Raw genomic sequence first — 72,089 nt, 5'->3', positions numbered from 1 at the left:
AAGACTGGCAGCTGGTGTTTTTCTTCCCTTCAGGGCTCAGGTATTTTCAGCTTCATAGATAAGGGCAGTCCTGAACAAAACCCAACTGCATTTGCACAAAACAGCCTATCCTCTTACTGCCTTAAATGCTGGTACTTGCTTATCTTCCTTACTAATGTCCTTTGGGGCATCCCCCCCTCCCCCAGAATAGGGCACTTTTATCTGCATTAAAAACTAATTCAGGCAGATACGCTTTCTCCTCTGTGATTTTCTTTCTAAAAATTTTTTAAATTTGTTTTTTATTTAAATTCAATTAGCCAACATATAGTACATCATTATTTTTTGATGTAGTGTTCAATGATTCATTAGTTGCATAAAACACCCAGCGCTCATCACACCACATGCCCTCCTTAATGCCCATCACTCATTTACCCCATTCCCCAACCCCTCACCTCCTCTGTGACTTTCTTGATGGCTTCTGGGAACTCCACTGCTACTTCTGGGTGAGCAGAAGCTGCTTTCCCTGTTATATTGTTTAAGACAAACCTCATCCTAAACTTATCAAACCATCCTTTGGTGGGATTAAATTGTCCAGCTTTAGATCCTTTCCCTTCCCTTAGCTTTAAGTTGTCATTTAATGACCATGCTTTCTCTTGAGTCTTACTAGAGTCTATAGGTATGCCTTTCTTATAGCAATCCTGCACCCACATGGAAGTTGCATTTTCTTTTTTTTTTTAATAATGGCTTAATGAGTTTACTAGTGGCTTTTTAAATTATGTTCAGTTAGCCAGGATATAGTACATCATAAGTTTTTGATGTAGAAGTTGCATTTTCTTTTTTTTTTTTTTAAAGATTTTATTTATTTATTTGACAGAGAGACAGCCAGTGAGAGAGGGAACACAGCAGGCGGAGTGTGAGAGGAAGAAGCAGGCTCCTAGCGGAGGAGCCTGATGTGGGGCTCGATCCCAAAACGCTGGGATCACGCCCTGAGCTGAAGGCAGACGCTTAACGACTGTGCCACCCAGGCACCCCAGAAGTTGCATTTTCAGTACAAGATAAAAAGGGATTTGGCAAAAAGCTCCAGGTTTTCATGCCTGCTGGTATAACTTCTATCTACAGTACAGATAAAGCAGTTCAACTTTTTCCTGTATATCATGACCTTTCTCTGCTTCTTGGGATCACTTCCAGTAGCACTAGTATCACTCTGTATGGGTCCCATGGTGTTACTTAACATCAATGGTATCACACTAAACATGATCCCATGTGGTTTTCCTCTATTTTTCATCAATTTTTACTGACACACCAATTTACTGGAGAGACCAGCTGATCACGCAGAGATGAATACCATCACATGGTACGTCATTCTTCATGGTTGAGTAATATTCCATTTGGAAGAGCTTCCATCTTCCTTATACATCCATCAGTCAGTGGATACTTGGGCTTTTTCCATAATTAGACTATTTTAGATAATGCTGGTATAAACATTGAGGTGCAGGTATCTCTTTGAATTAGTGTTCTGTTTTTTAAGTGTAATTTTATTTTTTCAATTAACATATAGTGTATTATTGGTTTCAGAGGTAGAGGTCAGTGATTCATCAGTCTTATATAATACCCAGTACTCATTACATCATATGCCTTCCTTAATGTCTATCATCGTTACCCCCATCCCCTATTCTCCCTCCCCTCCAGAAACACTGTTTGTGATTAAGAGTCTCTTATGGTTTATCTCCCTCTCTGATTTCCTCTTGTTTCCCCCCCACCACTTCCTCTATGACCCCATTTTGTTTCTTAAATTCCATATATCAGTGAGATCATATAAAATTGTCTTTCTGATTGATTTAATTTGCTTAGCATAATACCTTCTAGTCCCATCCATGTCATTGCAAATGGCAAGATTTCATTTTTTTGATGGCTGAGTAATATTCCATTGTGTGTGTGTATGTATGTGTGTGTGTGTGTGTGTGTGTGTGTATATATATATATATGTATATATACTACATCTTCTTTATCCATTCTTCTGGTGATGGACATCTGGGCTGTTTCCACAGATTGGCTATTGTGGACATTGCTGTTATGAACATTGGGGTGCAGATGCCCTTCAGATCACTACATTTGTATTTTTGGGGTAAATACCCAGTGGTGCAATTGCTGGGTCATAGGGTAGCTCTATTTTTAGCTTTTTGAGGAACCTCCATATTGTTTTCCACAGTGGCTGTACCAGCTTGCGTTCCCACCAACAGTGCAAGAGGGTTCCCCTTTCTCTGCATCCTTGTCAACATCTGTTGTTTTCTGACTTGTTGATTTTAGCCATTCTGACTAGTTTGAGGTGGTATGTCATGGTTTTGATTTGTATTTCTCTGATGCTGAGTGACGTGGAGTATTTTCTCATGTGTCTGTCAGCCATTGTTTATCTTCTTTGGAGAAATGTCTGTTCGTGTCATCCACACATTTCTTGATTGGATTATTTTATTTTAGTCTTAGAGCAGCCCATGTGTCCCCAGGGCAACCTGAATATTGACATCCCAGCCATCTGTCAGTTAATTGGGTCCATAACTGCGTTGTCTACTCTGGGTTCTGAGGTATAAGTGTAAGTAACTTCTGACCTTCATCATTTGTTCCTTAAATCTATTGCCTGATGCAGTAGAAGACTGATCAACTTTGTTTTGAAAGACTATAGAAAGTTAATTCTCCCTTGTCTTAGATAAGCAAGATGACATCAGCTGCTCTTGAGTAATCCTAGGTTGTCACATGTGGGATCTCAGGATTGATTGATTGATTGATTGCATCTGAGTGCCTTTATTTATTTATTTATTTATTTATTTATTTATTATATTATGTTAGTCACCATACAGTACATCCCTAGTTTTCTATGTAAAGTTCGATGATTCATTATTTGTGTATAGCACCCAGTGCACCATGCAATACGTGCCCTCCTTAATACCCATCACCAGCCTATCCCATTCCCCCACGCCCCTCCCCTCTGAAGCCCTCAGTTTGTTTCCCAGAGTCCATAGTCTCTCATGGTTCATTCCCCCTTCTGTTTACCCCCGCTTTCTTTAAACCCTATTTCCCGTTCAGTTAGAAGTGACCCTCCTACTTGAAGATTAGTCATGATTTACATTACACTATCATTTTAGGAGCATTCTTTTCCGGTGGAACTTGAGTTTCTCTTATCTCTCTCCATCCTCCCAAAGATATTATGCAAACCTCAATCACTTATACAGGAACTTAGCAGTAGTGATATCATATATAGTCCTTTGCAACTCGATGTAGTTATTTTCTAAAGTCCAATTATAGGCTACCTGTTACTGACCTGACCTTGGCATTGTTACTGGTGTTCCATGAAGATCTCTGCAAATAGGATATGGAGAATTGTTTGTAAGTCTAGGTTGGACCATGACTAGCTGAATTTTTCTAGGAGTCTTCCCTCTAAGAGATAGCTTATGATGGTCCTTACCTACTCCCACCTCCAAATTTGAACGAAAATAAGATAAGGTCTTTTGCAAAATTTAGTTTATTCTTATTTCTAAGAGACCTATTTCCTCTTAAGCAATCTTCCACCAAAGTGTAATTGAGAGGTATACTTACCTGAAATCTTAGGTGGCCTATATTTAGAAGTCTTAAAAAAAAATGTCAGCAAGAAGGGACGACAGAGGTGTGGTATGCATTCTCCAGTGGATTTGGGTCTGGGCCTTCTCTTTTCTTTTTTTTTTTTTTTTTTAATAATGATTTTTTATTATATTATGTTAGTCACCATACAGTACATCCCCGGTTTTCGATGTAAGGCTCGATGATTCATTAGTTGTGTATAACACCCAGTGCACCATGCAATACGTGCCCTCCTTACTACCCATCACCGGTCTATCCCATTCCCCCACCCCCCTCCCCTCTGTATCCCTCAGTTTGTTTCTCATAGTCCACAGTCTCTCATGTTTCATTCCCCCTTCTGATTACCCCCCCTTTCTTTATCCCTTTCTTCCCCTACTGATCATTCTAGTTCTTATGTTCCATAGATGAGAGAAATCATATGATAGTTGTCTTTCTCTGTTTGACTTATTTCACTAAGCATTATCTCCTCCAGTGCCGTCCATGTTGTAGCAAATGTTGAGAACTCATTCTTTCTGATTGCTGAGTAATATTCCATTGTATATATGGACCACAACTTCTTAATCCAGTCATCTGTTGCAGGGCATCTCGGCTCCTTCCATGATTTAGCTATTGTGGACATTGCTGCTATGAACATTGGGATGCATATGGCCCTTCTCTTCACTACGTCTGTATCTTTGGGGTAAACACCCAGTAGTGCAATGGGTGGATCATAGGGTAGCTCAATTTTTAACTTTTTAAGGGACCTCCACACGGTTTTCCAGAGTGGCTGTACCAACTTGCATTCCCACCAACAATGTAGGAGGGATCCCCTTTCTCCACATGGGCCTTCTCTTTTCTAAGCTTACTTATGTAACCTGTTCTAAAAGAAAACACCTGTACTTTGAGCTGAACTAAACAGGGAGATATCAAAAGGAGGACTATTTCTATGACTTGCTGGGTCAGGTAGGTTCCTCACGAGACAGTGTGTATGAGGTTGATGCCCCTGTCATCCTCAGCTGGGGCCAGGGTATAGGAACTGGTCATGGGACAGGAGAATCTGCTATACCATTGTACATGTAAAAAGTACTCCACTAATATTGGCTTCAAATGGCCCATTTATTTTGTAACTGGTGGTAACACAGAATGAATGTCCTAAGGGCCAGGTGAATCCTTGCAAATACTAGGTTGGTGAAGCATCCTGTGGGATCCTGATGCAGTCACTGCCCAGCTCTCACAGAGCAGCTCTCTCCTGAGAGGTGCTTTCTCCACTTTCACCTTAATATTCTTTCAGGTGGCTCCCCTATGTAGGATCATTCCATGGCCTGGAGCTGGGGAAATTCTCAGCAGCCCAGCTGCAGATCGAGTTCTCTGTGAACTGAAATCCACTCCTCATAGGCACTGCCACTGTGTCCCCCAGCCCACCCTTTGACCTTCCATTCCCTTAGGACTTGGAATTGGAGAGACCTGAAATCAAACCCTTTTATGATTAGAGAAGGAGAACAGATACTTGCCAGTTTTAACAGGGCTGACCCATGACCCCAATCCTCATGTGACCCCTGCTCACTTGGGTCTACAAGTGTAAGGGAGCACTAAGTTTCTCTTCCTATCACATTGATCCCAGAGAGGAAGGGACACTCCCCCCTCATGCCAGGGAGCAGATATGTCCTCGGTGCCAATGATGACCTAGAAACCTATGGGGCTTTGTCCCTGGTGCTGTTTCTTTCCCTTTGGATTGAGCAGAACAGACTTCCCTGAGTCACAGCTCACTTTGTGAGGAACAGGCTTTTCTTCAAGGTCACGAATTTGAACCTGTCTGGAAGTTCCTCAGAAAGGCATTGGTAGGTGATGTATCTTGAAAATCACTTAGAGGAGGGGAAGGTGTTTTCTGTAAGGCAACCTATTCTTTATAAAGCACACCAATCCCCCACTGAAGTAGAAATGAGGGCATGTCCCTCCCCCGCTATGTCTGACAGGTGTGTGGTGTCTGTCCTTTCCCAGACAGAAATCCGCTTTGGCTGCCCCTAGATAATTAATTGCTCTGCACTGCCTGATTGAAAAGAAGACTGAAGGTATCCAGCGAGAGGAGGAAGAAGGGACCTTAGAGGAGCTTATATCCCCATAACTTCTTACAGGGTCATGCTAATTCCTCATAGGTCAAGAAGAATAAAGATTTCCCTTCTGTGCCTCCTTAGTGATGGCCATGTTACATGAATGAAGTAATGTCTGACTTTCAGGATCCTGTACTTGAAAAGGTAGTTGCCTCTTCTCATTCAATATCCTCCTTGAATCCATGAGTGACTACCTCCTGGAATGGCAGGTAAAAGGTATGGTTGTGGTGGTGTCGTCAATGCATATTCTAAGGTGCCCTGTGGACTGGGACATCCCAGCCGAGAGCTGTAGATTTCATGTGCCCTAGCTACATTTGAAGGGGGAAGATGGTCCTGGAATTAGAAGCCTGCAACCTACAGATCAGGGACCTGTTACTGGACAGAGGACAGGTTCTGAACTGAGGTTTGGCTGCTTGCCATTGACAGAGCCATGCTTGAGAGACTGGTGGTGGGAAAAGAAAGGTGGTCTTATTCAGGAAGCCAGCAACCTGGGAAGATGGCAGAGTAACATCCCAAAGGCCATCTTCCCCATCCAGGTGAAGCAGGAGGTTTTTAAAGGGGAAGGCATGGGAAAGGTTGAGGGGGCTATGCTACAGGAGAAGCCGGTGCTCAGCAGTTAATTATTTGTTAACATGACCCTGAACAGACTGCTGGCATCAGTGACAGCTGTCTTCAAATGTAATCAGGCCTCATTTTCCGGGAAAGTCTGGTCCTTTGTTCGAGGCCAGTGGTCTGCAAAATCTCAAGGGAAGTTCTACAAACTATAAAAAGCTTAGGTCAGCAAGTGAGGAATGCATAAACTTGAAGGGAGTTAACCCTTAAGACCAGTTGAAGTACTGCTTTGCAGTTAGTGGGTTGTTAGTTAGTCCTTTCAGATACACCGAACTCATGTGCCCTAAGTTTTATAGGCTTCAGAACCCAGTCACACATTTGGAATGGAAAGTGGCTCAGAATTATTAGTACAAATAGCCAGGTCTGAGGGAAGGTTCAAGGATGGCCCAAACGGGTAGGGAAGATTAAAATGAGGTTCTCCTTCCTATGATTCTGAGTTTTGTCGTGTCTCCTTTTGTCCTATTCCTCCAGCTTCATTCACTCTGCTCTCCTCTTCCCATCCCTCTGCTTCCACAACTAGTTTGATGGACTCTGCCTCCAGGGGTCTTATTTTGGAGTGGGATTCTATCCTGCCAGCCCTGCCAGAGGCCACCTAGGTCATCCTTAAAACACTATGGTGGGTCAGAGGGGTGTTTTCCATCCATAAGTATTAGTGAAGCTTTAGGTGGAAGCATTAACATTTTGGATGTCCTAGAAAGGGGTTCCACTCTATCTTACTCCTGGACACATCCACAGACATTGACTACACGTGATCTGGGGAGCCAGGCCCTGGAGATATGAAACAGTATTCTACCTGTTCCAATCACCACAATGTTGCACTGCTTGGCCTTCACTATACCCTGTGAGGTAATAACATGAGTCTCATATATCTTATGGGTAGAGTAGGTGCTATACTTGTGCATTCCCAGAATAACCCTTTTCTAGTGTTTGGTGGTGTTTTTCTGGGGAACATGTTTCTAATGTCCTGGAGGATGGGTTCAAATCATTATCAGGCTGTGTCAGACCTGCTTTCCTGGTACATGGTGATAAACATTCCACTTTTCTGGGACACTTTGCTGACTGTGAAGCAGGAGCCTCCCGAGCCAGCTCTGAGCAGGATCTTTACTGTCCGTAAAGCTTGAGTCCCCAGTGGAGGTGAGCCTCTCTGTTCCTCAGTGATAAGCACAATGTGAGCCCAGGGAGTCTGTGTCCAGAATGAGAGAGAAGGGCTTTCTATTCATAGCTCTGAGCTACATTTAACAGGAGAAGATGGTCCTGCTGGTGAAATAGGGTGCTTGTAACATCCAGATAAGGGAAACCTCCCACGTCCATGTTGGTCCCTCCAAAGCACACACTCATTTTCATGTTTCCTAAAATGTATGATTTTAAGATACCAGTTGCAAGATGATACTGAAGGCAGCTCAGTGTTTGGCAAAAAATCGGAGTCTTTTTTCTTTCCCATACAGGGAATGGAGATTGTATTGCTTTTTCTTGCTGGCACTGATTAGTATTTTAAAGTAGCCTATCTTTTTCAAAGAGAAGATGCAATTTGTCTATGACATTCCACGTTCTCCTTCAGCTCCCATTATGTCTAATGAGGCTGTACTGTGTTTCCATTTGAAACTCCCATGGTTGAGTCAAAAGGGAGACAGACTTTCCTTACGCAAATCTTCACAGAGGCTAATTTAGGGGCATGGACTGAATAGACCCCGTTCTGATGCTCTAAGGGGATCCTGCCCAAGCTATGTTGCTCTGATTTCTGTCCAGGGGCCAGTTTGTGGAGAAGTGAAGGACATTTTTTTTTTCTTAAAGTGAAAGGTTAATCTCTAGTCTGTTTAGACTCCAGTTTACCCGTTAAAGATGTTCAAAACTGTCATTCTGTTGGGCACAGTGCTCTGACAGGATTTGCATAGTTGTCTGAGCCATGCTAACCTTTATCACATGGCGACCTACTGAATGGGAAAAGATATCTGCACATGCCTTATTTTCTTCATGGAACTAATTTGTATTTCAAAACTTAGGCTATTCTGAAAAGAAAAATTCTAATCTGTCCTGACATTCTACCTTCTTCAGCTCCCAAATTTAATGAGGCCATTCCGTCTTCCCATTTGAAATTCCCTTCATTGACTCAGATTTTTCCACTACTTAGGCATAAACCTTGACAGTCTGATCCAGCTGTGGCCTGTTTAGACTCAGGCTTACCTGTTAAAGATGTTCGAAACTGTCATTCTGTTGGGCACAGTGCTCTGTCAGGATTTGCACAGCTGTCTCTGAGTCATACTGAAGATTAGTGCCAACTCCAAGTAGGACATCAAAGAAGAGATATTACCTAGGATGCTGGGATCTTCTTCCCTGGGGAAGGTGTAGGGTTGCAGAAACTAACCTGTGTCTCAGAATATGAAGACCATCTAAGGTCCAGAGAGCTCCCCCCCCCTTGTCTGCTGGTTCTCCTGAGGTAGTGAATCTCCCACAGAGGCATGAGCCCTCCAGGTACCAGGACACTGAGGCATATGAGGGTCATAGGCATCGGGAAGTCCAGGACTCATGAGGTGAATGTTTGCAGCAGTTGTGGGGGATGGGAGCTCTTCCTTCCTCCACTGAAGCAGTCTGGTTGGTGCTTCTAAAGCGGGCCGCATCTGAGTTCTCTGCTGCTGCTGTCGTCATAGATGCAGCAGGGCTTGAACCACTGGCTTATCAGGGTTAAGAGCTGAGGTGGTTTCTTCGGATCACCCAGTCTGGATGTAGGCTTGCCGAACTCATCTTTCTGTACTCTTCAGCCATAAAGACTGTGTGGCCCGGATGGGCACACTGAGGCTCTGCTGTCAAAGGCTCCTTTGCACAAGTGCACTAGTTCAATCAACTGGGTCAAAGTGTCCCTGTCCGCTTCAGCTTAGTCTGTCATGTTTTGAATTCATCACCTCCTTATATCCCACATCATGCCCAGCTCCTCTCCCTTAGATAGTGGTTTTCACCTCTTCGTGCCTTCATCTTCATGGTAAAGATGGCATTAACAAGGAATACTTGCTGTTGTATGCAGGAGTCTAAGATGGCCCCAGGATCTCTGTCCCCTGGGGTTATGACTATAATTAGATGACCTCGTATGGCAAGGGCGAGGGATTTTTCAGTTTTATTGAGGGTCCCAAATCACATGACTTTAACTCAAAAAGGAGAGTATCCTGAGCAAGGCTGACTTAGTAAGAAGTTTTTAAAGAAGAGATCTGAGGCCTCCCTGAGGGCATGGACTCTAGTATCTTAAGGGACTGCCCCCTTTCTGATTTTGATTAACGTCATGAGGAAAAGGATTCTGCCAACAATAGAGGGATGGGAAGTGGTTTCTTGCCCAGTCCAGCCTCCAGATGGGAATGTGGCCTAGCTGATTTTTGTTTGCCCATGGTGAGACCCTTAGGAAATCAGTTAAGCTGTGCCCAGATATCTGAGCTCCAGGAAAGCTGTTATAATAAATGGATGTTAGCCACTAAGTAGGTGATTTGTTACAGAGCAACAGAATAGAACAAGCTTTGCCAAATTCTTGTCCAACCTGACCTGCTCCAGGGTCTCCAGAACTAGTGCTGCTGTGCAGAGGGAGCTTGGTGGAGCTGCCCTCTTGTCTGACGGCAACTGTGCAAGGAGCCCTTGACTGGGACTCAACCTTGCACATGGTGACCAGTGAGCATGAGTGATAATCATGTTTTTTCCTTGTTATGTTGAAACATGGCTCAGGGTCAGCCCCATTCAGAGGAGAGGGCTCTAGACTTTTTTCTTGTTTTTCTGATGGTCAAATTTTATTCATAATGTCTCAAATATCCTCACTGCTGTGTTGTTCTCAAATAAGGGGTCCAAAAATGTCTCTGGAGCACGCCAGTCTCTGCCACGCTTGCCACTCAATGAACAACGCTGTACCTGGTCTACATGCAGTAAGGCTATTCCAATTCCATAGCTGAGGTCTCTGACCTCCATCTTATTGTAACAATGTATTTTTCTCTCTCCTTAAAAGAGATTACAGCCTTCAATCCCATTTAGTGCCTTAACCTGTCACTGTCAGTAATGTCTGCCAGAATCAAATACCTTAGAATTTGGATTAGTGGAGACTAATTTACTTTTGTTGGATTCTGTGAGCGGTCTTGCTTTGTTTTTCAAAATCTTCTTTTCCAGAATATAACCCTGTGTATTATCTAAAATTCAATCTGACTTGAATGTAATGAGTTTTCTAAGAAATATCCTCTGGAAACACCTGTAATATTGCTTTCCTACATTGCAATAGAATGGATGCTGAGGTTTTAGGTTTCCACTCGTATATGAATACTTTAATGTCAGTTACTGTGCATCTCTAATGGTATAAAATTTATGTTCCTATCATTTAGGGGAGAGTATAATCTAACAATTGTTCTGTTACCTTTCAGTTTGGTAAATGCTCCTTTGTAGTTCTAGAATTCAAAGAGAAGCTTAAATATGATCAACTTCTGCTCTTTTTTTTTTTTTTGGTGGGAATATTTAAATTCCAACTTGTGACCTTTTATCTTTACATTTAGTCCTGTAAATGTTAATGAAACCTGGGCTGGGAAGTACTGTCTCCTCATTTAAACCCCCCAGGCCTGACTGAGAAGCATGAGTGAGGTGTGTCGAGTGCTTATCCCCCGGACTTCACTGCAATGTCTAACTCTGGGTCCCAGTGGCTTATACACTGTGCTGGAATGAGGTGAATCTCCCACTCTATGGCACTGACTTTCCCCATAGGTGTCTATGATACTTTTGTGTGATCTTCATCCTGCCTATCCCCCTATGTCCCAGCCTAGGATGTCCTTTACCTTGTCTATCTGACGTTTTTAATCTTATGTGTCAGAATGGGGATTGTTCTATTCTCAGAGTACTTGAGATTGGCCAAGTGGGGTTTCTTATTTTCTGGGTGCTAAGGAGGAGATCTTAGCTCTGACTTAAGCCCAGATGAGTCTACAGATGACGACTGCATAGACAGTGTGTGTCTAATAGTTGGGAGCCTGGGCTTTTCTTCCTCCAATCTGGCATCCCTGGAATTTCAAATCTCTGGTCTTCATTGCACTGCCATGGGATCCTTCTTCCAATGTCTGTCTTCATACTACCAAGTTCAGTATCTTAAAGTGTGGGCCCTCAGATAATGAACTTTCATTTGGGCATTTCTTACCCATTGGGAGAAGCTGCTCTGACAGAATGTGAGTCTATCGTGTTTGAGCCACATCTCAAGGACCATGGAGGAAACTCTGAACTCAACAGCCTAAAAGTCTGTACTTCTCCACCCTGTACTGGTGTATGTGGGTGGCAGGGGGTGGCTTGAGAAGGGAGAGTTTGTTTTCATTTCAGCTATTCACTTATCCCTTTTCCTTAGCACTGTTTCTCAACAACTATGTGGACACTGGAAACTTGAAGGGTTACTTAAGGTGTCTTCAATAATCTTGATTATAGGCTTTCTTCTGGGTATCAGAGGCATGCAATGCTCAGGTCTGACTCAGGGTTCCTTCCAGGTTGGCTCAGAGCCCCCCATGGAGCCCTGCTCACCAGATTCCCCACCCCCACCAGAAGAATCAGGATTTGTGCAGCCGGATCTGAGTGGCTCCCTTGCATCCAACACTCAGTGCACAAAGTGACATCCTCAGGGATGGGCACGTGCAGATTCTGGTCATTACAGGTGATGCATCTGTCTAAGGTGACCACTCTGACTGGACAAAAGCCTGCTGGTAGTGGAAGACCAAAGCCTTCAGTCTGTTATTGTCAAGTTATCCTGATGGCCTTTCATCCAGACCAACCAACTGACAAACTGATCTACATCTTAAGAATTGTTCCACAAAATCACATCTACCATTCTTCCTTAAAAGATACTTCATTAATATGGGTTTAACATACCCAGATTTTGGAACTGCTAGTAACAGAATCTGAGGGCCAGGTGAATGCTTGGAATTGGGATGCTGGCGGAGCATCCTGTGGGGTCACATCCATGTAGTCACTGCTCAGCTCCCAGAGAGTGACTCTGTCCTGAGAGCTGCCACTTTGTTTCACCTTAACATGACCATACCTTCAGGTGGCTTCCCTGTGCAGGATCCTTCCTGGAGCTGGGGAAATTCTCAGCAGCCCAGCTGTAGCGTCTGACTCCTGTGTGAACTGAAGTCTACTCCTTATAGGCAGTGCCATCCTGTCCCCCAACCCACCCTCTGACATTCCAGTCCCTTGGAACTTGGAAGTGGCTGTATGTAGAGAGACCTGAAACAAAACACTTCTATAATTAGACAAGGAAGAGCTGCCTTGACATTTCATCAGGGCTGGTAAGTGACCTCAATCTTCACATGACCCCTGCTTATCTGGGCATCCAAGTCTAAATGGACATTAAGAAATGTTTGTCGTCCTACTCTATAGACCCTGGAGAGGAGGGCTACTCTTCCCTGGTACCTGGGAACTGATGTGTCATCAGTGCCAATTACATAGCCCCAAACCCATGGGCCTTCCTTTCTGATGGTGTTTCCTTCCCCCTGGACTGTTTAGCAGAACGTGAGTCAAAGTTACAGTCAAAGTTCACATTGTGAGCAAGAAGGCATTGAACAGGTGATAAATTTGAATGTTCTGGAGGTTTCTCAGCAAAGTCACTTGTAGGTGCTTCCTCTTGGAAATTCACCTGGAGGAGCTGAAGCCCTGAATGATGGAGTGCAGAGTGGAAGCTTCTACCTTCCTTTTGATGCCTTTGATACCAACTGAAATGTCTCTTAGAAAGTCTGGGGACAATGCTGATCATGGTCAACCCAGACACCTTCTGCTCTGGGCAGGAAGGGCTCAGTGTTCTCTAGTCCAAGGAGCAAGATCCTGAGGTCTATCCCAATGCCTTTGTTTTGGGATCCTGGGCACCTGTGGGGCAAATAGAGTAAAGTGTGAGCCAGTGCTACCTTCTGGATTGTACAAACAGTTGGTGGTTTTGCTTCCAAGATCTTTCAAATTTGCATTTGGTGGTGTTTTCTTGGTGAGATGACCAGAGGAGAGACTTTAGTATGGCTGTGTTCCAGAAGGTAGAGAAGTTACAGAACTGGTTTTCAGAATGTGCTGAGAGGCTTAAGATGGGATCAGCATTTTAGTCAATCCACTTGTACATCAGGGAAGTGCACACTTTGGAGAAATTTTCTGACTTTTCCTTTTACTTGTTATAATTTGCATGTGTACATTTCTGTCTGATTTCATGGAGAATCCAAGAAGGGAGTTACCTGGGCTTTGAGAAAACATTGTTAGAATCATTTAACATATACTTAAGTTACAATTTCTCGGATAAGCCTTAATAAAGAAGAAATATCCAGGCTCCTGTGAGGAAAATTAAATCAAGGCATTGATGCTTCCAGAATTGAAGTTTAACACTATTTGCAATACCTTCTCAAAAGCAGAAGCGTGGATAAGTTGCTATTTTTAATGAAATAGTTATGATCAATAGACATGAAAAAATGTTCAACATCACTCGGCATCAGGGAAATACAAATCAAAACCACAATGAGATACCACCTCACACCAGTCAGAATGGCTAAAATTGACAAGTCAGGAAACAACAAATGTTGGGGACGATGCAGAGAAAGGGAAAGCCTCTCACACTGTTGGTGAGAATGCAAGCTGGTGCAGCCACTCAGGAAAACAGTATGGAGGTTATGCAAAAAGTTAAAAGTATAGCTATCCTATGACCTAGCAATTGCACTACTGGGTATTTACTCCAAAGATACAAATGTAGTGATCCAAAGGGGAATCTGCACCCAAATGTTCATATCAGCAATGTCCACAATAGCCAAACTGTGGGAAGAGCCAAGATGTCCATTGACAGATGAATAAATATATGCAGTGTGTGTATATATATACAATGGAATATTACTCAGCCATGAAAAATGATATCTTACCATTTGCAATGATGTGGAAGAAACTAGAGGGTATTATGCTGAGTGAGACAAGTCAATCAGAGAAAGACAATTCTATGGTTTCACTCATGAGGAATATAAGAAACAAAACAGGATCATAGGGGAAGCGAGGAAAAAAAAGACAAAATCAGAGGGAGATGAACCGTGAGAGACTCTTAACTCTAGGAAACAAATGGAGTGTTGCTGGAGGGGAGGTGGGTGGGGGGATGCGGTAATTGGGTGATGGGTGTTAAGGAGGGCACATGATGTAATGAGCACTCAGTGTTACATGCAACTAATGAATCACTGACTCTACCTCTGAAACTAATAATACACTATGTTAATTGAATTTAAAGTAAAAACCTCTTTTCTTCCTGATCAGTACTACCAAGCAAAGAATAGTTACGAATCCTATTTGAAAAATGAACTTCAGTGAGTTAGGATGGATTCCCCTGAACATAGAATCTGAAGAAATTTGACAGATACTGTATTAAATTTCTATTGTTACTTTAACAAACGGCCACCAAATTTCAGCTTAAATCAGTTTCTTTTAGCTTTCAATTTTAAAGATCAGAAGTCTGAAATGGGTGTCACTTGATAAAATCAGGTGTTTTCAGGGTTGCATTCTCTGGTTGTTTCCAGGGACTTTGGCAATATTTTTCCTGTCTTGTTAAGAACTGCCTCTGAATAGGATCTGGGGAATTTTTTGCCTTTAAATCTTATTTGTTCCTAAATTTTCACCTTGTCCGTACTTTTGACAGAACCCTCCCATCGTCACCACTGCTAACCTAACTTTCATGAAAATACAGTTTAGAAGAAGGTAACTGTTTGGAAGAGAGGCAATACTGGTGAGGATGCCTGCTTCTCCCGCACTCAAGCACTGCTGACCTCTACTGAGGAGGGTGTGGGACTTACACCTCTTCCCCTAAATCTTAGAGTACCTTTTAGGGAAACCTTTCAAACCTGGGCATGTATGGAAGAAGGGATGGCCAGTGTACGGTTGTTGACATTTGGATTTCTACTTTGGAAGCCTTTTTTGATAATCTTCCCTACGTTGCGTGATCCAAGAGAAGTTACTTTATGGGTAGCTGTTCTGATGAGTCACAGAAAGAGCTTGTATTCCTGTAACATCTCTTACAGTGCCACTTGAGTTTCTCCTGGGTCAACTTGAATAAAGGTGATACACCTGGTTTATTTTAATCAGCTATTATGTAACTACGTACTGGATTACACTGGTACATAGAAGTGATGATGACCTTCAGAATCATATTCTTTAAAGGATGTGGCCACCCATTCTCCCTTATTCTTGTTACTAAGGCTAAGATTGAAACTGTCTAGGAATGTCAGAGCAAAAGCAGAGCCCTGTTCCTTGAGTGTTCTTGCTGGTGCATTTTCTTAGAGGTGTCCATGGGGCTAGGACATCCCAGCAAGGAAGAGCTGCTCTTCTGTTCATGGTCCTGAGCCACATTTGGCGGAATAAGATGGTCCTGGGGGTGCAGTAGGGTGCTTGTAACATCCAGATGAGGAAAACCATATTTGCCCATGTTAGTACCTCTGAAGTATCCATCCTTTATTGGTTACCCCCAAGATGTACCATTTTCGGACACCTGTTGTAAGCTAGAGTTGACGGCAGCCCAGTGTTAGGAAGAGAGATGGCTACATCTGGGAGAGGCTTTCATCTTACCCATATAGGGCACGGAGGATGCATTGCCTTGTTTTCTTGACGGAAAAAAAAATTGTGCTTGAACAGTTTAGTCTTTCCTTCTAAAATATCATTATCTGTCCTGGTACTCTACCTTCTCCTTCAGCTCCTATTTTAAACGAAGCCATCCTGTTTTCCCATTGGACACTCCCATGATTGCCTCAGAAGGGAAATGGAGGTGTTCTTATGATACTTAGTTCTGTAGGCTCTTGGCCCCCAGATAGCACTCTCACAGTCAGTAATAACCTATATGAGAATTAAAAGATGAAGAAACCAGGAATTCAGTTGTATTCCCTTTGGTTTGGGTGCTTCCTTTGAGCTAAATTCAATCTGCAGCAGGGTGGGAGCCAAAGGAAGTGTCTGGTTTCTGCTGTTGATCTGAAATCACCTAGTGGCTGTCTGTGATTGAGAAATGTGGGTGAAGAGGCACTCCAGGGGAAGGCAAAAATGTGGGCATGAGGAAAGGAGTGAGAATTTCTTTCTTACATGAGAAGGTGAATTCCTGCAGTCCAGTCTGCTTAAACTAAAATCTACCATTAGAGATGTTTAGATAGGTCATTTTGATCAGACATTTGTCAGGATTTTCATGCTTATTTATGAAGCCACCTGAAGACTGGTGCTAGATCCTTTCAGGTGGGACACTGGGGAAGAGATTACCTGGGCTTCCGGGGCTATCTTCTCTGGGGAAGGCGTACGGTTGCAGAAATTGCTTAGGTCTCAGAAAATGGGGACACAACAAGACCCAGAGACTCTGGACAGTATGCCAGTGATCCTGATGGAGAATGCAATGATTAATTCCAGACAGAGGCATCAGCCTCTCCATGTATGGAAGACCCAGTCAATCAGCAATAAGAATTCATGATTTCATGACCTCAGGGTGAATATTTACAGCAGTTCTACATATTGGAAGATCTTCCTCTTCTGAAGCAGTCAGGTGTGTTCAGCTGATGATGGCCATCGCTGAATTCTTTGCTGCTGTTGTCTCCATTAGATGCACAGCGCTTAAGCTGCTAGCTCTTCAGGGTTGAGAGTTGAAGTGGTTTCCTCAGATCACCCAGTCTGGATGTAGGCTTGCCGAGCACATCTTTCTATATTCTTCAGCTATAAAGACTGTGTGGCCCAGATGGGCACACTGAGGCTCTGCTGTCAGACTCCTTCAGGATGCACTAGTTCAACCAGCTTGGTCACGTCTCAATTTCTCTGTCTCAACTTACTGCCTCATGTGACCTTTGAAGTCATCACTTTATACCCCTACATCTTGCCCCAGCTCCTTTCCCTTAGATAGTGGTTTTCACCTCTGTCAAGGCTAAGCAAGGGTGGCGTTAGCAGGTTATACTTGCTGTTGTATGTAGGATTCTAACACGGCCCCAGGATTTCTGCTCCCTGTTGTTATTACCACAATTAGAAGACCTTGTAATGCAAGGGTGATGGGATTTTTGCAGATGTATTGGGGTCCCAAATCAGAAGACCTTAAATGCCAAAAGGGAGATTATCCTGGGAGGCCAGACTTATTTAGTAAGAAGCCTTTTAAAGAGATCTTTTGTATTCACTGAGGGTGGACACTCTATTATCTCCAGAGATGTTCTCTCCCTTTCAGGTTTTAATTAATGGGACAGTCACAAGGAATTGACTTCTGCCTACAACTGATCTTGGAAGTGATATTTTAGCTAGTCTATCCTACAGATGGAAATGCAGTGCAGACATCAGCTTTGCGTCTTGTGACACCCTAAGGAAATTAGTTAAGCTGTGCCCAGTATCTGAGCTATAGAAACCATGCAATAATAAATGGACATTGTTCTTAGCCACTTAGTAGGTGATTTGTTAAAGAGCAACAGAATGGAACACCCTCTGCTAAAGTCATGGTTTAGCCTACTCCAAGGTCTTCAGAACTGATTCTGCTGGTAGAGCTGCCCTCTTGTCTGTGACTGTAGCTGCACGAGGAGCACTTAACTGGGACTCAACCCCTTACACAGTGACAAGTTAGCATGAGTAATCATATTGCACTTTGTCATGTTGATACAGCTGTACTCTATTTCCTGTTTTCACCCCCTTTGCTTCTCACTGCTAAAAGTACCTTGGTGACATCATTAGGGTCTTTCCCTAAATAGGATATGAAGAATTTTATACTTTTAGATCCTTGTTATTTTATGTTGGAATTTCTTCTCCATCAGAGAGCTTATGGCCATTCTCTCTCTTCCTTTTCCCATCTTACATGACTATAAAATAAATGAGAAATTATTCGTAGAAGACCATATTTGAAAAAAGTTTCCTCTAAGCACAGCAATCACCATAAGGAAAAAATTGGGGTTATATGGCCCCTTTCTATCTGACATGTGTATGATCTAAACCCTGCCCTTTTTCTTGAATGTTTTATCAGTTAGAGGTGTCTTCCAGTTTGAAGAATTGCTCATGTGGTTAATTTTTACCGACATTTTCAGAGCATTACTCTCTAATGGGACTGGACAGTTTTCTTCTCTATCCTCTTCAGGAGGACATCGTGCTGACCTGTATCCCTCCTACAAGTGAGCAGAGATGACACCATATGTTTACCTTTCTGATCTGATATTGCTGCTCTCTCAAGTCTGGTTATATGCTACATGTTCCATATTGACATGATCTTGACATTGTTCCCTCTGTTCCACGAGGATGACTATAAATAGGATATGTAGAATTTATGTATAACCTAGGTTCAGACTACAAAGAACTGTACATTCCTAGAACTCTTCCCTGTGAGTGATACTTATGAGGATCACTGTCCTCCCACACCTCCAAATTTGAATGATGATAATGTAGATATGGAGAGTAAACTGTATCTTTGCAAAAGAAATTAGTGAACAGACCTATTCCCTCTTTTGTTTGTGCAAAGCAATCTCCCACCAAACTGGAAATGAGCTATATTCCTTACCTGAAATTATAGCCTAATACCTTAGGGTGAAAGCTATGAGAAAGGTCAGCCAGAAAGGATTAGAGGGGTGCAGTGTTCATTTTTCAGTGGGTTTCTGTTTGTGTCTATTTTTTTCCCTAATCTTCTCCATGTGGCCTGATCTAGAACAGCTGTACTTGAAGCTGACCTAAAGAGGGGATGAGAAAAGGAGGATTATTCTTATAATTTTACAGGCCAAGTATGTTCCTCATCAGTCAACTTGTGTAAAGCTGATGTCCTTGTCCTCTGTTAGCTGGGGTCACACAAACAAGGACTCTTCATGGGGTGTGAGTAAAGTGATGTCTAATCTTCAAGATTGTTCCCTTTAAAAAGGGGGTGGGTTCCCTCTTCCAATGTTCTAAGTGACTAGGGAAGGCAGCACAAAACAGGAGTATGTCTTGAGGGTCCTTGTCCACTTTCTACATGGTGTCACTGAACGTCACAGCAAAGATCTCTCCCATTCAAGACCATGAGTTACATTTGAAGGGAGAAGGCGGTCCCAGAGGTAAAAGACAATATTCTTGACATCTGGCTATGGACTTGTTGGGTGTGTCTGTCATTCCCTAAAGAGTACCCATTCTTACGTGATCCAGGATGGTGGTCTTCAATCATTAACTACACAGTTGGAATGGAAGGTGGCTCAGGGTTAACCCGGGTATAAACATCCAGGAGAGAAAGCTGTAGGTGTGCCAAAACAAGTAGAAGAGGATTGTCTTGTTTCTTTGCTTTGCTTTCTAATTTTGTTCAATACTTTCAACTAAAATCTCACTGATATATTATGTTAAAAACAAGGGGTCTAGAAGATGTGACAGGGCACCCTAGTCTCTGCAGACATGCGTACCTATCTCAGAATAATGCCAATGCTCCCAGGTTTTCCTTTCAGTAGGAAAGGTACAAGTCAGTCCTACTACAGCAAGGATATTTCAATTGGATCACTTATGTCTTGGACACCCATTTTTTTTGTGTGATGGTGTCTTTTCCCCTCTCCTGAGATGAGTTTCTATCATCCCATTCAGACTTGTTCCCATCTCAGTGTCTTAGTACTGTCTTCCAGAATTGAGTACCTAAGAATTCTGCTTCCTGGAGATATATTTGCCTTTTTTTTTTTATAAGTTTGACACATAAGGTATAAATTTAAGGTACACAGTGGGTTACAGTGTACATGGTATAGTGTTAATTTAATGCATGTATATATTGTAATATGGTTGTCATTGTAATATCTTTCATATATAAATCCAATATTGTTTACATTCAAGATACTATACATTAGATCCCTGAGGCTTATTCAGCACTCATTATAAGTTAGTGTCCTTAAACATCAGTCTTATCACTTACCCCCTGGTACCCATTGTTTTACTCTCTGGTGGTGGTGGTGGGTTTTTTGTTTGCTTGTTTTCTGTTTTTTACAAATTTGACTTTTTAAGATTCCACATGTAAGTGATATATATTAGTCTTTCTCTGATTTAGCTTACTTTGCATAATATGCTCAAGGTCCATCCATGTTGCAAATGGCAGGATATCCTTCTTTTTTTATGGCTGAATAATATTCCATTGTGTGGAATATGCAACATCTTTTATGACTGTTCATCCATTGATAGTCATTTCCATATCATGGCTATTGTGAATAATGCTGTGGTAAACATGGGAGTGTATGTGTATGTCTTTATATGTATAAAATCTTCAAACTTCTGCTTTCATTTCCTTTGTATGTATTCCCAGAAGCTGAATTGCTGGTTTGTATGGTAGCTCTATTTTTAACTTTTTGAGGAAACTTCATGTTATTGGGGTCCTAGTGGTTGGACCAATTTACATTTCCATCAATAGTGCATAAGGTTTCCTTTTTCACCATATCCTTACCAGACCTATCTCTTGACTTTGGTGAGAGCCATTCTTACAGGTGTGAGGTGATCTCACTGCAGATTTAATTGCATTTCCCTGATAATTATGGATGTTGAGCCTCTTATATGGATTGGCCATTTTAATGATCTCTTTGAAAAATGGCTATTTAGTTCTACCCACTTTTTAATCAGATCATTTTTCTGTTGTAAAATTTCTTTATTTTGGATACTTACCCCTTATTCAATATATGGTTTGCAAAAAATTTGTTACTATCTATAGATACAAAATCAACATACAGCAGTCATTTGTGTTCGTTTACACTAATGATGAAGCTTGGCGGCAGGGGGGGTGGTGATTCAAACTATCCTATTCACAATAGCATCAAAAAACCGTAAAATACTTAGGAATAAATTTAACCAAGGAAGTGAAAGATCTGTACAGTGAAAACTACCACACTCTGCTGAAAGAATTTAAAAAAAATGGAAAGAAGTCCCATATTGATGGACCAGAAAAATTAATCTTAAAATGTCCATACTTCCTAAAGCCATCTACAGATTTAGTATAATCACCATCAAAATACCAAAGGTATTCTTCACAGAAATGGAAGGAAAATATCCTAAAATATGTATGGAAGCCAAAAAAGACCCTGAATAGCCAAAGCAATCCAGAGAAAAATGAACAAAGTGTGAGGTATCCCACTTCCTGATTCAAACTACACCACAAAGCCATAGTAATAAAAACAGTATGTTACATGGCACAAAAATAGACACATAGACCAATGGAGCAGAATAGAGAGCTCAGAATTAAATCCTGACGCATATGGTCAACTAATATCTGACAAGGGAGCTAAGAACAGTTTCTTCCACAAATGGTGCTGAGAAAACTGGAGAAACCCATGCAGAACAATGAAATTGGAATACTACCATACACAACTCACAAAAAGTACCTTGAGATGGATCAAAGGTTGAAACATAAGAACTGATACGATTAAACTCCTAGAAAAAAAATCACAGGGAAGCAGCTCATTGATACTAGTCTTGATGATGATTTTTTTGGATATGACACCAAGAGCATAAATAATAAAAGCAAAAATCAACAAATGGGACTACATCAAACTCAAGCTCTGTACAGCAATAGAACAGCAATAGAAACAACACGGGTGCCTGGGTGGCTCAGTCAGTTAAATGTCCAACTCTTGGTTTCAGCTCAGGTCATGAGATCATGTCCCCACCCCCCCCCCCCCCCGCCCTGCTGAGCCCTGTGCTCAGTGGGGAGTCTGCTCGGGATTCTCCTCCTCCCTGTCTCCCTTTGCCCTCCCTCAAATCTTTTGGGGTGCCTGGGTGGCTCAGTCAGTTAAGTTGTGTGATCCTTGGTTTCAGCTCAGGTCATGATCTCACAGTCATGAGATGGGGCTCCTCGCTTAGTGCGGAGTCTGCTTCAGATTCTCTCTCCCTCTGCTTCTCCCCTCTGTTCACAAGCTCTCTCTAAAATAAAATCTTTTAAAAAATTAACAAAATGAAAAGATTCATAAGATTTCATAGAATTCTATTGGTTATTTTTTGTGTGTGTGTTTTTTATATACACAGGAATATAACTGAGTGTTATACTAGCTAAAGTTTAATCTGCTTTGAACATAATGAGTTTTCCAAGCATTCTTCTGTGAGAAATATACCGTATCTCTTTCCTACATTGCAGGGGAATGGATGCTGGGGTTTTAGGTTCCATTCCTGTATGAACTTCAATATGTCCGTTACTACATTTCTAGTTGTACACCAATTCATTATATTCTTATAATTTAGGGGACAATGTGAACTAAAATCATTTATTACATTTTAGTTTAATAATCTTTTTTAGTTATTGAGCTGCTATGAACTGCTTGCTTCTCTCTTGAATATAACCAATTTATGGTCTTTTTGGAGGGAAGAATTTAATTGCCTCTTAAGTTTATCTTTACATTCAGTCCTGTGAATGCTAATGAAGCCCAGGCTGGGAAGCACTATCTTCTCATTTGGACCCCCTTCCCCACTGCCAACCCCTAGGACTGACTCAGAAGCATGAGTGAGGTATCTAAAATGCTTGTCCTGCTGCCTTCACTGCAATGTCTGACCCTAGGTCCCCGTGGTCTATACACTGTGCTGAATGGACTGAGGTGAAGTCTCCCCAGGCTATTCAGGGTTGGCTTTCCCACAGGTGTCTGAACATGTATAGTCATAGTGATGTTAGATTTAAAATATTTGTTTTATAATGGACTAAGGTACATTCATCTGCATTGAATGCCATTTTGTACTATTACCTGGATGTCCTCCAAAGCTGTGTTGTTTCAAGTGCTGTTCCTTGAAATTTTCCCTAGAGGAAACAAAGTCCCAAATGCTAGATGGTTGGACTGGATGACCTCTAACTTTTTTTTCTGAATTCATTTGGCACCAGTAGTTACTAGATTGTCTCAGACAGGTGGGAGACAATGCTCATCATGGACAACACTGTACCTTCTTTCCTGCTAAGGCTTGTCTGGCAGACATGAGATGAATTCTGAAACCATTTCAATCCCACAGTGTCACGCTGCTGGGACAAACCGATCTTTGTCTCCATACTATGAGTCAGAGACATTTTTCTGGAAAGGAGAAGCATCTGTTGGTCATGCCTTCTGGGTATTAGCCCCTTCGTGGTTTATTCCTGGTAATGCTTTTCTAGGGAGAATGGCTTGGAGATACTTAAGAATGGCTGGAATAAGAGGAAAATAAAGTTAAAAGTAGAGCTACCCCATGACCCGGCAAGTGCACCACTGGGTATTTACCCCAAATGCAGTGAAAAGAAGGGGCACATGCACCCCAGTGTTCATAGTAGCAATGTCCACAATAGCCAAACTGTGGAAGGAACTGAAATGTCAGTCAACAGATGAATGGATAAAGATGTGATTCATATATACAATGGAATATTACTCAGCCATCTGAAAGGATCAATACCTACCATTTACATCAACATGAATGGAACTGGAGGGTATTATGCCCGGTGAGATAAATCAATCAGAGAAAGGCAATTATCATATGGTTTCACTCATATGTGGAATGTAAGGAGTAGTACAAAGGACAATAGGGGAAGGGAGGGAAAAGTGGGAAGAAATCAGAGGGGGAGACAAACCATGAGAGACTCTTGACTCTGGGAAACAAACAGAGTTTTGGAAAGGGAGTTAGGTGGGGGGATGGGGTAACTGGGTGATGGGCATTAAGGAGGTCACATGATGTAATGAGCTCTGGGTGTTATATACAACTGATGAATTACTGAACTCTACCTCTGAAACGAATACACTATATGTTAATTAAATAAAAGAAAAACCAACCAACCAACTAGTTCTAGCATTTTTTCCTTTTTTAATTTATTTATTTATTTATTTATTTATTTTTTAAAGATTTTATTTATTTATTTAACACAGATAGAGACAGCCAGCGAGAGAGGGAACACAAGCAGGGGGAGTGGGAGAGGAAGAAGCAGGCTCCCAGCAGAGGAGCCTGATGTGGGGCTCGATCCCATAACGCTGGGATCACGCCCTGAGCCGAAGGCAGACGCTTAACCGCTGTGCCACCCAGGCGCCCCATCCTTTTTTAATTTAAATTCAATTAGCCAACATATAGTACATCATTAGTTTTTGATACAGCATTCAATGATTTGTTAGTTGTGTGTGATCCCCTGTTTTGTTAAATTCCACATATGAGTGAAGTCATATGGTATTCATTTTCCTCTGACTTATTTTGCTTAGGATAATACCCTCTGGTTCCATCCATATCTTTGCAAATGGCAAGATTTCATTCTTTTTGATGGCTGAGTGATATTCATATATACACACACACCCCATGTCTTTATCCATTCATCTGTTGATGGATATCTGGGCTCTTTCCATAGCTTCCTATTGTGGACAATGCTGCCATGAACATTGGGGTGCAGGTGCCCCTTCAGATCACTACATTTGTATCTTTAGGGTATATACCTAGTAGTGCAATTGCTGGGTCATATGGTAGCTCTATTTTTAACTTTTTGAATAACCTCCATACTGTTTTCCTGAGTGGCTGCACCAGCTTGCATTCCCACCAGCAGTGTAAGAGGTTTCCCTTTTCGCTGCATCCTCACCAACATCTATTGTTTCCTGACTTGTTAATTTTAGCCATTCTTTTTTTTTTTTTAAGATTTTATTTATTTATTTGACAGAGACAGTCAGCCAGAGAGGGAACACAAGCAGGAGGAGTGGGAGAGGAAGAAGCAGGGTCCTAGCGGAGGAGCCTGATGTGGGGCTCGATCCCAGAACGCTGGGACCACGCCCTGAGCCGAAGGCAGACGCTTAACCGCTGTGCCACCCAGGCGCCCCTAATTTTAGCAATTCTGACTAGTTTGAGGTGGTATCTCTTGGTTTTGATTTGTATTTCCCTGATGCTGAGTGATGTGGAGCATTTTTTCATGTGTCTGTCAGCCAATTGTTTGTTTTCTTTGGAGAAATGTCTGTTCCTGTCATCCACACATTTCTTGATTGGATTATTTGTTCTTTGGGTGTTTGATAAGTTCTTTACAGATTTTAGATACTAGCCCTTTATCTGATAAGATATTTGCAAAAATCTTCTCTCATTCTGGGTTTCAAATATACAACCTAAGCATACACCTAAAGGAGCTGGAGAAAGAACAGCAAATGAAGCCTAAACCAAGCAGGAGACAAGAATTAATAAAGATTACAACAGAAATCGATGAAATAGAAACCAAAAGAGCAGTAGAACAGATCCACAACACTAGGAGCTGATTCTTTGAAAGAATTAGTAAGAATGATAATCCCCTAGCCAGACTTATTAAAAAAAAAAGACCCAAATTAATAAAATCATGAATGAAAGAGGAAAAATCACAATGAACATCAAAGAAATACAATTATAAGAATATATGATAAGCAACAAATTAGGCAATGTGGAAGATATGGATGCATTCCTAGAAACATATAAACTACCAAAACTGAAACAGGAAAAAAATAGAAAACCTGAACAGACCCATAACCAGCACTGTGGAAGCTGACATGGTCCTGGAGTACCTGAACAAGGCCCTTTTGGATCTGCATGCCATGAGTTCTGCCCATGTATGTCGGGTTTGGCCAGCAAATCCTGGGGCAGCAAATGAAAATATTACTCCAGACACCTTAGTAGGAGAAAGGCGAGGGCCTGGGGACCAGACACTTTAGTAGGAAAAGGTCCTAAGCCAGACTCTGCCTGCACCTTTATCGTGAATGTTATCAATACAACAAAGAAATAAGAAAAACAAGAAGGAATGTGAAGCCGTAATAATCAGGACAGTGGTATAGGGAGTACCAGGTGATTAGAACAAGCCGTGCTCATGACGAGCATGTGGACAGGGAATACATGGAGTGCATGACCGCCAAAGAGAGATGTTCCTCCTAAGTCAAGCATTTACTCCCTGGATGAGTGCATTGAGCCGCAATGAGGATCCAGCTGTTTCCAGCCCAGAAATCTTAAAGGGGGGCCCAGTTTTCTGGACATTCTTTCTTTGCTTTTCAACTAGTCTCATGGGGGGGGGGGCATGTGTTTATTAAATCTTATCCAGCCAGGCACTGTGAATTCCTACACATGCGGACCCTCATCTGTGTGACTTCCTGGGGAGTCACTTCCTAGTTAAAAAGGTGAAACTAATCTAGAATATGGGCAATCACCTGATCAACTTCTATAGGCTGGCTCATCCCCAGCCTGCCTATAGAAGTCTGTCTTTTCAAAAGACTCACCCTCAAGCAAGACTAGGGGCTTCTGGAACCCAGCAGCCTTTGAGGGGCCCCTCTGGCATCCATATGGTGTCAGGGCTGTTGCCTGAGGCCCTCCCTGCAGCCCCTCAGCAGCTTTTTATCCACCCTGGGGCCTTCTCCCAAGCATGGACCAAATGAAAAAAATATATCTTTTCCTGGGAGAGGGGAAATTATGTATCTTAGCTCCTCAGAATGGTAAAGCTGGTGGGAATTCAACTAGTGAACAGAGTCTACCTGGACTTCAGATGAGAACACTGCCAATCTAGAGTGCCTGGTGTCCTGATTACCCCTCACAAGAAGGTACCAGATCAACTCAGCCTAGACAATTGTGCTGAGGGGGAGTTCCAGTTGCTAATGATTCCATAGAAACAGATTTGTGAACTTGTAATTGCCTCCTGGTGTATATTTGGAATTCTTCATGCCTTAAAGAGGAGTGCTATAAACCTATTTTGAGTTTTCAGTGGTAAGCTGTAATGATGAAATCTTGACATATTATAGCTCCATTCATTGGATTCTTCCTTGGCTCCTAGTAAGGTGCTTGAGTTTTCTTTTGTGTACTAGTCTTTGCTGCCTTTTACTTATTATCCACGAGTAGAGCCTTTCAGGTTACTTTCGCTTCAGCTAGTCATCTTTGTCATCATCTGTATCGTGTCCCTTGATCCTACTGCTGGTGACTGCTCCCTTTGATGTTGTGTTTCACTCAAGATGGAAAGTTAGTCCTTCTTTGTGTAGGACGGAGAGAGCCCTTGAGTCAAAATTCCCTGGAAGGTTATAACCACTCATGGTCTCTCTCTCTGATGCTTGTCAGTGGAAAATAAGAGCTCATGTGTCTTTGTCCAAAGTTGAGATGCCTGTGAAAGGCTGTGAGTCCTTCAGCAAGATGGAGCAGAAGCTCATTCCCAGTCCTTATATTTCATCATTAAGCCACAACCCTAGGAGGGCCCCCTGAAATGTTCATGCTTGGGTGGGTTCTTTTGCTGAACAAAAATGGTCTGTCAGTTAGAGTGGCAAAAACCTACATTTAGAAATCACTCAACAGACTGTGTGACACTTAAAGATGGCAAATAACAGACTAACCAGCACCTGTGTGAATAGTCTTCCCCAAAACACACAGTCCTCATCTATATAACAGGAGGAAACATTCATTGTAGGAGTGCTCTCTGTTAACTGCTGAGAGACTGAGCTGGTCTTTGCTGTGTTCTGCCAACTCTGAGTATCTGGGGATTCTTGTGCTTGGTAGATGTGGGTCTGTTTGGAGCAATGAGATGATAGCAACTTTCCTGTATAATCCCCTGGGGCTATAGGCGAGACCTAGATGTAAACTGTCCATTTCCTGGTATGTGCCATTTTCTGACGGCCACCAAGTGGTTAAGTGAATCACCCAAGGTGTGGTCATTTTTCCCACTACACCCTTTTCAGAGCATAACCTTTCATGTGACTTAAAAGATTTCTCTTTATATTTCACTGGCATCTTAGATCGTTGAAGGAGGCCCTCATTGGGATCTCAACCACTCCTTCAAAGAAGTTAGCACTAGTGATAGCTCACATTTTGTCATTTTGATATCAATGCTTTTCCTGTGCTGCTATTTAAGGTATCTCAGTGACTTCATTCCTATCTCGCTGGGGTCCTCCACTAAATAGGATATGAAAAATTTAGGTCTGATAATGGCTGTGAGGAAGTGTTTGGTGTTAGGTCTGGTGATGGCCATGTGGAAGTCTGTGTTCTTAGGATTCCTTCATGGTCAGAGATGGCTTATAAACACAACCGCCTTTTCCCCCAACTTGTGTGTAATATAGATGAGCAGAGAGTGAACTCTTTGCTAAAGACAGTTTTCATGAGGTGACCCAATTCCTTTTTTAAAAAGTCCAGCAATCTCCCACTGAAATGGAAATGAGGGTATGTCCCTTCCCCCAGAATATGATGATAGGTGTATGGTGTCCTATCCAAGTAGATTTCTGATTTGGCTGTCCTTAGGTAATGAATCTGCCCTGTGCAGAGAAAGTTGAAGGGAGCTGGCCTGAAGGGAGGACCTCAGATAAGAGCTTCGACTCCCATAAGTTGTCTTGCAGGATCACATTACCTCTTCATGGGTCAACTAGAATAAAGATGACTTTACTGCTATGTTTCATTAGCTGGGGCCAGATAATTAGTTCTAGCCATGCAGTGTGAGTTGTATCTGAACTTGAGGATACTAACCCGTAAAAGGTGTGGTCTCCCTTTCCTCTTTCAATGTCCTTTCAATGTTCAGTTGGGCTAAGAGTGACTACAGCTAGGAATGGTAGGGAAAAAATGGGAGTGTGCCTGGAGTGTTCTTGTTGATGCATTTTCTAAGAGGTATCCAGTGGATGGGATTATCCCAGCAAAGAGCTACTTTTGTCTTCATGTGCCCAAGCTGTGCTGGAAGGGAGAGGATGGTCCTAGAACTCAGAGGATGTCCACATTGTCCAAATCAGGGGCCTGTTAGTGCATATGTATGTTTGTCCCTCTATGGTACCCATGTTCCCTAAGTTTTATAGGCTTCAAACACCAGTCACAAAGATGGTTTAGAAAGTAGCTTAGAGTTAGACTGATAACACCCAATTCTGGGTGACAGATTCCAGCCTGGCCCAGACATACAGAGGTATTAAAATTAGTCTCCTAGCTTTCCTGTTATTACAAAGGTTTTGTCAAATGTCCCCTTTACCCCTTTTCCTAATGATTCTATCATTTTTCTTGGCATTCTATCATTTCCCCCCAGTTCTTCCTTCTGTCATTTTTCACCCATGTTTTCAGGTCAATAAATAAGAGTCCTTTTCTGAAATATGAAGTGAAATCTAAATATCTTAGTTTGGACCTTGAGTTCTGAATCTGAGACCTGGACTTTGGGGCAGGTACTTCACTGGAAGTTACCCAGGTAACACCGGGCCTGGAGTGGTGAATAGGGGAATGGGTGGGGAGGACAGCCAGTAATGGGCACAACATTGAGCTGGTCACCTTGTATAACCATGTTGAATGTATCACAAGATATCCTCCCTGGAAGGACAGGATCCAAGGATTCACTCATAACTCCATCCACCCCATTGGTGGAGGTACTCTTCTCCCTGCTCATCCGACAAGAACTTCGTGCCTGTGGCTGAGCTTTCAAGGAAGACTTTTGAGAAAGCTTTAGGACAGAACTTGCCACACATCACAGGAGGGTCTCCTGCTGAATGTGGGCAACGGGACTGGTGCTGTCCTTCAGAAGTGCTTCTAGCAAGGGGTCTGGAGGATGTGTCCTGGATCACCCCAGTCTCTGCCACACATGCCCACTGAAGAATATTCCTGAAGAATCCCAAACGTCCTGGGTTCCCATTTCAGTAGGAACGGGACAGTTAAGTTCTACATTAGCAAGGTTATCCATATCCCATAGGTGAGGTCTCTGACATCTTCTTGTGATGGAATCTGGTTTTCCTCTGGGAAGAGATTCTTCACAGACCCTTAATCCCATTTCCCATCCCCGTCTCTGCTTCTCAGTCTGTCAGCCAGAATCAAGCACCTTTAGAATTCTGATAAATGAGATCTATTTGCTTACCTTGATATCTATGAATGATTTTCCTTCCTTTTCAAACTTATTTTCCATGAAGGAATATAGGTCCTATTGATAGATTACCAAAAATTTGATATGAATTTTCAAAGAAAAACATTGTGGAATAAATCTACAATATCTTTCTTGAATTGGAGTGGAATGGATAGTAAGATGTTAGGTTCCATTCCTATGTAAATATCTCACTAAATCGGACTCACTTTTAATGGTACATATGTTACTGTATGGATATCTTCTTCCCCTTTCAGGAGTATGCTTCACTATATTCCTCTTAGTTTAGGAACTGTTGATGATCAAAATGGTGGTATTTGTGAATCGCATCCCTATTCCTTGAACTTCTAAGATTTGTCATTCACTTGAATGTGAGCAAATTATGCTCATTTGCAAGAGAAGAGTTTATTCCATGCTATGACCTTGCAATTCTCCTGCTGCCCCATGTGCTCTGGTGATACCTGGCCTGGGAAGTGCTGCCTTCCCATTTGAACCTCCCACAACTGAATCAGAAGGACATGTGAGGTGGGCCTGTAACCCTTCTGCAGCTGCATTGCCTGCAGTTTTTAACCCAAGGGCAGGGCTGGACTAGTGACTGGCCTGTCCTACGAAGACAAAGGCTTCCATAGCTATTTTGCTGGACTCTGCCTGCAGGGGTCTTATTTTGGAGTATGATGCTTACCCTGCCAGCCCTGCTGGAAGACCCCCTAGGTCATCCTTTGACACATGCCTGCCTGATACTCTTGTTCTCTGTGTCAGAGGGTTCATTTCAGAGTATCTGTGAAGCTCTGGGTAAGGGCCTTAACCTTTTGGATGTCCTGGAAGGGTGTTTACCTCCAACTTATTCCTGGATATATCGACCAAATGTTGATTATGTGGCAGTATTCACCATGGGCCTGGGCCATTCAGGTCTTTACTCAAGACTCCTATACCCTGAGCTCTTGGTCACTTGAAGATGATTCCATGGAAGTATTCTGTCTTCATTGATATGGGATCATTACTGTAATGTTGTTGTACCTTCAAGTGACAGCTGTTCCTTGGTAGGTGGGTCTGTTTTTCATGGGTTTTGGTTTTGTGTCTGAAAATGTATTTGGGGGGAAGAGATCAACCCAGAACTTGGATCAGATCTCTGTCCTATTGAAGGATGGCCCACCGGAGTTTAGTGTAAAGCTAGGAAAAATCTTTGATGTTCTTTGATATTTAAACTGTTCTGTAGGGGCACCTGGGTGGCTTAGTCATTAAGCGTCTGCCTTTGGCTCAGGGCGTGATCCCAGAGTTCTGGGATCGAGCCCCACATCAGGCTCCTCCTCTGGGAGCCTCCTTCCTCTCCCACTCCCCCTGCTTGTGTTCCCTCTCTCGCTGACTGTCTCTCGCTCTGTCAAATAAATAAAATCTTTTAAAAAAAAAACTGTTCTGTAGGCTCCTGGAATTCAGACAGCATTCTCATGGTAGATGCTTGCCACTCCTCATCTTTCCTGATTGGGCAGTTTTCCTCTGTGCTGTCTTTTTTCTAGAAATAAGTGGGCTGTGTCATGAAATTATTCTGCCTGAAAGCCTTACCCTGTGATTCTCTGACTAATGGGTTTCCTTAGGCGAGAGAATGTCTTGAGATTTCCTGATCTTCCCAGTGCCAGCCCTGTTTCAGGAGTGACTAGATCAGCAACTCAACACTGGATATTCCTGTTTTTCTTATTTTTTCATCTCACAATAGACATTGATCCTGCATTGTACCTTTCCTTCTACAGTATTTGATAAGTGAGCCCTGATTTCTCAGTTATATATGGATCAACATCTACAAGCTAATTGAGAGAGGCCATGTTTTATATGATCAGATAATATTTCAGGCGGCATAGTATATGAGACTTCTCACTTGGATCTGCTACTCCTTATGAAGTTTCTGTCATCACCTCAGAATGTGCAAGTGAACTATGCAAGGTCCATAGGTGCTTAAATCACCTGCTTAGCACTCTCGAGAGGACACAGGACAAAAATGCTGGAAGGTTCTGTGAACCACCCTCTAACTGGCTTGAGGGGACCTCTTTGGAGAAGAGGGGAGGTGAGTGAAAAAGGAGAACATTCTGTCTCCAGACAGAATTACCGTTGTGTTTCTTCTGTGGTCATTCATGGCAGTGACAACCAAGGGGTTATAAAAATACTGCTCCCACAAATTGAGCATCAAGAGGAAAGGGAAGCCTTGAAGCAGAGATACCTGAAGGACTTCAAGTCTTGACTCAGGAATCTTGGATAGAGAAAGGAATTAAAAGTCCATTTTCCACATGCGTGGTTTGAGTAAACATCATGTGCCATTGTTGACATTTTAATGGGTATATTTTTTAAAATCTCAATTTTCTTCAGAGGTTCAAAATCTCATGTGGTTAGACATAGAGATTGACTATTGAAGGGTTAGACATAAAGAGTCTTCTGTGCCGCTCTTCAGCCTTCTTGCTTTCTCTCCCCCATCCTGTTTGAGTAAACAGGGAATGGTTCTTTCACATGGACTTCTGCATGCTAGGATGATCTCTTTTCACTTATTCTTGACTTTCTTGGCAAACTGTGTGCCAGTCAACCTGAGGTGAAGGATTTTATGATGAATTCCAAATAGAGTATCAGACCCTCTAGGTACCAGAAGATGGAGGCATATCAGGGTCAGGTACCAGAAAGAGCAGAACCTAGGAGGCAAATGTTTGCCCCAGTTATGGGTAAGGGGAAGGCTTCCTCTGTGGAAACAGTCTTGCTGGCACTTCTGATGATGGCCTTTGTTGAGTTTTGTGCAGCTGGCTCTCTCCATTAGAGGCAACAATCCTTGAACTGGGGCTGATCAAGGTTGAGAGTTGAAGCTGGTTTCTCAGGCAACCCAGTCTGGGTGTGGGCATGCTGAACATTGATCAGTACTCTTCAGCGGTAAGGACTGTGCAGCTCAGTGGGCACACTGAGGCTCTGCTCTCAAGATTCCTTATGGAGTACACTAATTCAATCAACTAGGTCATCTTTGTCTGCTTCATCTTTGTTTCATGTGGCCTTTGAAGGCCCTCTTGCACCCCACATCTTGCCCAGCTCCTCTCCCTTAGCAGAAGGTGTGGTTTCCACCATTGCTGGGGATAAGTGAAGCTGGTATCAGCCTGGAAAACCTCCTGTGTTAGGTGGAGTTTTAAGATGGTCCCAGGATCTTTTCCCTCTGTTATGACCATAATTAGATTACTTTCTATGGCATGGGTCAAGGGATTTTTCAGATGTTAATTGGAGTCCCACATCAGCTGACTATACCTTGTTAAAAGGGAGAATATCCTGGGTGAACCTGACTTACTTAGTTAGACCTAAGATCTTTAAAAGGACAAGGACTTTGAGATCAGAGACTCCAGCATCTACTGAGACTCTCCCCCTTTCTGGATCTGGTTAATGTGACTATTGCTGCCAGAATTCATTCCTTGTAACTGAGGAATCTGGAAGTGGTATCTTGCTTACTCAGCCCTCCATATGGGAATGTCACCCAGTGATCACCTTGTTTGTCTCTTGTGAGACCCTAAGGAGAGAAGTCAGTTCGACTGTGCCCACATTCGAAGCTACAGAAATGATGAGATGCTAAATGGGTGGTATTTTAAGTCACTAAGTTAGTGGCAATTTATTATGTAGCAGTAGAAAACAATTACCTTTGCTACAGCCTTGCTCGGAATGGCCTACTTCAGGGTCTCCAGAGCTGGTGCTGCTCTGCAGGCTGAGTCTGGGTGGGGCTGCCCTAGTTTCTGTGATTGTAACAGCACCAGCTTATGGGGCAGAGGAGCAAGTCACCCTCGGCCTGCCATGTTTTTGAGCTCAAGGGCACTCTTGTGAACCATGCTCCTCACTCCCTTGTCATAGGACTTTCTCATTCAGGGCATGAACCACTTGAAACTATGTGATTCTTTACTAATAGGTGGTGCATGTAAACATTGGCAAACTTGGCATTCTTTCATCCCATCTGAAGTAGACCACAACCATATATCTCTCAAGTGAATATAAAAGCTAACTGATCTCCAAATGCTTGTGTCTAATGTAGCAGCTAAAGAAAAGAAAAAGAGCATTAGGAAACTTCCCCAAGGTGATTATAAGCCTGGTATAAGTTTTCTCATATAGAGAACCTCTTTTCCATTATTTTAAGACATTCACACCTACAGACATAACAAATTATTGCCTGTGAATTGCTTTATAGTTGTAGTTACTCTTCATTGAAATAGGTTAAGGTAAAACCCAAAATAAAAGTTGAATGATTTTTACACAAGAAAAGTCTAATTCTCTATAAAATTTCTTTTTTAAAAAATATTTAAATTCAATTTAATTAACATAGTGTATTAGTTTCATGGGTAGAATTTAGTGACTCATCAGTTGCATATAACACCCAGTGCTCGTTACATCAAATGCCTTCATTAATACCCATCACCCAGTTACCCCATCTCCTCACCCACCTCCCCTCCAACCCTCAGTTTGTTTCCTATGGTTAAGAGTCTGTTACAGTTTGCCTCCCTCTGTTTTTATCTTATTTTTTCCCTCCTTTCCCCTATATTCATATGTTTTGGTTTAGTTCCACATAAGAGTGGACACATATCAGTGTCTTTCTCTGACTTATTTTGCTTAGCCTAATGCCCTCAAGTTCCATCCATGTTATTGGCATATAAATGGCATCCATGTCTTGCCATATAAATGGCAAGATTTCATTCTTTTTGATGCTGGGTAATATTCCATTGTATAAGTATATATATACCACATCATCTTTATTCATCCATTGATGGAAATCTGGGCTCTGACCATGTTTTGGCTGTAGTGGACATTGCTGCTATAAACATTGTGGTGCATATGCCCCTTTGAATCACTATACTTGTATCCTTTGGATAAATACCTAGTGGTATAATTGCTGGGTCATAGAGTACTATTTTTAACTTCTTGAGGAAACTCCATACGGTTCTCCAGAGTAGCTGCACCAGTTTGCATTCCCACCAAGAGTTCAAGAACGTTCCCCTTTCTCTGCATCCTCAACAACATCTGTTGTTTCCTGAGCTCTTAATTTTAGCCATTCCAATCAGTGTGAGGTGCTATCTCATTGTGGTTTTGAGTGATGTTGAGCATTTTTTCATGTGTCTTTCAGTCATTTGTATGTCATCTTTGGAGAAATGGCTGTTCATGTCTTCTGCCCATTTCTTGACTGATTTTTGTTTTGTTTTGTTTTTTGGGTGTTGAGTTCTTCATAGATTTTGGATACTAGCCCTTTATCTGATAAGTCAGCAAATTTGCAGGATATAAAATCAAGGTACAGAAGTCTGTTGTATTTTATACACTAACAACAAAGCAGCAGAAAGAGAAATCAAGGAATAAATCCCATTTACAATGGCACCAAACACCTTAAGATACCTAGGAGTTAACCAAATAGGTAAAAGATCTGTACTCTGAAAACTATAGAATACTTATGAAAGAAATTGAAGACACAAAGAAATGAGAAAAACATTCATGGATTGGAAGAACAAATATTGTTAAAATATCTATACTCATGGATTGGAAGAACAAATATTGTTAAAATATCTATACTACCCAAAGAAATCTACACATTTAGTGCAATCCCTATCCAAATAACACCAGTACTTTTCACAGAGCTGGAACAAACAATCCTGAAATTTGTATGGAACCATAAAAGACCCCAATTAGCCAAAATAATGTTGACAAAGAAAACCAAAGATGGAGGCATCACAGTGTCGGACTTCAAGCTGTATTACAAAGCTGTAATCAAGTCAGTATGGCACCGGCACAAAAACAGACACATAGATCAATGGAACAGAATAGAGAACTCAGGAATGGACCCTCAACTCTATGATCAACTAATCTTCAACAAGGCAGGAAAGAATACCCAATGGAAAAAAGGGCCTCTTTTTTTTTTCTTTCTAATTTATTATGTTCATTAGCCAACGTAAAGTACATCATTAGTTTTGATGTAATGTTCAATGATTCATTCATTGCATATAACACCCAGTGCTCATCACATCACGTGCCCTCCTTAATACCCATCACCTGGTTACCTCATCCCCCCACTGTTTCCCAAAAGCCTCTTCAAAAAAAATGGTCTTGGGAAAACTGGACAGCCACATGTAGAAGAATGAAACTGGACTATTTTCTTACACCAGGCACAAAAAAATGGATGAAAGACCTAAATGTGAGACAGAAATCCATCAAAATCCTAGAAGAGAACACAGCAACCTCTTTGACCTTGGCTGAAGCAAACTCTTGCTAGATTTGTCTCCAAAGGCAAGGGAAACAAAAGCAAAAATGAAATTGGGACTTCATCAGGATAAAAAGGTTTTGCACAGCAAAGGAAACCATCAACAAAACTAAAAGGCAACCTACGGCGTGGGAGAATATATTCTCTCTAATATTTCTTGTATCCTATCTCCTTCCAACCTCTTCTGTAGACTGAGTGAAGTAATAGTCTGTTTTTCCATATGCTTTTCAGGGGACATGCTGGGTGATATGCTCAGGGTTCTATCTGTAGAAGTCCTGCTTTGTGGGCTTGTAGCAGGTGTGTCAGCAAAAGGGTGTTGGGTGAGTGGCAGCCTGATTGGCAGTTGGGAGCATCCCTGGCTTCCTAAGGGACAGCCTTGGTCAAATGACCAACTTTTTCCTGGGACCCTTTATGTCACAGTGTTGTCAAGGTTAGTCATTTTTGTCTGTGGAAAACCTCCCAAGGAACTCCAGGTAGAGGAAGCACAACCAGAATGCTCCCAGGAGGTCTCAGGCCAGAGTTTTAAGTGGGTGTGTGTCTATGGGCACGTTCGCTCCTGGCATACCTGGAATAACCCTTACAGGTGCTTAGGCCCAGTTCTTATGAGTCTTGATTCCATGAGACTTTTCTTCCACCTATATACTCACTGCCAATTATAATTTCATTATTTTTTAAAAGATTTTATTTGAGAGAGAGAGCACAAGTAGGCAGAACAGCAGGAGAGAGGGAGAAGTAGGTTGCGCATGAAGCAGGGAGCCCGACTCGGGGCTCAATCCCAGGGTCCTGGGAACATAACCTGAGCTGAAGGCAGATGCTTAACCCACTGAGCCACCCAGGTGCCCTTATTTCATTATTTTTAGACTTTATAGATGTTTTATTGACTTTTTGCAGATGATATAAAACAAAAATATAATGCCTACATCTCCAAAAGTGGGAATTCTAATACTGTTAGTCCCAACTGCCTGTTTATTGAAGGAAATGTTCACTTGAGAAGTTTCAGGTAAGCACAGGAGCGTGGGATGCTGTACCACAAGGCCTTCTGCCCCCACTGTAAATGGTTGCCTGGTCTGTAGTTTTAGAAATGCTAATGAGCTGTTCTAGGGGGTCTATAAAGACCCTTTTCAGAAGGAGTGTGAGATGTGCCTAAGATGAATTAAATGACTGAGAAGGCAGAATCCTTGGGACTTTTTCTGGCTCCTACTGTTGTCTCAGTTGACTGTGTCTATTTACTCTCTGGCTAAGCCTCTCCAGAGGACCCAAAGGAAGAAGAATTTTATTAGAAGGAATGAGAAAATAGGGATGCAAGTGGGCATCAGACCGTACTTGAAAGTCTGACCCAGAAAGCCCAGGCAAGGTTCAAGTCCAACTGAGAGCCCTTGAGCCGAAGTGGCCAACAGAGGACACCAGCATCCCCAGGTTGGGCCTCAGTATCCCTGCTGTGTCCCGTCATTGGCCAGAGCAGCCAATGGCAGGCGTGGCCTCACAGTGGCGGAGCTCAGAGTAGAGCAGCTGCTCCAGCTTTCCATCAGTTGTGACCCCTGCAGTAGATCCCAGTGACCTGTGACCCAGGAATCTACCTCTGGGCCGTACACCTTTTATGTCCCCACACAGGTGTGGGGAGATTTCCTCTCTGGCTCTGGAGTATGTCTCACTCAAAATCTAGAAAGGGAGGTTACTGGTCAGGGGCAGCCTCCATCACTGTAGCTGACCCGCAACTGCAGCTGGTACTTAGCTTCTTTCTTTGCCGTGTCTGTTGTCCATTCCCTCCCCCTCAGCTGTCACCTCCACAGGGTTCAGTTCTACCTGGTTGGGGTGTCAGAGACCACCATGAGCTCTAACTAGACACCTTATGTTTGCCGTACAGGGTTAGTCACAATGGGAGAGGGAAATATCAGGAGGCAGTCAAGTGCATTGCCAGGTCCCACATGCACTCTTAGTTTTAATGAGGATTTCCCTTGATTTAGTATTTTCTATCTGATTAAAACCCACTTGTATTTGATTTTCTATGAATTGTGTGGTCATGTCTCTATTGATTTAAAGGTGCAGTTTATACACAAACTAAAGTTGTCCTTTATCATTTGGGTTGCAACTACTTTGATTGTTTCTATTTTATTTTATGGTATATTACAGAGATTTTTCCTTTTTTGTTGAGAGACTTGCAAATTTCACTACTTGAAAATGTGTGCCTTCTGGACTTTCTCTCATAATTAAAAAGCTGTTCCCCACTCAGACTTTAAAATTTTCAGCTTTTCTTAGTCCTTATGTGTTTTGTCTCTTATGGTTAAAATCTGTTGTACTCGAATTTATTTTGCCACAAAAAATGAGAGATTGCCTGGGTTGCTCAGTCAGGTGAGTGTCTAACTCTTGGTTTTGGCTCAGGTCATGATCTCAGGGTTGTGAGGTCAAGCCCTGCATTGGGCTTTTTGCTCAGTGGGGAGTCTGCTTGAGATCCTCTCTCTCTGCCCCTTCCCTTCACTCGCACTTGTGTGCACGTACTCTTGCAAATGTTAAAACAAAACAAAACAAAACAAAACCCCTCTATCTCACTTTTTAAAAATCTTTCACACAGCTACTTTATCCCAGCATCAATGTTGATACCGTACTTTGATCTTTTTGTATGTGTGAAATATAAAGCAGACAAAAAATATAAATAAAAAACCATCATCAAAGAATTTATTTTAAAAGAATTAGATTCAAATTTGGACAATGAGGGCATCAGACCATACTTTTATAATATTTACATGAGGAATGAGTTAATAGAGTATATTTTCTTTAAAGGAGAAATGTTTTTGATTCTTGTGTTTAAAAGATATCTTAAACAGATTCCCAAATGTTGGTCCACACAAGTATAAAACCATAAAGATTTTACAGACAATGCAAGATCAAGAAAGTAATGACAAAATTATGGCTTTCTTTAAAATTTTATTTAGTTTAAAGGATTGCTCTAATTCTATGATTAGACTATGTTTTTGGCATCAGCAATAATTCACAAGAACTTTATTAATAAATAGAAGGTTTTATTTGTGGGAAGGTCAGATGGAAGAGATTCATGTCCTTAGCAAAATTAAGAGTTAGTAAAACTTTATTTAAAAACTTCAGATTGCTTCATAAAATTCAAAAATCTCATCCATCACTTTAGAGGATTTCCCTCTAATACGAATTTTTCCATGTTAAACTTTGGGGAATGTGTTCTAAAAACACTTTTTCTTGTATGTTTTAAAAACCAACTGAATTAAACTACAGCAGTAGGCACTTTTATATTCCTTCTATTCCTGAGGTTTTTCCTCTAGTACGCTCTCTGGTGTTTAATAGCGCATCATTTCTGAAGGGTTCTCTGTAGTTCCAGTTATCTATTGCTATGTAGCAAACTATAGAGAAATTTACTGGCCTAAAACAAGTTTATATTGCTTATAACTTTGCTGTTATTTAAGAAGGGCTCAGCTGGGCATCTTGTCTCTGTTTCATGTGGCATCAGCTAGAATGGTTCAAAGGGGCTAGAAGGTCGGCCCACTAACAGGGATGGCAGATTAGTACTGCTTGTCAACTGAAAGTGCAGTGGGCTCTTGGCCAAAGGCCTTAGGCCCTGTCTCATGTGACCTTCCCAGTGGGGGATGATTGGGCTTTCTCACAACATGGCAATTGGTTTCCAAGAATAAACATTCCAAGAGGCTAGGGCAGAAGTTGCAAGGCTTATGATCTAACCTTAGAAATCCAAGGAAGTCTTTTACCACATTCTATTGGTCAAGAAAGTCCTAGAGGCCAGCCCAGACTCAATAATAAGGGTGTCTAATCTCAGGCTGCTATAAAATACTGTGGATTGGGTGGCTTACCAGGTAACTTATTTCTCATGGTTCTGGAGGATAGAAGGTCCAAGGTCAAGATGTAGGCAGATTAAGTTCCTGGTGAGATGGAGGGCCTTCTTCCTGGTTTGTAGATAGCTGCCTATTCATTGTATCCTCACATGGCCAAAAGAATATGCTCTTATCTCTCTTCTTAGAAGGACATTAGTCCTGTCATGGGGGCCTCATTCTCAAGACTTGATGTAAACCTAATTACCTTCTTGATCCCCATCACCCATTTAACCCATCTCCCCCACCCACCTCCATTCTGGTGACCATCAATTCTCTTTAGTTGAGAATCTGTTTCTTAGTTGGCCGTCCTCCCCTCCCCACCCTTTGACATTGGCCATAGCAACTTCTTTATATGTCTCCTGAGGCAAGGAAAACAAAGGCAAAAATAAACTTTGGGACTTCATCAAAATCATCTGCACAGCAAAGGAAACAATAAAACTAAAAGGCAACCCATTGAATGGGAGAAGATATTTGCAAATGACATATCTGATAAAGGGTTAGTATTCAAAATATATAACAAACATAAAATTCAACACCCAAAAATGAATAATCTGATTTAAAAATGGGCAAAAGACATGAGCAGATGTTTCTCCAAAGAAGCCCTACAAACAGCCAAACAGACATATGAAAAGATGGTCAACAGCATTGATAATGGAAATGCAAGTCAAAACCACGATGAGATACCACCTCACATCTGTGAGAATGGCTAAGATCAACACAAGAAACAACAGGTATTGATGAAGTTGTGGAGAAAGGGAACCCTCTTACACTGTTGGTGCAAACTGGTGCAGCCACTCTGGGAAACAGTATGGAGGGTCCTCATAAAGTTAAAAATAGGACTACCCTTTGATCCAGAAGTTGCACTATTGGGTATTTACCCAAAGAATACAGAAATACTGATTTGAAGAGTCATATGTACCCTGATGTTCATAGCAGCATTATCAACAATAGCTAAATCATAGAAACAGCCCAAATGTCCATTGGCTGATGAATAAAGATGTGAGATATATATATATATATATATCCACACACAGTGGGATATTACTCAGCTGTAAAACATCTTGCCATTTGCAACTACATGGATGAAGCTACAGAGTATCATGCTCGGTGAAATCAGTCCAAGAATGACAAATACCATATGATTTCACTCACATGTAGAATTTAAGAAATAAGAGAGCAAACTTCCTCCTCTTTAATCAATCAGGTTTACCTGTGAGAAGGGAGGGATGTCCATGGAAGAAAGGAGATGTTCATGGCTAAAACTTTTATAGGTAGTAGTCTGAGAATATGGCCCAGTGGAAGGGAATGCTGTTCCAGTTTCATGACTGAGATATTTGAAATACATGGGACAAGGCTACAGGGACAGTGGAGTGGTTTGGCTGATGCTTAGAATTTCTAGGCAGATCATGAGATGCTGAACGTTACTGATGAGCTAAGTGAGAGCTGGAGGGTCTATGTGGTAGTTAATAAAAGGGTTCTTTGCACCTCTGTGGAAAGGCAGACCTAGACTGAAAATTAGTTATGAGATTTGCAGACCCTCTTGTAATGGAGAGGTCAGTGGTTTGGAAAGATGTGGCAAGCCTCACTGGGAGAATCACTGTGCAGGTCCCTAGGATTCTAGAGCAAATCCTTGCTGCCTATACCAGGGAATTGTACTTTACTTGAGAAACAAACTTGAGGTGTGTTACTGGATCCTAGTAGAAGTAAAACATTTGGCCATTGGACAAGTGAACATGCCTGGAACTAGGGATTCTATTTTACTGAGTCATAATGTCAGGTAGGCCCAGCCTCCCATTAAACCCACCACTCTTAGACTAGTGTCCCTTCCACAGTTTGTTCCTATGACCATATAGGGGGCCTTGTTTGAATGGTTGGAAAAAGAAAAGGTCTGTAAATTTTGTTTATGAATGAATTACCTCTTAATGGTTCTTGAAGGTGAAGGTAGTTACTTCCAGGACATTTTAACCGAGTCCTGAAATTATTTCCATGGATATACTATTTCTTTCCAGTTCTGGGAATTCATACAAATAAATTCTGGGTTAGAAATTTAAGAGCTGCAGGAATTACTCTTTTATACTGTGTTTTTTATTAATGGTCAATTGTTAGTTATAGGAGACTGTGTGGTTACTCACAAGGAGTCTTGTTTGTGGATTTGGAAACCCTGATGTCGTTGCCCCACACTTTTCAGGTGACTTAGCTATCTCACAAGCCAACTTTTTACCTTTTCCCTGCTCATCACCCCAAACTACCTTGAATCTCAGTAGTGATGATGCTACCATAAGCCACAGTGTTCACCAGAAGTGAGATCTTTATCGGTATTTTCGTTCTAAAATCTTGTCCTGGGGGTTTGCTTTCTATGGCACTCCTGGATCCAAATGTCTTAGCCTGGGTTCCCCCTGAAAGCAAAGCCTGAGAAGAGCGTTTGTGTGCCAGTAACTTTTGGGAGGTGATCTCAGGGAGAGCTGGGAGCTGGGGAAAGTGAAATATGACCAAGGTGTGTTACTGGCTCCTGGTAGAAGTAAAACATTTGGCCATTGGACAACAAGTGAACATGCCTAAAACTAGAGACCCTATCCTACTGAGTCATAATGTCAGTGGAATGGGAAGAGATAGCCATTGCTGTGGACAGGTGGTGTCCAATCCATCTCTGAAGAGTTAATCATGAAGTAACAGAGTATCTGATGGATGCTGTATATGGTGAGTTTAATTCTGAAGTTCTCAGGTGAAGCTTTAGGTCTTCTGAAGCCTTGATTTATAAGTTGCCCTTACATTGACTTCAATTTCTTTACTTAGGCAGGCACCTAGGGGAATCTGGCTAACCAGATTGATTTACCCAACAGCCCAGAGTTTCCTTAGGGTAGAGCAGTCAAACATTTGTTAATGTATTGGTTTCAAATCTACCATTACAATGCAGGAGAAGAAAAGAGTCTCTTCCTCTACCCATTTATGTTCTCCAGTTGGGGCCCTGTAAATGAGATTCGCCAAATAGATTAATGAGAAAATGAAGCTTACTAGCATGACTATTGTGCATACACATGGGAGTACCCAGAGATGAGTAACTCAGAGGTGTGGCTGAACTTGGGTTTATATACCTTCTTAGGAAAAAACAAAGGGAAAGGGAATTGGGCTTCTGAATAGGGAGTTAAGTTATGGGAAGGTGACCAGGAAAAGTGGGGTATGTAAGGATTGTTCAGTAACATTTTTCATGCAGATTTAAGCTCTGACTTCTCCTTTGGTTAAGAATTCATAAGTCTTGGAGCGCCTGGGTGGCACAGCGGTTAAGCGTCTGCCTTCGGCTCAGGGCGTGATCCTGGCGTTATGGGATCGGGCCCCACATCAGGCTCCTCCGCTATGAGCCTGCTTCTTCCTCTCCCACTCCCCCTGCTTGTGTTCCCTCTCTCGTTGGCTGTCTCTCTCTCTGTCAAATAAATAAATAAAATCTTTAAAAAAAAAGAATTCATAAGTCTTACTCTTCCTGGTACAGGAGAGGGAGACTTTTCTACAAATTGATATTTCCTTCATAAATGGAAATTTCCACTACAAAAGGAAAATGTACCCTATTTCTAGAGCTTTTTAGGCATCTCCTGGTTCTCTGTGACCCTCAGCAGTATCTTATGGAACAGTTTCCTAAACTCCTGTCTTCCACCTGTTCATTCATTCCCCCAAGCCTCCGGCAACCACTGTTTTAATGTCTCTATAGTTTTTCCTTTTCCAGGATGCTGTATGATTAGAATCATACAGTATTTAGCCTTTTCAGACTAGTCTCTTTCACTATGCAATATACATTTAAGGTTCTTCCATATCTTTTTGTGACTTATAGCTCATTTTCTTACGACTGATAGTATTCAATGTGTGGATGTACCACAGGTTATCTGCTCACCTTTTGAAGGACAAGAGATGTTAATTTTAATTTGGGGAAGTATTAAATGAGAAAAACTCAGCTGAGTACATTTAAAAAGTAAATTGGCTTTGTTCAGTGATTCATGCATTGGGCAGCATCCCATCTAGCAACAGAAAGGAGCTCCATCAAATGGGTTACCTCAGTAGTACTGTTCAGGTGTTTCCGGTTGACTGGGTAAAGGGTATATTCCTGGGGGTGGGGGTGACTATAATTAATTAGGTATTAAGCCTTGGTTTCCTGATGGTGGGATTTAGCACAAGTGATACAGGAATTTTGGTCCTGCCGTTTCCTTTTTTTTTTTTTTAATAATTTTTTATTATGTTATGTTAGTCACCATACAGTATATCTTAGTTATTGATGTAGTGTTTCCTTTTTATCAGAAATGAATTTACCCATTTGTGGACAAACAACAAGATTCTCAGGGAAAATTTATCTTGTTACTTGGGATTTTTGGCATGGTGGGCAAAGCCCTGCCCAGAGCCCCCAGCAATGGACTTGCTTGCCCCACCTGCAAGGGCTATTTCAGGGTTTTCCTCCACTAGAGAAAGTCACCTTGTTGCAAGTAAGTCACCTTGCTGAGCTCATGCCCTTCCTAGCACATCCAGTGACTGAAACTCTGGTATAAGGCCAGGCACTTCTGTCCAATTCGGGACAACTCTGGCTTGGGATGTTGGGTCTGTGTCAGAGTTGACCTCTCTCCTCTGCCAAATATACTTCCTTTCATTCTTCTGTGGTGTTGGTCCCTAGTAATATATATTAATATCCTGTGGACCAAGCCTTTATTATGTGGTTTGATTGCTTTATTTTTATGGCACATGCATTTTAACAGGACAGCGTGATTTGTCCTGATGCTTGTGTTCAGTGTCCATTGGAAGTGTGTGTCCCACAGCCGTCTGGTGCCTTTTCTGACAGTCTCATGGAAGGATTGCCCTGTGATGTTCCATGACTCCATGCTGAAATCACTTTATTGTCTAGTTTCTAGAGTGTTGAATGTGGGCTGCTTGGAATTTGGGTTTAGTTTTGAATAGAACCTGACTTACAGAAGGAACTTGGTAAATTTTAGAAGCAAATATCAATTCTTATCTTCTCAAACATGTCAGCCCTGGGCTGCAATCAGCCTTCAGTACTCACTGTGGGTCTAATGATGCTTAGATATAAACAAGAGAAATTGAACTGAGCCCCTAAATTGGCCACCAGGGATTGGGTGAAATGGTTCTGTGCTCTTAACGAGTAGATCTCCTCCAGTATAATATCACGATGCCTCTTCTTATATCCTGCCCCTGAGTCCAGAAGAAATCATGCTCTGGGGGTCTGAGCTCTGAGTCTTGTAGGACCAACTTGCATACCTTTGTGCAGGTTATATTCTCTACAAAGACACCTGCTGTTGGAGGAGTTGGGGTTAAAGTCCAGCCCATGCTTGGCAAAGACTTTCCTAGACAGGCTCCTCTGAGCTGTCTCTTCAGCTAGTCCTCCTCCTTGAGCCCTGTCCTCAACCTGCCTCAGCCAGTCTTAACAAGAAATCCTGCCCAGTTCTCTGCTCAAACTCCTCATCCCCCACCTTTGATGTCCAAGTCCTTGGCCCAGCATTAGCAAGGATCCCCTATCGACTCTCAGTCCTCCTCCATCGACTGACCCCCTCATTCTGCTAGTTGGCTATAAATCCACAGCTGTCCTTTCTGTATTGGGAACTGAACTCAGTTTCTTGAGTCTTGCTGCCAAGGTCTCAATCTGTAGGTCCTTACCATTTTAACCAGTTTCTTATTAATTTTGTCGTTAACATACCCTACTCTCAAAACTCTCAGACCAATTTTACAGGGATGCTTTTGCCCAAAGGAAGAGATACATTTTTCTTTTCTGAACACACATACTATGTGCTCACCAAGCTCGAGACCTACCTAAATGGAGTGTGCTCTGCTAACTTTCACGAAGACCTCGGATCTGTGAAAGGTGGCTCTGAAGCATGCCCTGAAAATTAGGACCATGCCTTATCCCACGGTGCCAGGCTGCAAACTGGAGGTTTAAATGTCCTCCAATTACCCCTTGGGCACTTCCAAATTAAGTTCATATTGAAGAAGAAAATCAAGAGCTGTCTTGAGAAATGGATCCCTTATGAACCATTTCAAATTCTCTTTATTCTCGTTAAGGGAGTTGTGTGGATGTTGGTCTTGTCTGGTTATCTACCTGTGAACACACCCAGGTATGCCCTAAAACCTCTCAATGTCTCCTCCTGCACATATTTCCCAGACTGAAGTCCCTCCCCATTAATCTCCTCTACTTCTCCTTGGGACCTATGGGGCTACCTAGATGTGACAAAGCCTGGATGGTAGCTGAGGCCCAGCCAAGTGCCCAGGCTTTCCTTTGTGAATTACTATGGGTGCTCTCCGAAGACACCTGTAAAGAAGTGAGGGAAAGGAGGAAGCGAAGCAAGGATAAAGTTTCAGGTATAGTTTTACATCAGTTGGATGCTCAGGACCATAGAAAGCACTGCAGCGTTGATACTGCCTTGAAGCAAGAGGGCAGGGCTTTGATTCCAGCACAGTAGCAGATGTCAGTTAGGGATGTTCTGGGGGTGGAGGTATGGTATTAACTTCTAGGCATCTCCTGGCAAGGTGACTCTAACAACTTCAGAGCAATTCTCCAAAGAAGGTTGCAGGGGTAAACCAAAAGCAGCTATAGCAGCTGGGAACAGGGATGCCTAGGATCTGGTGGGGCACTCATGACACGACTATGTCCAGAACAACCATTTTCTAGTGAGTTGACCTAGATCCTTCCATATTCCTTCCATGTTACTATAATGTTGAGCACACTTAGAGTAAAGGCAGGCAATTTTCAAAAGGTATCTCTTGATAAGAAGGGAATGTAAGGAACTGCAAAAACTCTGCCTCCCTAACATTCTGCTCAACTTCTGATAAAGCTCCCAGATAGTTACCCTGGAGCTTGGTCCCTTCGGCCACAAGAAAATTTCACTCTGGATCTGGACTAGATTTTTTTTTCCTGCTATGTTTTGTTTGTATACTTGGGAAAGTGATAAAAAGAATGAAAGTAGAAAAATGGACACCAATGCAAAGTCTAGTAGGCAGGCGTGTATGAACCCCTATGCTCGTTCCTGGTGTATGCAAACAAGCAGCAAGTCTACTCAATGAAATACTATTGACTATAGTGCATGGGGCCCAGGGGGTTTGACCTTATGAGTGAGCCCCATGAGGAACAAAAGGCAGATCAGTCAGTGCCCTGGCTAAGTGGTTTTGAAGCTTTGGACTCTTATTTAGGGGCGACTACAAATGCCCCAGCGCAGCTCTGGACCTGAGCTGACCGCCTGGGATCATACTTCCCAAGAGAGAGATAGGGGTTCTTCATTTCACCCCTGTGCCAGAATGGCCAGGGAGGAGATTGTATGTGTACCTTAAACTCCAGTATACCCTCTCTAAGCAGATCATAAAAAGGGTTCCCTTTTCATCCATCCTGGATCTGGGGGATTCTGCGTGCTGGACCTGAGGTAGGACTCCCACTCACTCCTTCTCACTAGAGGCACATTGAGTGGTCCTGGGTATGCGCACTGGCGAGCGTACCTCCTCTTCCGCTCTGGCTGCATTCAGCCTCTGGAAGATGCTGGCCGCGGAGAGCAGGTGCACAGATCAACTCTCTCTGGCCCGGAGAGCCCACGGTCTCCAGCATTGCTGTAGTCTCTTCTTTGTGTCTAAAAGCAATCACAGGAATGCCCTTTTGTCTGTGAGCCTTTTCAGCATGATTATTTTCCTTCACTTAGGAGTCTGTGTCTACTGATTGGAAGAAGTTCCTTGTCATCCTCTGGCAGGCATGTTTACTCATGCAGGACTTCCCTGCAAGGGCAAGAATCATCCACAGGACCAAGAACAGAAGGGAATTTATCTTCCCACTCCCTCCCGTCTGTTTCCCATCAATCAAGTTTAGAAATACTTTCTCCCATTCCATAGGTTACCTTTTCATTTTGTTGGTTTCCCTCGCTGTACAGAAGCTTCTTAATTTAATCCCACTTATTTATTTCTGTCTTTGTTACCCATGAATTAGGTGTCATATCCAAAAAGTTATTGCCAAGATCAATATCAAGAAATTCTTTGCTTTCTTCAAGGAGCTTTATGGTTTTGGGTCCTTAAGGCTTTAATCTTTCTTGAATTATTTTTTTTTAATTTTCTATTTAAATTCAACTTAGTTAACATATAGTATATTATTAGTTTCAGGGGTAGGATTTAGTGATTCATCAGTTGTTATGAGCACTGGGTGTTATATGAATCAAGTGCCCTCCTTAATGCCTATCACCTAATTACCCATCCCCCCATTTACCTCCCCTCCAGCAACCCTCAGTTTCTCTATAGGAGTCTCTTATGGTTTGTGTCCCTCTGTTTTCATCTTATTTTGTTTTTCCTTCCCTTCCCTTATGTTCATCTGTTTTGTTTCTTAAATTCCACATGCATGAAATCATGTGATATTTGTCTTTCTCTGACTAACTTATTTCACTTAGCATAATACCCTCTAGTTCCATTAATGTCATTACAAATAGCAAGATTTCATTCTTTTTGATGGCTGAGTAATATTCCATTGTGTATATATTCCACATCTTCTTTATCCATTCATCTGTCTATGGACATCTGGGCTCTTTCCATAGTTTGGCTATTGTGGACATCGCTGCTATAAACATTGGGGTGCATGTGCCCCTTTGAATCCCTGTGTTTGTATCCTTTGAATAAATACCTAGAAGTGCAATTGCTGGGGCATAGGATCAGAAAAAGACACTAATGGCTTTAGCTGGAAGTGCTGGTGAAGAAGTCAGAAGTTGGAGAATTTTTTTGTGGTGCTGCCCTAATCAGAGAAGCTTATTGGAGAGCTCTTAGATGTTGGAGTTCATGGACAAGTATGCAAGAATACCAGATCTAATACTGTACCTCTCAGTAATAATGACCTCTCTTTCCTTTTCTATATTCCATACTTTTCATAAGTTCTTGTCATTGGCAAACCCAACTCAGAGCCATATTGGGCAGGTATATTCATTTCTCCTACTGTGCAACAAATTACGTCAGTCTTAGCCTAAAACAACACATGTATTAACAATTTCTGTGGATCATAAGTACTAGCATGACTTACCTGGGTCCTCTGCTTCAGAATTTCATAAAGCTGCAGTCAACAGATTGGCGGGGGCTATGTCTCATCTCATGGTTTGACTGGAGAAGGATCCATTCCTGAGTTCATGTGCTTGTTGGTAGATGTCAGTTTCTTGCTGACTGTTGGTGAGAGGTCCCCTAGTTTGCCCTTTGGGTTTCTCTGTAGAGTAACTCATAATATAGCTGCTTGCTTTGTCAAAGCCCAACTTTGATGGGAAAGAATGTTCTAACAGGAAGATTGTTACAATCTTAAGTACATCCTATCATCTTTGCTATATTCTATCAGAAGCAAATTACAGGTTCCACTCACATTCAGTGGGATTGGATTTCACAAGGATGTGAATACCAGAACAAAGTGATACTTAGGTTTATCTTTGTCTGTCTGCCATACAAGGAGATTTAGGAACATGTAATTCTGAGAAGATCTTTGCATTACAGAGAAGAAGCCATGTGTGTAGCAGTAATGCAAAGTTGACAACTAACATCCAGCACCTAAGGTCCAGTGTGATGTCCTGTGGAATGTCAAGCAATCACAGTCTCTGCAGGATTATACTGTGATTGAGAGCAATGAGGGAGAGAAATCTGGGCAAGATGATAAATTTTTGCTCTTTACCTTTTCTACTGATGGGAGTTGAAAAAAAATCACACCAGATCAGCAGCTAAATACCAATTTCTATAAGTTGCCTTTGGGCCTACTACCTGATTATGGTAATCCACCATTATGTCATTTTCCATGATTTTTTTTTAAGGGACATGTAGGTGAATTGAAAGGGGTAATATAATAGGGACCAAAACTTCTGAATCATTTAAGTAGTTGACCGGGCACTAATCTTTGCATCAACCCTTGGGATACAATATTGCTTTTGAATTATCTTGGTTTTGGGGGATGAGAGAACTTGCAAAGTCTTCTATTTGATCCTTACTACAATGATGGCTTTTACTCTACCAGTTAGGTAAAAAAAGGTTATGACAATTTATAAGAATATCCCTCTTAATTATCCATTTGGAACTGTATAAATATATGGTGGTTTTTCTTTCCAACGGAGACCACAGCGAGAAAGACTTCTGTCATGACTCATTTTTATACTGGTCTCCGGAAGCCTATTCTAACTTCTGGGAACTGTCATGCTATTTAGGATTCCTGGGTATCATTGCCATTCAGAAACTGTATCCAATAGTTTTCGAAGGTCTATTTATTTCTTTTTTTAAAGTGTTTATTCTGGAAAAGAACCTGTTACAAGGAAGAGGCTGCCACCCAATATTTGAAAGAAAATGCTGAATTTATTGCTTGCTATACAAGGGAGAGCTGTGCCTATAAGGCACAGTGTCCACGACAAGGAAGAGCTGATCTTGCACAGGGGTTGAAAAGAGTTTGATGGTGGGCAGACTTTCAGAAGCATGCTCATGGGCTGACTTTTCAGAACCACGGAACTATCATTGATTGGCTGGCTTACAAGAGTTTAGTTCCTGACGCAAAATTGTTATTTATCAATTGAGCTAGGTTTAAAACCAGTTCTGACAGTTGCTGTTCCTATGGCCAATGAATAATAAATCCTTTCCTAATAGGATAGAAAATATTGTTCATTAGGCTGAAGGTCTGTTTGGGAAAGAATTTGGAGAATTTTTATTGGATATATTTGTTGTGGTTTACAGAAACTTCTTTTCCCTAAAGGACTGGGTCTCTAACTGGAAATTAGATAAGGGATTATAATTATCCCTTCTGGGGCTGTTAGCCTTCCTCTCTCACGAGCTCTTAATTTTGTGTGGTTATACAGGCCAACTGTCCCCTTTCGGGGCCCGTCTATCTTACCCCTAGGTTCACCATGGAATAGAAGCTATTAAGGATCTCATGTTCCCTGTTACAGTAATTACATCTATCTTGCATCTGACGGTCACATGCCACCATCTGCCTCTACCAATGCCTTCATGCTATATCATCCGCATACACTCAAACACAGTGCCGTTGTGGCATGTCCTGCAGAGGACAGTCACCACTAGTTGCTCAGCAGTGTCAATTCCCACATCACTAGTGTATTCCTTATTGCTTTGTTGAGAGTATTCTCTGGGCCTTCCTAGAAACAAGCTTGGTAGAACTTCTGCTTCCACATGAAAAATCTATTCTAAAATTTCTACATATATGAGCCTTTTGATCCTTTCTTCAATCTTCCAAGGTGGTTTTGGCATCTCCAGCTTATTTGGCTTTAGGTGGCTATGATGGACAGAGAGGCACTGCCCAGATCCATGCTCAAGGAAGGATTTGTCTTAGATGCTAGGGGTGCTATTAACAGAGAGCCTTTACCTCTTGGGCCCTCTGGGGCTCTCCTTGGCTGCAATGATGTTGGCACAATTTGCACCATGCCCCCACACTTGCCCTGTAGTACAATATTATGTTTGATATATCAAGATCTAAAGGATGCTGAGGTGGTGGGCTCTGTCATGTTTCCATATAATTTATCATTATTACTCCTGGAAAAAAAAAAAAAAGATGGATCTGGAAGGTGACCGTAAATTGCCACAAGCTCAACCAAATAGGAGTCCTTCTTTACTAAAGCAGATTAACACGGTATGCAGCCAATGATTTGGCAAATTCATGGTTTTTCCTTATCAGAAAAAAATATTCTTGTGGAATGAACGATATCAGCGGCTGGCAAACTTCCTGTAAAGGTCCGGATAGTAAGTATGCCAGCTGTACAGTCTGTCACAACCATCTGTTGCAGCACCAACGTAGCCACAGCTCACACATTTCAAAAAATGAGTGTGACTGTGTCTGAATAAAACTATAAAAACACGTGGCAAGCCAGATTTGACCTATGGGCTGTAGTTTACCAACACTTGGACAACAGTATACATGTATAGTTTCACCTCAAGTTCATGTAAGCTCTCCAGCCTTGTCATAATCTGAAGAGATCAGGACTGTCTGGATGTCCTGCCGGGGGTCACGCTGACCTACAAGCTAGAAGCAGTTCGCATATTGGTGGCCTTGAATGATACGCATACACTCAGAAGACAGAAGATAATATCTGCTAAGATTCAATTCGCACTAGTCACAAATCCCTAATGAAGGGGCCTAGTAGTCGGGGACATGTCAGAATATCTCAACCATGCCAATCTGTGTGCTCGGAGAAGCAAACACCAAAATGGGATTATATGTGCAAGAGATTTACCGGGAGAAGTACCTGTGGAAGAGAGAGAAGCGGGAGTAGGCAAGGAGTACCTGCTCTCCTCCACGCCGGTGTGATACCTGTGAAAGGAGAGAGAGGGAAGGAGGATTGGGAAGGGGTGGCACTAGTGCATCACTGAGCTGTCACTTGCTGGGAGCAGCTGGAGGGAAGCACGGCCCCAATATGTATGCAGGCCCCACGGACCCAGATAGGCAATATCTGGGATTTTCGTGTTTCCTGCAGAAGGACCGCTTGAAGGATCTCTGAGTGGCACACTTCGCGGCCACCATACTGTCTGAGATAAGAAATACTTGCATCTTTTACATCCCATCACAAAGGACGAAGTGCAAGGACTGGCTGACCTCTTTGGGCTTCAGAGCAAACTTATTACACCCCGTGACTACTCTCCTAACACACATTGGGTGACATGAAAGGTTGCCGACTTTGAGCGGGGCCCAGAGCAGGAATGGGCTCTGTAGAAGATCCAGGCTAGGGTCCAAGCCCCTCTGCCTCTTAGGCTACATACTTGGGTTCACTTGGTTATCCACTTTGTGAAGAAGCAGTCTGAGGTTAGACTATATAGACTCCTGAGCAGTGGCATATGGCCTAGTCATCTAGGCAGAGGCCTGAACACAGAAAGATTAGAAGATCAAGGACAAGCAGGTCTAGGGTAGGGGAATGTCAAGGGCCATAGTGTTTTGACACCCACGTTAATACTCCACAGAGAGTATCCATCAATAAACAATAAAGACAAAATGACTCAGCAAGTTAACATCAGGCAGCCTGTGGCATTGGCCACTCCAGTGCAGGCAACATGAGCACACAAACAAAGTGACCCTAGTGGCAAAGGTGGAATCTGCGGATGGACCCAACCACATGGGCTTCCCCTTCCCAAGGCTGATGTAGCAATTGCCACCACTGACTGTCCAACCCGCCAGGAATGGAGACTGATGCTGGTCCCTCCCCCTCCCCACCCTTAGGTACTATTTCTCAAGGAAACCAATTATCTAGGTGGTAGTAAGCTTATACTTTGGGGCCCTTGAATCCTAGAGGGGCCAGTGGTTTGTAGTCACAAGGATAGATACCAATTCTGGGTATGGCTTCCCCGCCCCCGCCCCCGAACTTCCGGGAGTATCTCTGAGGGATTATGGTACGTTGGGTTCCCTGGAACCAGATTCTGTGACAGTTTCATGCACAACACGAGACAGACCTACAGTAAGTGAGATGCAGGAGACAGAGTCCGTGATCATGGGATCCACTAGCCACATCAACAGTGGGGTTTACGGCGCATTTCTGAACTGTTCAGACGCTTGAGTTTTAGTGCCTGGGTCTCTCTCAAATCTTCATGACAAAGCAGGAAAGTTCTTAGAAAATCTGTCTGCATTCTGAGGCCTCCTGGATCCTTGTTAGGACATGGTGGTGGACATCTTTTATTTTTGCTTGCTTAGCATCCAGTGTTCCTCTTTCTGGTAACATCACTCTGCTCTTCTGTAGTCCATGGTTTCCTCAATCAGGTAATGTTACCCCCTGGTCATAGCAATGGGCTCTGTGACCTATCAGAAAGAAACGGTTATAAGCAGGTCTGTGATGCATTCTCTTTAATGGGGAACACCTCTAAGAAAGAATGGTTAAATCCTATAAACATCCTAATGATGGACCTGGCAAAACACCAATGGTTTTTGGTTTGAGATTCTTTGGGTATGTTCTGATTAAAGTATTCCATAGATACTCTATCTAAAATTGCTTATTCTAAACAAAACAGGAATTTTAGGGCTTATGGAGTGGGGATACCTCTGCCACATCATGAAGGCTGCTTAAATATTGGAGTTTAAAACGGACGTTTCATGATGCAGCAGTCCCTTTATGTGTAAGCCACGTGAGTGTACACGGTCAGCGACGTCAGCTGTCAGATCTCGGCCAGAGAATGTCCTCAAGTGGCAAGATACCCTTGTTTGGCTTGTGCCTTGTGATTATTCTTATCCTTGAAATTGTTAGTGAAGCTTGGTACTGGGCAAGAGCCGTGATTCTCACGGGGGTGATATGACAATCCCATCTTACACGTTATTGTAGTCTGAGACCGAAATCACAAGCAACAGAATTCAATTCCGACCAGATTTCCAAGCGGAGTGACACCCAGTCTTCTGGGATTGAAGACAGGGTAAGATGTAAACCTGATGGTGCTGAGAGCCGCAGAGTGATTGTGGTTAATACGACATCCACAGAGAAAACGAAACCCAGTATGGAGCCAGTAAAAATGACTTCTGACACTTTTGAGGGCTTGGAGCTAGCTGCATTTCAGACTTTATCCCAGACTCTGCAGTTACGTGAGGGACTTAATGATTTTCTTTTATTTAAGCCAGTTTCAATTGAATTTTGCCGGCTAGGCATCTGGCAAAACCTAAAAGAATGTACTCATTTTTCCAGCTCTGCTGGAAAACAGATTTTCCCACACAAATACCGTACACTCATGTGGGTTATAATGAGTTATAAATGACATGTGAAAAGCATACACACTGTTAAACTAAATGAAACCTGACTCTCACTCTGTGTTAAGCCAACTTATCTCACAATGTGAAAGTGGTTAAATCTGCTTCAGGCAGAAACAATAGTACCAGGAGTTGTGCATTGAAGGTTTTAAGATAAGCAGATACAAAGTGCCCTGTGATGTGGTACAAGAGGAAGCAGACAGTCTTAACAAAAATAAAACCGGATCAGGATTAAGCCTCTAGATTTAAGCAGTTTTCAGGAAACGCAGAAGAGACAGGAGACTCTTGGTGTCCTTCCTGATCCTTAAGCCTGCTGCTGGGACCGTTGGACGCTAAAGGTTCTCTTGCAGCCCCTTCCTAGGAGAATTGCCTGTGGGCAGAAGTGAATTCTTGCCAGGGGTTACCATGCCCACCCACTCAGGGAACCCATAGCCAGGAATTGACATGGAGCAGCTAGCTAGAGCTGGCCCCTTGCCTGAAAAGAGGAATCAACTTTGTGGGGCCGGGCCTGAGACGTGATCTCTGCTTAGCTATTTGCCTTCCCTCTCCTGCCCCTCCACCCCATTGCATTCCCTCTTCTGAAAGCACTTCCACAGTAAACCACTTTCACACAAGTTCCCATCTCAGGCTCTGCATTTAGGAAATCTGTCCTAATACGAACATGTTGAGACAGAGGGACACAATCGGTCTTATCCGCAGTGTGGGAAATTCTACAAGTCAACCTCGTTTCTTCAACAGATTCCAAGGGGGAAAAAAATGGGGCTGGGGGAGAAGACAGTTACAGTTTAAAGGGAATTAAGTGTTCCAAACAGACTTCAGGGGTGGCTGGTGCTTGGATCTGACTCAAACACACCGAACATGAAAGGACATTTATGAGACAATTGGGGAGGCTTGAGACTAGATATTTGATAATGTTAAAAACAAAATTCAACCTAGTAAATTTGAAGATGGAGTTGGTTTTATTAAGTGATTCTGGAATTGGGCAGTATCCCATTCAGCAAGTAGAGGGCACTCCAGAGACCTACACAAAGGGAAACGTTTTTAAAAGCAGGACAAGTGGGCACCTGGGTGGCTCGGTCGGTCGGTTAAGTGTCTGACTTCAGCTCAGGTCACGATCTCAGGGTTCTGCGATGGGCCCGTGTCAGACTCTGCACTCAGCGGAGAGGTGGCTTCTCCTTCTTCCTCTGCCCCTCCCCCCATGCATGTGTGCTCTCTTTCTCTCTCTCACTCTCTCAATTAGATAAAATCTTTAAAAAATAAGAGCAGGACAGGGCAGTCCTAAACAGGAAAAATTATTTCAGGTGAGATCACCTTCCTCTGGGGACAGGAGGGTCTTACTAGGTGAATTACCTCATTTTCCTTTGGAGGGTAGAGAGGGCTATCTGACAGATTACCTCATTGTTGACCAGAAAATTCCTGACTGGCCAGTTAAGACTGCATTTCTGGGGAAGACTGAAAATACAAGCAGTTTAGGTATGAGGCCAAGTTACCAAACCAGGACTTAAGTGACAACATTTTGGGTCCACGGTTTTCTTTTTAACAATATTAAGGAACTGGGGCGCCTGGGTGGCACAGTCATTAAGCGTCTGCCTTCGGCTCAGGGCGTGATCCCGGGGTTCTGGGATCGAGCCCCACATCAGGCTCCTCTGCTAGGAGCCTGCTTCTTCCTCTCCCACTCCCCCTGCTTGTGTTCCCTCTCTCGCTGGCTGTCTCTCTCTGTTAAATAAATAAAATCTTTAAAAAAAAAAAACAAAACACAATATTAAGGAACTGTTAATACATTTTAGTTATATCTTTGGGCTTATTTTTTAAGGCCCTTATGTTTTTGGAGCTATATAATAGCAAATTTGCAGGTAGAATGGTGTGCTTCTGGAATTTGCTTTATTTTTTCAACTAACATTTAATGAAGATAGAAGCATTTTCTTTGTTTTTCACCCGTCTAGCTAAATTCAAGGGTCCAGATGAAATGAGGTCCCCTACTCTTCCGCCATCTTTTGGAATTTGCTTTAAAATAACCCAGCAGGGGAGTTGGGGACTGGGTGAGAATGAGATGAAACAAGATTATTAGGCATAAGATGAAAAATACTGTAGCTGATGATGGATTCATAGGTTTTATATTATTCTATTGTATTCTATTGTATGCGTTTCCAGTTTTCCACTAGAAATTTTTTTTTTTATTCTTTTGACCATATTAAGTGGTGACTTTCCTTCTGACAAAAGAGTCGCTGGCATCACTACGCAAGATTTTCTCAAGGCCACACCTTGTCTTAGGAAAGAACGCAGGAATTTTTCCTGGCCAATTATAATTTTTGAGTAGAGTATCTTTCTGAGAACGAGGAACTAGAGTTACCTAAGAACCCATTTAGTAATTGCTATTTGTTGTGCTTGTTACTCGCTGTTGGGGCTGTCTGATTAAGCAGCTAGTTCAGTCTCCCCACAAAGCTGCTTTTGCAAGATTGCATGGTCAGGGAAGCTGACCATTTGTGAGAAAACAGCAATGCAAGCTGACTTCAAGGGCATTGCTTCGCAAACCACACACTGAGGAAAATGTGTTTTTTCCAAGACCCCGTTAGCTGCTCTGGGGCATCTAAAGCAGGAGGGCATGGAGAGGCATTGCTCCTGCAGCCTTTGTGGCTGCACGCACACGATCCCGCAGGTGGCCACTGCTAAAATGGAGACTGCTAAAACATACAGCTACATTTTAGCAGGTTTCAAGAATTTTTCATGAAAACCAGTGGATCATGACTGGGGGCAATTTATTGTTTATTTGCAGGTCAGACAAACCTGTGTTTTTAGTTTTTAATTTTAATCCCCTGGTGATTAACTCATCACGACAAGTGCATTCCTGAACCTTCCATCACCTATAGCACCCATTCCTCCACCCACCTCCCTTCTGGTAACCATCAGTTTGTTCTCTATAGAGTTTGTTTCTTGGTTTGCCTCTTTTTCCCTTTGCTCATTTTTTTTCCTTAAATTCCACTTGAGAGTAAAATCACACGGTATTTGTCTTTCTCTGGCTGACTTACTTTGCTTAGTATTATACTCTCTAGCTCCATCCATGTCATCGCAAATGGCAAGATCTCATTCTTTTTCATGGCTGATTAGTATTGATCAATCGATGGACACTTGGGCTGCTTCCACATTTTTTGATTATTGATTCAATTTGTTAGCTGGTAATTGGTCTGTACAAATTTTCCGTTTCTTCCTATTTCAGTTTTGGTAGGTTATATGTTTCTAGGTATTCATCCATTTCTTTTCTAAGTTGACCAATGTTTTGGCATGTAGTTTTTCATAATCCCTTTTAATTGTTTGTATTTTTGTGTTGTTATTTCTCCTCTCTCATTAGTGATTTTATTTATTTGGGTACTTTCTAGAGGTTTATCAATTTTATTTTATTTTTTTTCAAAGAACCAACTTTGGGTTTCATTGATCTGTTCTACTGGGTTTTTTTTTAGTTTCCCCTTTATTATTTCCTTCTGCTGGTTTTAGGTATTGTTGTTCTTTTTCTAGTTCCTTTACGTGTAAGTTCAGGTTGAGATTTTTCTTGCTTCTTGAGGTAGGCCTGTATTGCTATAAACTTCCCTCCTGGAACTGCTTTTGCTATATCCTAAAGGTTTCGGACCATTGTGCTTTCATTTTTATTTGTTTCCATGTACTTTTTTATTTCTTTTATTTACTGGTTGACCCATTCATTGTTTAGTAGCGTGTTATTTAAACTCCCTGTGTTTGTGGTCTTTCCATATTTTTCTTGTGGTTGACTTCTAGTTTCATAACATTGTCAGAAGAGATGAATGGTATGACTTCAATCTTTTTGAATTTGTTAAGGCTTGTTTTGTGACCTAACATGTGATCCATATTGGAGAATGTTCTTTGTGCACTTGAAAAGAATGTGTATTCTGTTTGAGGATGGAATGTTCTGAATATATCTGTTAAATCCATATGGTCCCAGGTATCATTCAAAGCCATTGTTTCCTTGTTGATTTTCTGTGTAGATGATATATCCATTGATGCAGTGGGGTGTTAAAGTCCCCTACTATTATTGTATTATTATTGAGTAGTTCCTTTATGTTTGTTATTAACTGTTTTATGTATTTTGATGCTCCCATGTTGGATGCATAAATAGTTACCATTCTTATATTTTCTTCTTCAATTGTCCCCTTTATTATTGTATAGTGTCCTCCGTTGTCTCTTGTTAGAGTCTTTGTTTTAAAGTCTATTTTGTCCAATATAAGTGTGGCTACTCCAGCTCTCTTTTGACATTAATTTGCATGATAAATGTTTCTTTATCTCCTCACTTTCAGTCTGCAGGTGTCTTTAGGTCTAAAATGAGTCTTTACAGTTCACTCTTGGAGTTGTGCATTCTACAGTTTTGACAAATACATAATGACGTGTATTCACCAGTGTAACATTAAAGAGATTAGTTTCATTCTCCTAAAAAATAAAATAAAATAAAGTGAGGCTCTTGTAGGCAGCATGTAGATGGGTCTTTTTTTTTTTTAAATCCATTCTGTCACCCTATGTCTTTTGTTTGAAGCATTTAGTCCATTTACATTCACAGTCATCATTAAGTATTTGCCATTTTATTACTTGTGGTTGTTACACTGAAGATTTTCTCTGATCCTTTCTTGTCTTTCTCTCTTTTGTAGTTTGCTGATTTCCTTTAATGATATATTTGGATTTCTTTCTCTTTATTCTCTACAAATTTAGTGGTTTTTGATTTGTGGTTACCACTAGGTTTGTATATAACTCCTTCTGCATATAGCTGTCTATATTAAGTTGATTGTGGTTTAAGTTTGAACCTATTCTGTACTCCTTTCCATGTTTTAGGTGTATGGTGTCATATTTTACATCTTTTTTTTTTTGTTTTGTGAATTCCTTGACTGATTTTTTACAAAATATTCATTTTTACTGCTTTTGTTTTCATACCTTCATGCTCTTATTTTTATTCTTTCCACCCAAGGAGTTCCTTTTAATATATCTTGCAGGGCTGGTTTAGTGGTCATGAACTCCTGTAGTTTCTGTTTGCCTGGGAAGCTCATTGTCTCTCCTTCTGTTCTTGGCTGCAGATTTGTCCCCTTTAGCACGCTGATTGATTGATTGATCAGAAAGAGAGCACGTGTGTGCACAAGCAGGGGGAGCTGCAGGCAGAGAGAGAAGCAGACTCCCTACTGAGCAAGAAGCTCAATTCAGGGCTCTATCCCAGAACGCTGGGATCATAACCTGAGCTTAAGGCAGCTGCTTAACCAACTGAGCCACCCAGGCGCTCCATGTACTTTAAATATATCATGCCACTCCTTTTTGGCTTAGAGAGTCTGTGCTGAAAAATCTACTGATAGCCTTATGGAGTTTCCTTGGTATGTAGTGCCTTCTTTTGTCTTGCTGCTTTTAGTATTTTTTCTCTATCATGATGTTTTGCCATTTTAATAACAATATGTCTTGGTGTGGATCTGCTTTTGTTGATTTTGTTGGGGGTTCTCTGTGCCTCCTGGATCAGGATATGTTTCCTGCCCTAGATTAGAGAAGTTTTCAGCTATTATTTCTTCAAATTATCTGCCCTCTTTTCTCTCTTCTTCTGGGACTCCTATAAAATGAATGTTATTATGTTTGATGGAGTTTTTGCGTTCCCTCTGTCTATTCTTGTTTCGCATAATTCTTTTTTTCAGCTTGATTACTTTCCATTACTGTCTTTAGATCATTAATTTGTTCCTCTGCTTCTTCCAGCTTGCTGTTCATTCCATTAAGCATGTTTCTCATTTCGTTTATTGAGCCCTTTATCTCTGGCATGTTATCCTTATCTCTGTGTTAATGATCTCATTGGTGTCCTCCACTTTTTTTCTCAAGTCCAATGACTATCCTTATGATCAGGGCTTTAAATTCTCCATCAGTGGGCACCTGGGTGGCTGAGTCAGTTAAGCGTCTGCCTTCGGCTCAGGTCATGATCTCAGGGTCCTGGCATGGAGCCTCATTGTTGGGCTCAGCAGGGAGTCTGCTTCTCCTCTATGCCCAACCCCACCTCCTGCTCGTGCGCTTGCTCTCTCTCAAATAAAAGAATTAAATGTTAAAAAAAAAAATCTCCATCAGGCCTGTTACTTATATCTATTTCCTATTTTGCTGAGGTCTCTGGCTATGGCATCCTGTGCTTTCATTTGGGACAAATTCCTCTGTCTTCTAACTCTCTGTGCCTATTTCTGTGTTAGGAAAGTCAGCTACATCTCCTGCCTTATGAAGAAGAGGTCCTCTAGTGCCTGCAGTGTAGTGTCCCCTGTTCCCCAGAATGGCATTGCCAGGCATTTCCAGGAATGAATGGCATTTCCAGAAACATCTCCAATGTGTGCTAATATGTGCTCTGTTCTTTTGTCCTGGCCACTTTATCCTTCAGGCCAGTCATCTGCCGAGGGTCTCTTTGCCCATTGTGGGCAGTGTTTGGCTCCTGGCCTGAATTTGGCACATTTTAACTGGATGCTCTGGTCTGCTTGTGAATGAGACCTGTTGCTGCTGCCAGACCCAAGGCGTCAGAAAACTCCTGGTTTGGGAGATGCAGTACTGGCAGGGGTCTGGATGGTCTTCTGGGGGTGGGGGCCTGCACAGTGGGACGAAGGCAAATGTGACTGGAAAGGGCAGTTCTTCTGGAGTATGGGGGGAGGGGCGGGGCTTGGTGTAAGCAAGTTAGGAAGTGAGTGTTGGTGCTGCACTGTTTCCCATAGTTGGCCCTGTGCTTATGCTGAGGGCCAGGGGAAGGAAATGGCACCTGTCAGTTCCTTTGTTCTCAGAGGGGTCTCTCTGTGAATGCTGCCTCTGTGGGACACACTCCAAGATAAGCAAATAACCTCCCCACTGTGTGCCCCAGGTGCTCTTCAGATCACTGTTTCTGCACTGTATGTCTGTGGGATGTTTGCCTTTTCTTCAAGAGCAGCCCCAACGTCCTCTGAGCTCTCCCAGAACCAAACATGCTGACCTTTAAAACTCCAGGCTTTAAGCCTCACCGGTTGTAAGAACTTAGGAAAATCTTGTCGCTCACCCTCCGGCCAATTGTTATGGGTATGAGTTCTCCCCCCACCCTGCATTGCCCTGGGTGCAAGTCTGTCTCTCACCCTTACAGGCTACTGTGGCTCGCTCCCCACCACAGTGGCCACGCTCTCTCTCTCTCTCCCCCAAACCACTTTTGCACACTTGCTGCCTTCTTCCGCGTGGTCTGGTCTGTACCATTATTGGTGGAGTATGTATCCAATGTGGGATCACAAGTGTGGGATCACAGTGCTGCCTGACACACTCAGCTCAGGAGCGGCTCCAGCATGACATCGCTTCCACGCCAGGCTTGGTTTGAATAATATTCTTGAAATCATTGTTTTCCACATCAGCATCCTAGAGTAGGTTTTACGTGTGTTCTTATAATCGTATTTTGGGTGTTTGCTGCACGTTCCTTTAGCGGTAGATCAGGGAAGGACTACCCTACCACAATTTTTTTTTTTAAAGATTTTGTTTATTTATTTGACAGAGAGAGAGACAGCCAGCGAGAGAGGGAACACAAGCAGGGGGAGTGGGAGAGGAAGAAGCAGGCTCCCAGCGGAAGAGCCTGACGTGGGGCTCCATCCTGGAACACCAGGATCGTGCCCTGAGCCGAAGGCAGACGCTTAACGACTGAGCCACCCAGGCGCCCCCCTACCACAATTTTTAATCTGTGATTCTATGGCCTATAGCTCTCCCTGTCCCCACCACTACCAGGTCCTTCGATATTCTTGTCACACAGTTGTGTGTATTAATTCTGCCTCTGACCATTCCAGGCCTTGGGTAGCATCTGTTTGCAGCACATCTTTCCTTGCAGTGCTGTGTGTGCCTGAAGTTGCCCTCCCCTCTTCTATTCCTCTTAGGAATGGCCCACTTGTGTTATCAGCTTAACTACCTTCCCTTGTCCAGTGCACGGAAGTCGGGCACAGCTTGCTGAATCTCAGTGCCTTCTTTCCTTTTGTTACTCCTTCGATTTCTGAGTTTAGTAAATTAGGCCCCTTCGGGGTTCAGAGGAGTTGCCTTTTTGGCATGCACATTATTTTAAGCTGAAAACAAAGCAGTCCCAAAGGACTCAGGAAGCAACTTTGACCTTCCCCCTAACTGCCTGAAAGAATTCACATAGAAGCCCTGCTTCCGGAAGGGAGCTATCACCGCAGACATGTTAATAGGAACTAGGGGTGGTAGACGGAGGAAACAAGCAAAGTCTGTTTGTTAAAATTCCTCTCCGTGTCCCACGGTTCCCAGAGGGGCCAACAAACGTTTGCATACCAAACATTTATTCCTCATCTTCCTGTGAATTGTCTTTCTTCCCTTTGAAGTCCTATTCCCTACCCCTTCTAGGCTGGGAAGGACCTATATACTTTATTTTGCCTGTCTTTGGAATTTCATGTTTATGTGGGCTCCCTGTACTTATGAAATTAAATCCAACATCCCCAAAAGAAGAATTCAAGAGTCTGTGAGAGAGAAACATACCCAAAGCACCACTTTTCAAATAAATTGTACCTCCTGGTGGGGCATATTTATCAAGACTAACTTCTGTTCTCTACCAGCCCTCTCTACTCCATCGGAGACAATTATTTTTGCTTAAATGTTAACTTCAGTGTATGCTGGTGTATATGTCAATGCGCACACACACGCACCCATGCAGCCCTAAGTCAGGTCTTGTAATACAATCATTTTAATCATCTGGAGTGTTACGAAGAACAGATAGATGTGGACGACGGTGCGCCGGGACACATGTGCAAATCGTCTAATGACTATGAACATAATTCAGGAAAAGAAAGAAGAAATCTCTCTCTCTCTCTCTCTTTTTTTTTAGGAATCCCCAGAAAACAAATATAAATAACCCCAGTATTGTAGCAGTCTGTGTTACCGAAGCCAACGAGGGATTTTAGAAAATAAAGGTTCAGAAGGGGGAATGAAACATGAGAGACTATGGACTATGAGAAACAAACTGAGGGCTACAGAGGGGAGGGGGGTGGGGGAATGGGATAGGCTGGTGATGGGTAGTAAGGAGGGCACGTATTGCATGGTGCACTGGGTGTTATACACAACTAATGAATCATCGAGCCTTACATCGAAAACCGGGGATGTACTGTATGGTGACTAACATAATATAATAAAAAATCATTATTAATAAAAAAAAAAAAAAGAAAATAAAGGTTCGTTTAAAGAACAATATAATCTCTGTTGCTAAGAATTTAAGACTTTGTCAGAGAAGTTGATAAAGTAACCTAGTGAAGTTTTAGGGTAAATGGAATAATTCTTAGAGCTACATAATTTGCAATATAGGATTTTTTCAAGAGTTTTTCATTTTATAAAGATACTAGTCTTACTATACTCCGTTGAACATCTGTTTACACTTCTATAATCTTATATGTTAATAAAAGTTTTCCAACCTATGAGGCAAGTGTTAGTAATTAAGGGCATTCCATTTAAGGTAGTTTCTCTTTTTTTTTTTTAATCTGAAGTCTTGCATGAAATAAAATCTAAAACGTTTTTGCATTTTCATTTCACAATGATAGTTATGTTTTCTCCCTGATTCTCTTTTAAACCCCAAATTCACTGAACAGTTTGAATTATCAAATGGTTTAATGTGTCCTGTGGACTTGAATTAAATGTAATTGTTTTCCTCTTACCTCATAATCTTAACTGCCCCCCCCCCCCATCTTGGGTTGAAGAGTTCTTACAAGCTTTCAGGATTGCTAATACTAGGTCTACCATTTGCATATCTTTGTTTTTTATTCAGTAGCTCAGCAGGGATGCCAAGGGGTTTAGGCCCAAACTGGATCTTCCCTTTTCTCATGCGGAAACTTTAGAAAGGAGAGGTGGTTAGGGAGTTTCAAAGCAATTCTATTAACTTGCACAAAGAGGGGGAAAAAGGGCTATGTGAAACTTGAAACTTACTAAATGGAACAGGGACCACATTAATTTTATACCTAAAATAACCCCAAGATAGTGTGTCAGCCTGGCTGTGGTGCGGCAGAGGGAGGGGTGAAGGAAGGGAGTATCCTACCAATATCTTGTATGTCTCACAAAATTTTAGATAAAGATAGGAAAATATCAACAATAGTCTATTATATTAACTTCCTCTACTTCTCTGTGTTTTGAAACCGTAATTTTAAAAAATGTTAATAAGGGTCCCTCTCCTCCCACCCCCCGCCCCCCATTTATAAGTAGCATGCTTTTCCCACAGGTGGACAGATCCCTAAGCCTCTGGAAGTCTTTTTTTAGACACTGACAAAGGAAATGGTCAGTAATAGCCCCTCAGGTACCCATAGTACCTCTGTGCCCCTCAAACACCTTTTTTCTCCACTACAGAATTGTACATGTGGCCCCCCTCCTGGCCTTCAGTGTCAACGTAGTGCAGCCTTCTATATCTGGAGGTCTTGGGCCCTAGTTAGGGTGGTGTGAGCAAACATGAGCCCACATTGGAGAGAAGGACCATGTCCAGCGCTATCAGGGTGAATACAACCACACTTCTGCCAGTTAATCAGAGCTGCTGTGGTTCCTAGTCCCCCAGGGCCATTTCTTCCTGTTCATCTACACTCTAAGCATTCTTTGAAGTTCTGTCCTTGAGGCCTGAATCGCCAGGCCTGTCACTTCTACCAAACAAAGGACCCCCAGGAATCGCTTGGCTCTTCCATTGTGCCTCATGTTCCTCCTCTGTCCTCTCCCTACCTCCTGACAATGTAAGCCTGGAAAGTACCCTGGTCTGGGTTCCATACACTTGCTCCCCTTCTTCTGTTCCTTTTCTTCCTCCTCCTCCTCCTCTCCTGGATATGGAGAGCTGGGGCCGACACTCTTCTCAGATGGAGCCAAGTAAAAGGACTTTTTTCAACCCAGAGCAATTGGAGCCAAGACAGAGTTCTTGCAATTTGAGCACAATCCTCCTGGGAAGGTAAGATGCTCTCCTGTGCTGGTGAGGGTCTTGCTAGAGTTACAAAAGCCTTCCATTTTCTGGCACTTCCGTAGCTGTATTCAGTGTTATTTTGTGGATTTAAAAGAAATCTCCAAAAAATTTTTTGCAGGGAATACAGGAAGATTTAGGGGAGGGGGCAGTATCCAATAGGGTGTATTACGGTGAGGAGCTCCAAGCTCCATTCATGTCCAGTGCCAAGGAGTTCTGTACACAGGCAGATCTCCTCTCAGATATGAGAAATCCATAATGAAAAAAATATTCTTGATGGAGAATTTATTAGTGCTTTTTGCTTTAAGTATATTTGTTGGAAGGAGTTGGTAACTTAGATTCTAAGAACAACAGAATATATATGACTTCATATTTTCAAATTATACAATTTAAAAAATGTAGTTTTCAAATTCTACAATTCAAAAGATGGAGAAAATACTGGGAAAAAATGGGGAGCCTTAGGAACTTATGGAATAATATCGAAAGATATTGTAGGATTAATTGTAATCCTAGGAGGATTACAAGGAGAGAGAGAACTGGGCAGAAAAATATTTGAGGAAATGATAGTCATTTTTTTTTTTTTCAAATTTGGAGAACGATGCAAATGTTCAGATCTAAGAAGCTCAGCAAACCCGAGGTAGGATAAATACATGAAAACCATGGCTAGGTACATCTTTACTGAACCCCAAAGATAAAAAGAATTTTGTAAGGATACAGAGAGAAATGTATACATAAGGAACAAGGATTCACATTATCACTGACTAATCCAAAACAATAGAGATCTAAAGACAAGGAAACATCATCTAAAAGCGGTGCAAAGAAGCCATGTCAACCTCGAATTCCATGTTGACCAAAAGTGTCCTTCACAGATGGAAGTAAAATAAAGACCTCTTCAGATAAAAGAGCATTTGTGGCAGCACTCCTTTACTACCACAGTACAAGAAACGCTAAGTTCTTCAGGTTGCAAAGAAAGAATACCAGAGGAGAACTTAAATCTTCAGGAAGGAGTGAAGAGCATTGCTGGAAATGATTAATATTAAATATTAAAGCCTATTTTTTAGCTTCTCTAAAATACATAGGACTGTTCAAAGCAAAAATTATGCCATTGTCTTAAGAGATTTATAAAGCATGTCGAGGTGTAAATACATATGATAAACCTAGAAAAAAGGATGGTGGTACATGGACATACATACTTACAATATTTTTATGTATTTTGTGAAATGGTACCAAACCAACTCTGAGTATGAAAAGTCAAGAAAGGACATTTTGACTCATAGATCAACAGTTTAAAAATGAAAAAAAAAAAAAAAAAAGGTCAACAGGAAAATAGTATCTATTTCATAAAGGGAGCCTCACACTCTCAAGAGTAACTCTTGAAAATAACTACTATTATAGGACTTGACTTCTCTCTGGTTTTTCCTGGTTTGTTCCTTCTACTTGCATCCACCTGTTGTTATCAGACTGCCTTGGGAACAGTTAGTTGAGATACGTTAGCAACACAAAACTCAACAGTGAAAGGGTTGGGCAAGAATGTGCACCAATGGGCAAGAAGGGTTTCTTGTTTGAGAGGAAGATTAGAAGAAAAAATAATCTTTAATATTCCTTAGTTCACTTAAGTATAATGCTATGGGCACTAAACTATACGCCAGGAGACCTGGGTCCTAATCCTGGGCCAGCCGCTTACTCCCTGACTTTCCATTTGCACTTGCCCTGGATGAGTTTCCCTGTCACGGATGTGAAGTCAATCCACGTGTCCCGTAGTCTCAAGATTGCTGTCAGAGTATGGTAGAACCACTTACGACTGTTCATAGTTTCCAAAGTAACTCCAAGCTCTGAGGAGCCCGAGAACAAACTGGAATTAGTTAAGTGCCTTTATCTTTTACAGCAAGTCCTTAGCCTGGGATTTTTTTTCTTTTGACTAATTGAACACTGCCATCTGGTGTGTAAGTGTAGGAACTATCAGGGATTCAATTCCCAGAAGAGTCCTTAAAAATCATTTGCTTCCTTTAGTTTCTTTTTTTGGGTGGTAAACATTTTTTTTTTAATTTTAATGAAGTATAATTAACAAATTATGATACTTTAGTTTCAGATGTGCAACATCGATTCAACAACCTGTACATTATTCAGTGCTCACCACGATACGTACAATCACCGTCTGTCACTGAGCTTTATGGCAGTAGTTTTTACTGTATTCTCTATGCTGTACTTTTCATTTGTGAGTTATTTCTTGTAGAACCGGAAGTTTATACCTACTAGACTCCTTTGTCTATTTCACTCATACCCCTACATACCTCCCCTCCCACAACCACCAGTTCTCTGAATTTAAGGGTCTGTTTGTTTTTGTTCTTTTGGTTTTTAGATTCCACATATACATGAAATCATGTGGTATTTGTCTTTCTCTGTCTGGCTTGTTTTCTTTTCTTTTCTTTTCTTTCTTTCTTTCTTTCTTTCTTTCTTTCTTTCTTTCTTTCTTTTGTTCATTCGTTTTTTAAGATTCTATTTATTTACTTGACACACAGAGAGAGGGAACACCAGTAGGCAGAAGGGAAGGCAGAGGGAAAGGGAGAAGCAGGCTCTCTGCTGAGCAGGGAGCCCAATATGGGGCTTGATCCCAGAACTCTGGGATCATGCCCTGAGCCAAAGGCAGATGCTTAAATGACTGAGCCACCCAGGCACCCCAAATCTGGCTTATTTCACTTAGCATAGTACCCTCTAGGTCCATCCATGTTGTTGCAAATGATAAGATCTTATTTTTTATGGCTGAGTAATATTCCATTCTGTGTGTATCTTATATTTTCTTTATCTCATTCAGCTATTGATGGATGCTTAGGCTGCTTTCATATTTTGGTTATTGTAAATAATGCTGCAATACACATAGGGACCCAAATATATTTTCAAGTTAATGTTTTTGTTTTCTTTTGGTAAATACCCAGAAGTGCAATTACTGGATCATATGGTAATTCTATTTTTTTTTTTTTTTTAGCTTTAGGATCCTCCTGACTGTTTTCCATAGTAGCTGCACAAATTGACATTCCCACCAACAGTGTATGAGAGTTCCTTTTTCTCCACATCCTCCCCAACACTTGTCAGTTCTTATCTTTTTGATCCTAACCATTCCGAGAGGTGTAAATTGATAATTCACTGTGGTTTTGATTTGTGTTTCCCTGATGATGATTGATGTTGAGAATCTTTATGTGTCTATTGGCCATTTGTATGTCTTTGGAAAAAATGTCAATTCAGACCTGCCCATTTTAATCTGATTATTTTTTGATGTGTGTGTATGTGTGTGTGTATTAGTAACCCCTTATCAGAGATATCATTTGCAAGTATCTTCTCCCATTCAGTAGGTTACCCTTACGTTTTGTGGATGATTTCCTTTGCTGTGCAAAAGCTTTTTATTTTGGTGTAGTCCCAATAGTTTATTTTTGCTTTTGTTTCCCTTGCCTTAGGAGACCTATCTAGAAAAATGTAGCAACACTTCCTTGGACTTCCTTTATTTCTTGTCTCCTTAATCTCATTTTCCAAATGAAAACTCAAGATATCAAAGAAGAACTCAAAATTGCCCTGAATAATTCATGAAGACTAACTTGAAAGGGTTGAACTAAACTTCAGAGGTCAGGTAGGATTTGAATAGGCATCAAGGTGAAAGGGATGGATGACATGAGGAGAGCCATTGGAGCCCCAGGAAGGCAGGAGAGTAGCTAGGAGCTCAACCTCAAGGGAAAGACTGGGCTGGGGTTGCCCCTGAGCTTGGCCATTTCCCAGCTGTGTGCTACGTCTGGGACCCTTTGTGTTTAACATTGGGATAACAAAAGTGTCAACCTCTTAGATTATTTCACTAATCCTCCCAACAACCCACATGCTGTTTTTAGCATAGAACCTGTTACAGTAAGTATATAACAACTGTTAGCAGACTATAAATTAGAAAATATTCATGTTGAATTTCCTGAACTCGATAATTACACTGGGATTGTGTAAGAGAATATTCCTGTTCTCAGGAAATACGCTTGGGCACACTTAGGGGTAAAGGACTTTAAGGTCTTCAACTTACTCTCATATAGTTTAGAAAAAATGTGTATACATGAAAAATGTTCAACATTACTCATCATCAGGGAAATACAAATCAAAACCACAATGAGAGGAGCGCCTAGGTGGCCCAGTCAGCTACGCATCTGCCTTCAGCTCAGGTCATGATCCCAGGGTGCTGGGATTGAGCCCTGCATTGGCCTCCCTGCTCAGTGGGGAGTCTGCTTCTCCCCCTCCTGCTCCCCCTATTTGTGTATGTGTGCTCTCTTTCTCAAATACATAAATAAAACCTAAAAAAAAAAAAAAAGAACCACAATGAGATACCACCTCACACCAATCAGAATGGCTAAAATTAACAAGACAGATGTTGGCAAGGATGTGGAGAAAAGGGAACCCTCTTACCCTGTTGGTGGGAATGCAATCTGGTACAACCACTCTGGAAAACAGTATGGAGGTTCCTTAAAACGTCAAAAATGGAGCTAGCCTACAACCCAGCAATTGCACTACTGGGTATTTACCCCAAAGATACAAATGCAGTGATCTGAAGGGGGACCTGCATCTCAATGTTCATAGCAGCAATGTCCATAATAGCTAAATGGTGGAAGGAGCCGAGATGTCCTTCAACAGATGAATGGATAAAGGTGATGTGGTCCATATATACAATGGAATATTACTCAGCCATCAGAAAGGATGAATACTTACCATTTACATTGATGTGGATGGAACTGGCAGGTATTATGTTGAGCAAAATAAGTCAATCAGAGAAGGACAATTATCATGGTTTCACTCATGGAATATGAGAAACAGTGCAGAGGATCATAGGGGAAGGAAGGGAAACTGAATGGGATGACATCAGAGAGAGAAAAACCATGAGAGACCCTTACTCTAGGAAACAAACTGAGGATTACTGCAGGGGAGGTGGGTGGGAGATGGGGTAACTGGGTGATGGGCATTAAGGACAGCACATGACGAGCACCGGGTGTTATACGCAACTGATGAATTATTGAACTGTACATCTGAAACTAATGATGCACTATATGTTGGCTACTTGAATATAAATTTTAAAAAAATACCAGTAACCTGGCTTATTCAATGCCAGCTGTTAAGCAAACTTCTCTCTAAGGCATAAGATTTATGGTAGTGACTTTAAATGAATACAAGTCACATCCCTTAAACAAAGCTCTTATTCTGAAAACTTAATTATTTATCCAGGGCTTTCCATACCTAAATTTAATTTTGCTTAGGTCTCTATGGAAACATCAACTTCACTGGGCGAGTCTAGATATGCTCTATGACCTAGTAAATTTGGCTGGAAGCTAGGAATGCTCCACTTCCAAAGGTGCCTTCTTTTGCCATCAGAAGAATCTAAAGTGACAAGTGTTGTTAAACAGGAAAAGACCATTTTCCTCAAGAGGGGAACAGAAGTGATTGGTATGTCCTCCTCAAAACATACTGATTATGCATGCTTTTTCAGGAAGGGATAGTGAGTATCAGGGGAAAAGTAACTCAACCCGTTCTGATGGTGTTCCAGTGGCCTCATCTTTATATAGGAAAGACAGATCTGCACCTGGATACTTGAATACTCTCATTGTCAAAAGCGATAACTTACTCATATTTTCCATTTGCTCTAAAGTTGCCTACTCAAAGTCATACAGTAAAAGCACAGCTGGTCTTGGAGCATAAGTCAGGATCTTTAACACTCAAGGACACAGTGCAGAGGTTAAAAGCATGCATAGGCCCCAGGGACAGGTTGTCAGAATCTGAGGACTGGCATCATCTCTTACTCTGTATGTGCTCTTGCACATGATATTTATCCACACTGTGCTTCAGTTTCCTCACCTAAAAAGTAGCCACATTACTGGCACCTGCTTTAGATGTTTGATAGGAAGAGTCAATAAGTAAATTCACCATAGATTTGTCCCTGAAACATGGCAAGTGCACAATAAATGTTTACTAATAATTCTATTGCTGATAATTTAATCTATGTCATAACACTGGGTATTGATTTCATTCTTTAAAAATGATTATTACTCAGAACTTCTCAACCAGGGCTCAGAAGCTCAGGTTTAACTATACAAATGTCAGATGGAGTCCCAAACTATCTGTGCTGCTACAGTGAATTATTTCTGTCCTGGATCAGATGTTAACTGAGAGAAATACTTTTTCCTTTTCCTTTTTTTGTATCTGGTGAAGAATAAATGCTCATTTCCCTTCTTTTTTTTGGACACTGTCAGTGCTCTGTCCTGGTGCCCTTGCGTGCTTTTTCTGTTTCTCTGTGCATCTCCCCAGTTCTGGTGTGCAGTTTCTTTCAATGACTCCTATCTGGCTCTTTTCTTCCCAGAACTGCCCGTGGGCTACCTGAGCTGTTTGGTTTGCCACCCCACGAAGAACACAAAGAGCAACGGGTGTTGAGTTTAGACCCCTCCACCC

Source organism: Ursus maritimus, unplaced genomic scaffold (assembly GCF_017311325.1).
Source record: "Ursus maritimus isolate PB19 unplaced genomic scaffold, ASM1731132v1 scaffold_8, whole genome shotgun sequence".
In the NCBI taxonomy this organism is placed as follows: domain Eukaryota; kingdom Metazoa; phylum Chordata; class Mammalia; order Carnivora; family Ursidae; genus Ursus; species Ursus maritimus.
Note: the sequence above shows the minus strand (reverse complement) of the source record.